This window comes from Salminus brasiliensis, chromosome 3, assembly GCF_030463535.1.
Source record: "Salminus brasiliensis chromosome 3, fSalBra1.hap2, whole genome shotgun sequence".
Lineage (NCBI taxonomy): Eukaryota > Metazoa > Chordata > Actinopteri > Characiformes > Bryconidae > Salminus > Salminus brasiliensis.
Window position 1 is genome coordinate 12,135,020 of NC_132880.1, and position 72,089 is coordinate 12,207,108.

General features: G+C 37.5%; 1 protein-coding gene across 1 annotated transcript; it reads left to right on the forward strand.

The window, feature by feature from the left end:
- The first annotated feature begins 21,971 nt into the window (after positions 1-21,971).
- sdha (succinate dehydrogenase complex, subunit A, flavoprotein (Fp)) lies at positions 21,972-55,598 on the forward strand. Its single transcript, XM_072675482.1, has 15 exons — positions 21,972-22,064; positions 25,523-25,606; positions 26,602-26,763; positions 32,168-32,311; positions 41,256-41,420; positions 42,164-42,312; positions 42,577-42,701; positions 48,595-48,763; positions 49,389-49,584; positions 50,499-50,670; positions 51,297-51,415; positions 54,160-54,271; positions 54,415-54,545; positions 54,777-54,890; positions 55,035-55,598. Exons 1-15 carry the CDS (start codon positions 22,005-22,007, stop codon positions 55,119-55,121), a joined length of 1,989 nt encoding a protein of 662 aa, XP_072531583.1. The 5' UTR covers positions 21,972-22,004; the 3' UTR covers positions 55,122-55,598.
- Positions 55,599-72,089: the final 16,491 nt, after the last annotated feature.

Genomic DNA, 72,089 nt, shown 5'->3' on the forward strand with positions numbered 1-72,089 from the left:
ATGAAAATGTTATTTTATTTCAGGTCCCATGCTTATGTTAGTTTCTTGTGTGTAGAAGGTCATTTTCACAGAGAAAGAAGCAAAAAACTGAACATACATCTTAATCTAATCATTTGATGCCGTTTCGTCAGAAGTTCATAAACATGTTAAATCACTGCAGTTCACATTTTCAGAACACGTTTTAGAACTGCAAAAGTTATTTTTTTTAACCAAACAAATATTACTGCTTAGAATATTGTATGCAGTTTAATTCAAAGAACAACGTTGTTTGAGATGCGGAAACGCATTTTCACAGCTAGAAGAGCACAAAAATGGACTTTACCACTTAACTACAAAAATGTAGTCAGAAGTTCATGAAAATATTAATTTATTTCAGGTCCCATGCTTATGTTAGTTTCTTGTGTCTAGAAGGTCATTTTCACAGAGAAAGAAGCAAAAAAACTGAACATACATCTTAATCTAATCTTTTGAAGCTGTTTAGTCAGAACTTCATAAACATGTTAAATCACTGCAGTTCACATTTTCAGAACACGTTTTAGAACTGCAAAAGTTAATTTTTAACCAAACAAATATAACTGCTTAGAGTTTTGTATGCAGTTAAATACAAAGAAAAGCGTTGTGTGAGTTGCAGAAACGCATTTTCACAGCGAGAAGAGCACAAAAAAGGACTTTGCCACTGAACTACGAAAATGTTGTCAGAACTTAATGAAGATGTTAAATTACTGAAGTTTACATACTTCTGTCAATTTTCTTTGTCAGGAAGTGCATTTTCACAGAGAAAGAAGCAAAAAAACTAAACATACATCTTAATCTAATCTTTTGAAGCTGTTTAGTCAGAACTTCATAAACATGTTAAATCACTGCAGTCCACATGTTCAGAACCCGTTTTTTGAACTGCAAAAGTTATTTTTTTAGCCAAACAAATGTGACTGCTTAGAGTGTTGTATGCAGTTTAATTCAAAGAACAGCGTTGTGTGAGATGCGGAAACGCATTTTCACAGCTAGAAGAGCACAAAAATGGACTTTACCACTTAACTACAAAAATGTAGTCAGAAGTTCATGAAAATATTAATTTATTTCAGGTCCCATGCTTATGTTAGTTTCTTGTGTCTAGAAGGTCATTTTCACAGAGAAAGAAGCAAAAAAACTGAACATACATCTTAATCTAATCTTTTGAAGCTGTTTAGTCAGAACTTCATAAACATGTTAAATCACTGCAGTTCACATTTTCAGAACACGTTTTAGAACTGCAAAAGTTAATTTTTAACCAAACAAATATAACTGCTTAGAGTTTTGTATGCAGTTAAATACAAAGAACAAAGTTGTTTGAGATGCAGAAACGCATTTTCACAGCGAGAAGAGCACAAACTACGCAAATGTTGTCAGAACTTCATGAAAATGTTAAATTACTGAAGTTTACATACTTATGCCAGTTTTGTTTGTCAGGAAGTGCATTTTCATAGAGAAAAAAGCAGAAAGACTGAACATACATCTTAATCTAATCATTTGATGCCGTTTAGTCAGAACTTCATAAACATGTTAAATCACTGCAGTTCACATTTTCAGAACACGTTTTAGAACTGCAAAAGTATTTTTTTTAGCCAAACAAATATGACTGCTTAGAGTGTTGTATGCAGTTTAATTCAAAGAACAGCGTTGTGTGAGATGCGGAAACGCATTTTCACAGCTAGAAGAGCACAAAAAAAGGACTTTACCACTTAACTACGAAAATGTAGTCAGAACTTCATGAAAATGTTATTTTATTTCAGGTCCCATGCTTATGTTAGTTTCTTGTGTGTAGAAGGTCATTTTCACAGAGAAAGAAGCAAAAAAACTGAACATACATCTTAATCTAATCATTTGATGCCGTTTCGTCAGAAGTTCATAAACATGTTAAATCACTGCAGTTCACATTTTCAGAACACGTTTTAGAACTGCAAAAGTTATTTTTTTTAACCAAACAAATATTACTGCTTAGAGTATTGTATGCAGTTTAATTCAAAGAACAACGTTGTTTGAGATGCGGAAACGCATTTTCACAGCTAGAAGAGCACGAAAATGGACATTACAACTTAACTACGAAAATGTAGTCAGAACTTCATGAAAATGTTAATTTACTTCAGGTCCCATGCTTATGTCAGTTTGCTTTGAGTAGAATGTCATTTTCAGAGAGAAAAAAGCATAAAAACTGAACATACATTTTAATCTAATCTTTTGAAGCTGTTTAGTCAGAACTTCATAAACATGTTAAATCACTGCAGTTCACATTTTCAGAACACGTTTTAGAACTGCAAAAGTTAATTTTTAACCAAACAAATATAACTGCTTAGAGTTTTGTATGCAGTTAAATACAAAGAAAAGCGTTGTGTGAGTTGCAGAAACGCATTTTCACAGCGAGAAGAGCACAAAAAAGGACTTTGCCACTTAACTACGAAAATGTTGTCAGAACTTCATGAAGATGTTAAATTACTGAAGTTTACATACTTCTGTCAATTTTCTTTGTCAGGAAGTGCATTTTCACAGAGAAAGAAGCAAAAAAACTGAACATACATCTTAATCTAATCATTTGATGCAGTTTCGTCAGAACTTCATAAACATGTTAAATCACTGCAGTCCACATGTTCAGAACCCGTTTTTTGAACTGCAAAAGTTATTTTTTTAGCCAAACAAATATGACTGCTTAGAGTGTTGTATGCAGTTCAATACAAAGAACAGCGTTGTGTGAGATGCACAAACGCATTTTCACAGCGAGAAGAGCACAAACTACGCAAATGTTGTCAGAACTTCATGAAAATGTTAAATCACTGCAGTTCAACATTTTCAGAACACGTTTTAGAACTGCAAAAGTTAATTTTTTAACCAAACAAATATTACTGCTTAGAGTTTTGTATGCAGTTAAATACAAAGAAAAGCGTTGTGTGAGTTGCAGAAACGCATTTTCACAGCTAGAAGAGCACAAAAAAGGACTTTATCACTTAACTACAAAAATGTAGTCAGAACTTCATGAAAATGTTAATTTATTTCAAGTCCCATGCTTATGTTAGTTTCTTGTGTCTAGAAGGTCATTTTCACAGAGAAAGAAGCAAAACAAACTGAACATACATCTTAATCTAATCATTTGATGCTGTTTAGTCAGAACTTCATAAACATGTTAAATCACTGCAGTCCACATGTTCAGAACCCGTTTTTTGAACTGCAAAAGTTATTTTTTTAGCCAAACAAATATGACTGCTTAGAGTGTTGTATGCAGTTCAATACAAAGAACAGCGTTGTGTGAGATGCACAAACGCATTTTCACAGCGAGAAGAGCACGAAAATGGACATTACAACTTAACTACGCAAATGTTGACAGAACTTCATGAAAATGTTAAATTACTGAAGTTTACATACTTATGCCAGTTTTGTTTGTCAGGAAGTGCATTTTCAGAGAGAAAAAAGCATAAAAACTGAACATACATTTAATCTAATCTTTTGAAGCTGTTTAGTCAGAACTTCATAAACATGTTAAATCACTGCAGTTCACATTTTCAGAACACGTTTTAGAACTGCAAAAGTTAATTTTTTAACCAAACAAATATTACTGCTTAGAGTTTTGTATGCAGTTTAATTCAAAGAACAGCGTTGTTTGACATGCGGAAACGCATTTTCACAGCTAGAAGAGCACAAAAAAGGACTTTACCACTTAACTACGAAAATGTAGTCAGAACTTCATGAAAATGTTAATTTATTTCAAGTCCTATGCTTATGTTAGTTTCTTGTGTCTAGAAGGTCATTTTCACAGAGAAAGAAGCAAAACAAACTGAACATACATCTTAATCTAATCATTTGATGCTGTTTAGTCAGAACTTCATAAACATGTTAAATCACTGCAGTCCACATGTTCAGAACCCGTTTTTTGAACTGCAAAAGTTATTTTTTTAGCCAAACAAATATGACTGCTTAGAGTGTTGTATGCAGTTCAATACAAAGAACAGCGTTGTGTGAGATGCACAAACGCATTTTCACAGCGAGAAGAGCACGAAAATGGACATTACAACTTAACTACGCAAATGTTGTCAGAACTTCATGAAAATGTTAAATTACTGAAGTTTACATACTTATGCCAGTTTTGTTTGTCAGGAAGTGCATTTTCAGAGAGAAAAAAGCATAAAAACTGAACATACATTTTAATCTAATCTTTTGAAGCTGTTTAGTCAGAACTTCATAAACATGTTAAATCACTGCAGTTCACATTTTCAGAACACGTTTTAGAACTGCAAAAGTTAATTTTTTAACCAAACAAATATTACTGCTTAGAGTTTTGTATGCAGTTTAATTCAAAGAACAGCGTTGTTTGACATGCGGAAACGCATTTTCACAGCTAGAAGAGCACAAAAAAGGACTTTACCACTTAACTACGAAAATGTAGTCAGAACTTCATGAAAATGTTAATTTATTTCAGGTCCCATGCTTATGTTAGTTTCTTGTGTCTAGAAGGTCATTTTCACAGAGAAAGAAGCAAAAAAAAACTGAACATACATCTTAATCTAATCATTTGATGCCTTTTAGTCAGAACTTCAAAAACATGTTAAATCACTGCAGTTCACATTTTCAGAACACGTTTTAGAACTGCAAAAGTATTTTTTTTAACCAAACAAATATTACTGCTTAGAGTATTGTATGCAGTTTAATTCAAAGAACAACGTTGTTTGAGATGCGGAAACGCATTTTCACAGCGAGAAGAGCACGAAAATGGACATTACAACTTAACTACGAAAATGTTGTCAGAACTTCATGAAAATGTTAATTTACTTCAGGTCCCATGCTTATGTCAGTTTGCTTTGTCTAGAAGGTCATTTTCAGAGAGAAAAAAGCAAAAAAACTGAACATACATCTTAATCTAATCATTTGATGCCGTTTAGTCAGAACTTCATAAACATGTTAAATCACTGCAGTTCACATTTTCAGAACACGTTTTTGGAACTGCAAAAGTTATTTTTTTAGCCAAACAAATATGACTGCTTAGAGTGTTGTATGCAGTTCAATACAAAGAACAGCGTTGTGTGAGATGCACAAACGCATGTTCACAGCTAGAAGAGCACAAAAAAGGACTTTACCACTTAACTTAGAAAATGTTGTCAGAACTTAATGATGTTAAATTACTGAAGGTTACATACTTATGTCAGTTTTCTTTGTCAGGAAGTGCATTTTCATAGAGAAAAAAACAGAAAAACTGAACATACATCTTAATCTAATCATTTGATGCCGTTTAGTCAGAACTTCATAAACATGTTAAATCACTGCAGTTCACATTTTCAGAACACGTTTTAGAACTGCAAAAGTATTTTTTTAGCCAAAGAAATATTACTGCTTAGAGTATTGTATGCAGTTTAATTCAAAGAACAACGTTGTTTGAGGTGCGGAAACGCATTTTCACAGCTAGAAGAGCACAAAAAAGGACTTTATCACTTAACTACGAAAATGTTGTCAGAACTTCATGAAAGTTTTAAATTACTGAAGTTTACATACTTATGTCAGTTTTCTTTTTCAGGAAGTGCATTTTCATAGAGAAAAAAGCAGAAAAACTGAACATACATCTTAATCTAATCATTTGATGCCGTTTAGTTAGAACTTCATAAACATGTTAAATCACTGCAGTTCACATTTTCAGGACACATTTTAGAACTGCAAAAGCTATTTTTTATTGAAACAAATATTACTGCTTAGAGTGTTCTATGCAGTTTAATTCAAAGAACAGCTTTGTGTGACATGCACAAACGTATTTTCACTGCGAGAAGAGCACAAAAATGGACTTTACCACTTAACTACGAAAATGTTGTCAGAACTTCATGAAAATCTTAATTTTCAGCAGATTTCATGCTTATGTCAGTTTCCTGTGTCTAAAAGCACATTTTCGCAGAGAAAGAATCAGAAAAACTGAACATACATTTTAATCTAATCATTGGAAGCCGTTTAGTCAGAACTTTATAAACATGTTAAATCAGTGTAGTTCACAAGTTCAGAACACGTTTTAGAACTGCAAAAGTTATTTTTTCAACCAAACAAATATTACTGCTTAGAGTGTTGTTTGCAGTTGAATTCAAAGAACAGCGTTGTTTGAGATGCACAAACGCATTTTCACAGCTAGAAGGGCACAAAAATGGACTTTTACCACTGAACTACAAAAATGTTGTCAGAACTTCATGAAAATGTTAAATTACTGAAGTTTACATACTTATGTCAATTTTCTTTGTCAGGAAGTGCATTTTCATAGAAAAAAAAGCAGAAAATCTGATCATACATCTTAATCTAATCATTTGATGCCGTTTAGTCAGAACTTCATAAACATGTGAAATCACTGCAGTTCACATTTTTAGAACACATTTTAGAACTGCAAAAGCTATTTTTTTAATGAAACAAATATTACTGCTTAGAGTGTTGTATGCAGTTTAATTCAAAGAACAGCGTTGTGTGAGATGCGGAAACGCATTTTCACAGCTAGAAGAGCACAAAAAAGGACTTTACCACTTAACTACGAAAATGTTGTCAGAACTTCATGAAAATGTTAAATTACCGAAGTTTACATACTTATGTCCGTTTTCTTTTTCAGGAAGTGCATTTTCATAGAGAAAAAAGCAGAAAAACTGAACATACATCTTAATCTAATCATTTGATGCCGTTTAGTCAGAACTTCATTAACATGTTAAATCACTGCAGTTCAGAACACGTTTTAGAACTGCAAAAGTTATTTTTTTTTAACCAAACAAATATTACTGCTTAGAGTGTTCTATGCAGTTTAATTCAAAGAACAGCTTTGTGTGACATGCACAAACGAATTTTTACTGCGAGAAGAGCACAAAAATGGACTTTACCACTTAACTACGAAAATGTAGTCAGAACTTCATGAAAATGTTAAGTTATTTCAGATCCCATGTTTATGTCAATTTCCTGTGTCTAGAAGCGCATGTTCATAGAGAAAGAAGCAGAAAAACTGAACATACATTTTTATCTAATCATTTGATGCCGTTTAGTTAGAACTTCATAAACATGTTAAATCACTGCAGTCCACATTTTCAGAACACGTTTTTGGAACTGCAAAAGTTATTTTTTAACCAAACAAACATTACTGCTTAGAGTGTTGTATGCAGTTTAATTCAAAGAACAGCGTTGTTGGAGATGCAGAAACGCATTTTCACAGCGAGAAGAGCACAAAAATGGACTTTACCACTTATCTACGAAAATGTAGTCAGATCTTCATGAAAATGTTAATTTTCAGCAGATTTCATGCTCATGTCAGTTTCCTGTGTCCAAAAGCGCATTTTCATAGAGAAAGAATCAGAAAAACTGAACATACATTTTAATCTAATCATTGGAAGCCGTTTATTAAGAACTTTATAAACATGTTAAATTAGTGTAGTTCACAAGTTCAGAACACGTTTTAGAACTGCAAAAGTTATTTTTTCAACCAAACAAATATTACTGCTTAGAGTGTTGTATGCAGTTTAATACAAAGAACAGCGTTGTTTGAGATGCACAAATGCATTTTGACAGCTAGAAGGGCACAAAAATGCACTTTACCACTCAACTACGAAAATGTAGTCAGAACTTCATGAAAATGTTAATTTTCTGCAGATCCTATGCTTATGTCAGTTTCTTGTGCCTTGAAGGGCATTTTTAGAGAGAAAGAAGCAGAAAAACAAAAAATAAATTTTAATCTAATCATTTGAAGCCTTTTATTAAAAACTTCATATACATGTTAAATCAGTGCAGCTCGCATGTTCAGAACACGTTTTAGAACTGCAAAAGTTATTTTTTTAACCAAACAAATATTACTGCTTAGAGTGTTGTATGCAGTTTCATTCAAAGAACAGCCTTGTTTGAGATGCAGAAACGCATTTTCACAGCGAGAAGAGCACAAAAATGGACTTTTACCACTTAACTACGAAAATGTAGTCAGAACTTCATGAAAATGTTCATTTTCTGCAGACTTCATGCTTATGTCAGTTTCCTTTGTCAGGAAGTGCATTTTCAGAGAGAAAGAAGCAAAAAAAAAAGTAAACATCCATTTTAATCTAATTATTGGACGCCGTTTTGTCAGAACTTCATAAACATGTTAAATCAGTGCAGTTCACATGTTCAGAACACGTTTTTAGAACTGCAAAAGTTATTTTTAACCAAACAAATATTACTGCTTAGAGTGTTGTATGCAGTTCAAAACAAAGAACAGCGTTGTTTGAGATGCACAAACGCATTTTCACAGCGAGAAAGGCACAAAAATGGACTTTACCACTTAACTACGAAAATGTTGTCAGAACTTCATGAAACTGTTCATTTATTTCAGATCCCATGCTTATGTTAGTTTCTTGTGTCTAGAAGGTCATTTTCACAGAGAAAGAAGCAAAAAAAACTGAACATACATCTTAATCTAATCATTTGATGCCGTTTAGTCAGAACTTCATAAACATGTTAAATCACTGCAGTTCACATTTTCAGAACACGTTTTAGAACTGCAAAAGTATTTTTTTTAACCAAACAAATATTACTGCTTAGAGTATTGTATGCAGTTTAATTCAAAGAACAACGTTGTTTGAGATGCGGAAACGCATTTTCACAGCGAGAAGAGCACGAAAATGGACATTACAACTTAACTACGAAAATGTTGTCAGAACTTCATGAAAATGTTAATTTACTTCAGGTCCCATGCTTATGTCAGTTTGCTTTGTCTAGAAGGTCATTTTCAGAGAGAAAAAAGCATAAAAACTGAACATACATTTTAATCTAATCTTTTGAAGCTGTTTATTCAGAACTTCATAAACATGTTAAATCACTGCAGTTCAACATTTTCAGAACACGTTTTAGAACTGCAAAAGTTAATTTTTTAACCAAACAAATATTACTGCTTAGAGTTTTGTATGCAGTTAAATACAAAGAAAAGCGTTGTGTGAGTTGCAGAAACGCATTTTCACAGCTAGAAGAGCACAAAAAAGGACTTTATCACTTACCTACAAAAATGTAGTCAGAACTTCATGAAAATGTTAATTTATTTCAAGTCCCATGCTTATGTTAGTTTCTTGTGTCTAGAAGGTCATTTTCACAGAGAAAGAAGCAAAACAAACTGAACATACATCTTAATCTAATCATTTGATGCTGTTTAGTCAGAACTTCATAAACATGTTAAATCACTGCAGTTCACATTTTCAGAACACGTTTTTGGAACTGCAAAAGTTATTTTTTTAGCCAAACAAATATGACTGCTTAGAGTGTTGTATGCAGTTCAATACAAAGAACAGCGTTGTGTGAGATGCGGAAACGCATTTTCACAGCGAGAAGAGCACGAAAATGGACATTACAACTTAACTACGAAAATGTTGTCAGAACTTCATGAAAATGTTAATTTACTTCAGGTCCCATGCTTATGTCAGTTTGCTTTGTCTAGAAGGTCATTTTCAGAGAGAAAAAAGCAAAAAAACTGAACATACATCTTAATCTAATCATTTGATGCCGTTTAGTCAGAACTTCATAAACATGTTAAATCACTGCAGTTCACATTTTCAGAACACGTTTTTGGAACTGCAAAAGTTATTTTTTTAGCCAAACAAATATGACTGCTTAGAGTGTTGTATGCAGTTCAATACAAAGAACAGCGTTGTGTGAGATGCACAAACGCATGTTCACAGCTAGAAGAGCACAAAAAAGGACTTTACCACTTAACTTAGAAAATGTTGTCAGAACTTAATGATGTTAAATTACTGAAGTTTACATACTTATGTCAGTTTTCTTTGTCAGGAAGTGCATTTTCATAGAGAAAAAAACAGAAAAACTGAACATACATCTTAATCTAATCATTTGATGCCGTTTAGTCAGAACTTCATAAACATGTTAAATCACTGCAGTTCACATTTTCAGAACACGTTTTAGAACTGCAAAAGTATTTTTTTTAGCCAAACAAATATGACTGCTTAGAGTGTTGTATGCAGTTTAATTCAAAGAACAGCGTTGTGTGAGATGCGGAAACGCATTTTCACAGCTAGAAGGGCACAAAAATGCACTTTACCACTCAACTACGAAAATGTAGTCAGAACTTCATGAAAATGTTAATTTTCTGCAGATCCTATGCTTATGTCAGTTTCTTGTGCCTTGAAGGGCATTTTTAGAGAGAAAGAAGCAGAAAAACAAAAAATAAATTTTAATCTAATCATTTGAAGCCTTTTATTAAAAACTTCATATACATGTTAAATCAGTGCAGCTCGCATGTTCAGAACACGTTTTAGAACTGCAAAAGTTATTTTTTTAACCAAACAAATATTACTGCTTAGAGTGTTGTATGCAGTTTAATTCAAAGAACAGCGTTGTGTGAGATGCGGAAACGCATTTTCACAGCTAGAAGAGCACAAAAAAGGACTTTACCACTTAACTACGAAAATGTTGTCAGAACTTCATGAAAATGTTAAATTACCGAAGTTTACATACTTATGTCCGTTTTCTTTTTCAGGAAGTGCATTTTCATAGAGAAAAAAGCAGAAAAACTGAACATACATCTTAATCTAATCATTTGATGCCGTTTAGTCAGAACTTCATTAACATGTTAAATCACTGCAGTTCAGAACACGTTTTAGAACTGCAAAAGTTATTTTTTTTTAACCAAACAAATATTACTGCTTAGAGTGTTCTATGCAGTTTAATTCAAAGAACAGCTTTGTGTGACATGCACAAACGAATTTTTACTGCGAGAAGAGCACAAAAATGGACTTTACCACTTAACTACGAAAATGTAGTCAGAACTTCATGAAAATGTTAAGTTATTTCAGATCCCATGTTTATGTCAATTTCCTGTGTCTAGAAGCGCATGTTCATAGAGAAAGAAGCAGAAAAACTGAACATACATTTTTATCTAATCATTTGATGCCGTTTAGTTAGAACTTCATAAACATGTTAAATCACTGCAGTCCACATTTTCAGAACACGTTTTTGGAACTGCAAAAGTTATTTTTTAACCAAACAAACATTACTGCTTAGAGTGTTGTATGCAGTTTAATTCAAAGAACAGCGTTGTTGGAGATGCAGAAACGCATTTTCACAGCGAGAAGAGCACAAAAATGGACTTTACCACTTATCTACGAAAATGTAGTCAGATCTTCATGAAAATGTTAATTTTCAGCAGATTTCATGCTCATGTCAGTTTCCTGTGTCCAAAAGCGCATTTTCATAGAGAAAGAATCAGAAAAACTGAACATACATTTTAATCTAATCATTGGAAGCCGTTTATTAAGAACTTTATAAACATGTTAAATTAGTGTAGTTCACAAGTTCAGAACACGTTTTAGAACTGCAAAAGTTATTTTTTCAACCAAACAAATATTACTGCTTAGAGTGTTGTATGCAGTTTAATACAAAGAACAGCGTTGTTTGAGATGCACAAATGCATTTTGACAGCTAGAAGGGCACAAAAATGCACTTTACCACTTAACTACGAAAATGTAGTCAGAACTTCATGAAAATGTTAATTTTCTGCAGATCCTATGCTTATGTCAGTTTCTTGTGCCTTGAAGGGCATTTTTAGAGAGAAAGAAGCAGAAAAACAAAAAATAAATTTTAATCTAATCATTTGAAGCCTTTTATTAAAAACTTCATATACATGTTAAATCAGTGCAGCTCGCATGTTCAGAACACGTTTTAGAACTGCAAAAGTTATTTTTTTAACCAAACAAATATTACTGCTTAGAGTGTTGTATGCAGTTTCATTCAAAGAACAGCCTTGTTTGAGATGCAGAAACGCATTTTCACAGCGAGAAGAGCACAAAAATGGACTTTTACCACTTAACTACGAAAATGTAGTCAGAACTTCATGAAAATGTTCATTTTCTGCAGACTTCATGCTTATGTCAGTTTCCTTTGTCAGGAAGTGCATTTTCAGAGAGAAAGAAGCAAAAAAAAAAGTAAACATCCATTTTAATCTAATTATTGGACGCCGTTTTGTCAGAACTTCATAAACATGTTAAATCAGTGCAGTTCACATGTTCAGAACACGTTTTTAGAACTGCAAAAGTTATTTTTAACCAAACAAATATTACTGCTTAGAGTGTTGTATGCAGTTCAAAACAAAGAACAGCGTTGTTTGAGATGCACAAACGCATTTTCACAGCGAGAAAGGCACAAAAATGGACTTTACCACTTAACTACGAAAATGTTGTCAGAACTTCATGAAACTGTTCATTTATTTCAGATCCCATGCTTATGTCAGTTTCCTTTGTCTAGAAGCGCATTTTCATAGAGTAAGAAGCAGAAAAACTGAACATACATTTTAATCTAATCATTGGAAGCCGTTTAGTCAGAACTTCATAAACATGTTAAATCAGTGCAGTTCACAAGTTCAGAACACGTTTTAGAACTGCAAAAGTTATTTTTTTAACCAAACAAATATTACTGCTTAGAGTGTTGTATGCAGTTCAATACAAAGAACAGCGTTGTGTGAGGTGCAGAAACGCATTTTCACAGCGAGAAGAGCACAACAATGGACTTTACCACTTTACTACGAAAATGTAGTCAGAACTTTATGAAAATGTTAATTTACTTCTGTTCATATGTTTATGTCAGTTTCCCTTGGTCTGGAAGTGCATTTTCAAAAATAAAGAAGCAAAAAAATAACTGAAAATACCTTTTAATCTAATCATTTGTGCTTATGTCAGTTTCCTGTGTCGGCAAGTATATTTTCATAGAGAAAGAAGCAAAAAATCTAAACATGCATTATAATCTAATCATTTGAAACCGTTAAGTAAGAGCTTCATAAACATGATAAATTACTGTACTTCACATGTTTGGAACACGTTTTAGTATTGCAAATATGTAAATGTCATTTTTTTAAGCAAACAAATATTACTGCTCAGATTGTTCTATGCAGTTCAACATCAAGAACAGAGTTGTGTGAGATGCAGAAACGCATTTTCACTTCGAAAATAGCACAAAATTGGACTTTACCACTTAATTACGAAAATGTAGTCAGAACTTCATGAAAATGTTAAATTACTGCAGTTCACATGTTTATGTCAGTTTGCTTTGTTTAGAAGCGCATTTTCTTAGAGAAATAAGCAAAAAAACGAAACATGCATTATAATCTAATCATTTAAAGCCGTTTAGTCAGAACTTCATAAACATGTTAAATCACTGCAGTTCACATGTTCAGGACACGTTTTAGAACTGCAAAAGTTATTTCTTTAACAAAACAAAAATTACTGCTAAGATTGTTCTGTGCAGTTTAACACCAAGAACAGCATTGTCTGAGATGCATAAATACATTTTCATTCTGTGAATAGCAAAAAACATTACCACTGAACTATAAAAGTTATCTTACTTATTAAGTTTTCCTTATAGTACGATATCAGTGCGGTTCCCATCTCTTAAAACTTGTTTTTTAAAGTTATTTAGCCTTTCATATGAGCTTTCAGCTCACAGGTTTTCTCTTGTCAGTGAATGTATGGCGTTTATGTCAGCTTGATGTGTGTGGAGGCTCATTTTTATAGAGAAGAAAGCAACAAAACTAAACATGCATTGTAATGTATATATGTAAAGCCGTCTTGTTAGAACTTCATAAATAAGTTACATTATTGCAGTCCACATGTTCAAAACACGTTTTAGAACTGCAAAAGTCTTTTGTTTAACCCAACCAATAATAATGTTTAGGGTGTTCTATGCAGTTCAACATCAATAACAGCGTCTTGTGAGATACAGAAATGCATATTCATGTCAAGAATAGCACAAAAAATAAACATTACCATGAAACTACAAACATTTTACCACTTAATCCGGTTTCCCTGAAAACATGGTATCATTGTGATTCCCATCTTCAAAACACGTTTTCAAAGCTAATTCACATTTCACAAAAGCTCACAGGTCTGCTCTTGTCAGTGTAACGCGAATGTAAAGCGTTTATATAAGTTTGCTCTGTTAAGACACACATGAAAAGAGAATAAACACAAAAACTAAAAAATAAATATTTTAATAATAGATACAAATAAATAATAGAGTGTTCTAAGCATTGCAACACCTATGTAGTGCAATACCACGCAATAAACCTAATGTAGGGGAGAGTTGGGTCAGTTGTCAAAGTTTATATATATAAAGTGACTTTAAAGCGAGGGCATGGCAGTATTGCTTCCAACTAAATATGCATATATGTTTCAGAATGTGCTGCATTCCTGTGAGCAATCACTTTGGATCTGAAATCTTGTATTTTAGAAATATAGCTTTCTGGAAAAAAAGTGATCTTGTGGCACAACTTGCTCCTGATGCTTTTGAAGAGAATACATGAGGGTAAATCGTTCCATTGACTATTAAATATGTTTTAAATATATATATTTCGAGCTCAGAAACTGTAATGCTATATAAAAGCTAGATAAATTCAATACAAAATTACTCATTTAAGGTTTATTTAAAGTTTTTTTTTTACATCAAAGGCCAGTTTTAAAGGCCAAAAGTCTATTGCCTACATGAGCATATTGAAGGTACATTTTCTTAAACAAAGCATAGTGCCACGTGAACACATGTTTAAAACAAAATAAATTTCAAATGAAGACCAAATTGAGTGCAGTTCTCTTCACAGATGTGGCCTACTACATAAAATCCCACTTGTCAATTCCACCTGGGAATATCAACTTTATAAAAATATACATTTTAATATCCTGCCTAATTTCTATCTATCTTTATCTTCTCTGTGTATTGGTTTAATGACATCCTGCCACCTGACTGTCAGGTCTGCGTCGCCGTGCCCACCCCGGGGGTGGTCCCGGTCCACAGCCCGCAGGCTCTCCTCAGGACTTTTAAGTTGACATTCTGTTCATGCCTATGTTCACAGACTTCCAGATGAAGGTTCACATCACTGTTCACGACTCTTAATTTGACAGCCATGCTTCCTGTTTCAGTTCATGTATTAGTTGTCCTCACGTGTGTTTGAACCTACTCACTGCTGAGAATTTACCATCCTGAGCCAACCTGGTGTCTGTGTTTGGTTTACTTAGTCAAGCATCTAGTTAGTTATTCATGAGGACGTCCGTGAGAGTCCATCACGTTTCCAGGGTCCTACTCAGCTATCACCATTCAAGAGCGTACTATTGCTCTGGTTTGTTTGTGGGTCGCCTCTTGGGTTTGGCGACTGATCTCACAGCTCCGTATTCAAACAAGTTCCGTTGCGTCTGACAAGCACTGTTTATATTATCCTCCGTATTTCCGCTGGCACGGCCAGTAGTTTTTGTTCTTGGTAGACCTCCCTGTTCAGTTTCCCTGTTCAAGCTTAGACGCTCCCTTTGGGGAAGCTCATGCCACTGCCCATCCCCGACCGCCCGTGGTCTCACTGGTTGATTTTGTTACTGATCTGCCTGAGTCGGAGGGGAACACGGTGGTGATGACAGTGGTGGACCGCTTTTCAAGAAGGGTTAAGTTCATACCGTACAGCTCATGCCTTGGTGGACCGAGGGGCCCAGTTCACATCTAGAGTGGACATGAGTTTGAGTTCTAGAGTTTGGGGGGCTTTCTGTGAACACCTGGGAGTGACCATGAGTCTCTTCCTCGGGTACCACCCAGAAACTAACGGCCAGTGCGAGCACACTAACCAGGAGCTGGGGAAGTTTCTGCAGATTTACTGCCATGACTACCCAGATGGCCCAGAACTCACTGAGGTGCGCGACCACTGGCCTGACCCCCTATCAGTGTGTTTTAGGCGACCAGCCCCCATTGGCCCCTTGGACTGCCACGGAGACCCGAGTGCCAGCAGTCGATGTCTGGATGCGCCGTAGCGAAGCTGTCTGGACCAAGGCCCACCAGCACATTCAGACCTTCCTGCGGCGCTATAAAGCTCAAGCCGACCGAAAGCGAGTGGACACCCCGTCCTTGCGTCTGACGAGCGCTGTTTATATAATCCCCCGTATTTCCACTGGCACGGCCAGTAGTTTTTGTTCTTGGTAGACCTTCCTGTTTAGTTTCCCTGTTCAAGCTTAGCTCCCTAGGTTTCCACAAGCCTCAGGTGGGTTTGTCCATTTTCTCCCACTTTACATTGTCACGTGTTTGTTTTGGTTCTCAGTTTACCCTGTACTTTGCAGCCTTTACATTTATGTTTTCCCATGTTTTGTGTTAATAAAATATCTTGCATCGCACCGTCCCTGCGAGTAGCCAGTCATGACACTGACAAATGGACTCTTCTTTACCTTTTTCATTGCTTGTGACTTATAACTCTGTGGCATGATGGTCTATTTCTATTTTTGGTCCAGAATTAAGAATGTCTCATAGTTTTAGTGATAAAATGTAAGAATTTAATGTACAGTCAGAATAAAATAATATATTTAAAATATTCATAAGTGGCACAACTTAACCCTGGCCCTATGACACAAATCACAAAAACTTTACCATTTTGGAAAAAATGCATTATCCAGCAGTTTTGAGCTACCATCATGCTAGCTGGCCCATTCAGAGCTCTGCAACATGTGTGAAAATAACATTAAAACATAATTGTTTAGACACAACAGTCAAAAAACCTTAATAATAGAATTTTTAAGTAAATTAGTAAGTGAAGTAAATTAGTCTCTTCAGTTAGACTCTTCAAAAATGTGTGGTCACATGACCAATTTCATACAGCCGGTCGACGAAATTTCATACACTTTTTCAGGTTTTATTTAAACATTTCGTTTTAGGGCAGTTCCTCTGTTTAAAACACTTTTTCAAAGTTAAACTGTCATTTCTAAAAGCAAGTGAGTCTTTTAGCTCAGGACAGTTTAAAGCTAATGTACAGTGTTTAGGCCAGTTTGACGTGTGCAGGAATGCATTTTCTAGAGAAAGAAGCGACGGACCTAAACTTTCACTGTTAACTCTGAGTCTTTCTCAGATTTCAACTAATACATGGTATCGATACAATTCCCTTGTTAAAAACATATTTTCATTTGAAAAGCCATTTCTAAAAGCTAGTAAGTAGTTCTTCTCCAGGCAGTGTAAAGCGAATGTACAGCTTTTGAGTCAGTTTGCTGTGTGTAGAAGTGCATTTTCATAGAGAAAGAAACACTTTATATTTAAATAACTAAAAAGCTGTTTGGTCAGAACTTGACCATTTTAAATTACTGCCGTTTCCTTGTTCAGAGCACTTTTAGACAAGATTTCATACTCAGAATGCTCTTTGCAACTTGGGTTGTGCAGAAATGCATTTTCAGATTTTCAGGTATACATGATTTCAGTGAATGTCACTTGTTCAAAACACATTTTAATTTATACAGAAGTTATTTTTATTATACAAAGGGAGATTTCACATTGCAGTATTGCTCTATTCACTTTTGTGCTAATGCAAACGAATAAGCCATGTTACCATGTGCAAAAGTCATTTACACATTGAAAGATTCACCAAAATAATACCTTCACTTCTAACACAAATTTGTCCATTTGGTCAAACGTTCCTTAAAAATTATAATGACATTTTTATGATGATGAAAGATGCACCAAAACAACACTTCCAAGATATATGAAAGTAATTAACCCATTTTAGAAAAAAAATGTGTTATTACATCTGCAATACAATAAAATGATATAGCACTAATTTAGATCAACTTGAAATCCAATGATGCACTTTACACAGGAAGAGATGGCAAAGTGGGTGCTGCATTAGATTTTAAGATCTGATCTCATCTGAATGTCTGCTAAATCAATTCTATTAAGCGAAAGAAAGACACATGATGCATCTAACTGAACATGGGAAGTGCAACAGTGCTAACTGGGGAACTATTCATCAAATGTACTATTTCTGACAGTGAGTAGCATTAGAAACAAGTCCGCAACAAAAAATCATTCTTCCAGCTTAAGTCAATAGAACAGTCATAAAAAGTTCCTTCTTGCAATCATTACATTTTACATAATGTTTGTTCTTCTTTTAATAATTAGTGTGATTGTCTCTTCATTATGAATTCTACATGTTGGTATGACTTTCACCCGGTAGAATTTAGCATACACGTAACAGTTCTGGCTGACATGTAGTTTACAATGGGAAGTCCTCCACTAAATCTCTCAAGCTGATTTGCAGGAAGAAAAGAACATGGTTTTAATGTAATGCTATTTGCAGTTATTTCAGGAATACACAACAACAAACTGCAAACAAATTAGGTCCAAAAACTTCAATGATACAATGCGTAATTTAACACAAAGATCAGAATACTAATAATGCAAAACGTTGTGGAAATGCTGACATTTTTATTAATGATTACCATAACATTTATTATACATTTAGAGGAGTGAAGTTAAATAACTTTTAATCAAAATGCATCAGCACAGGCAGCAATCAGTAAGAAGACACAACCTGTGCCTGTGTGTTTGTGTTGACATTTATTACATGCAATTATATGTTTCCAAGAGTAACAATCTTCAAGTCGGTGTGAGACACACACACACACACACACACACACACACATCAGGGGCTCTACGCAAGATCTCAGCCCGTGGGGTCAAAATGATCACAAGAACGGTGAGCAAAAATCCCAGAACCACACAGGGGGACCTAGTGAATGACCTGCAGAAAGCTGGGACCAATGTTACAAAGGCTACCGTCAGTAACACACTACGCCGCCAGGGACTCAGATCTTGCAGTGCCAGACGTGTTCCCCTGCTTAAGCCAGTACATATCCGGGCGTGTCTGAAGTTTGCTAGAGAGCATTTGGATTTTCCAGAAGAGTATTGTGAGAATGTCTTATGGTCAGATGAAACCAAAGTAGAACTGTTTGGTACAAACACAACTCGTTGTGTTTGGAGGAGAGTGAATGCTGAGTTGCATCCAAAGAACACCATACATACCAACTGTGAAGCATGGGGGTGGCAACATCATGCTTTGGGGCTGTTTCTCTGCAAAGGGACTAGGACAACTGGTCCGTGTACATGAAAGAAAGAATGGGGCCATGTTTTGTGAGATTTTGAGTGCAAATCTCCTTCCATCAGCAAGGGCATTGAAGATGAAATGTGGCTAGGTCTTTCAGCATGACAGTGATCCCAAGCACACTGCCAGGGCAACAAAGGAGTGGCTTCGTAAGAAGCATTTCAAGGTCCTGGAGTGGGAGGGAGTTGAAAGTCCGTGTTGCCCGGCAACAGCCCCAAAACATCACTGCTCTAGAGGAGATCTGCATGGAGGAATGGGCCAACATACCAGCAACGGTGTGTGCCAACTTTGTGAAGACTTAAAGAAAACGTTTGACCTCTGCCATTGCCAACAAAGGATATATAACAAAGTATTGAGATAAACTTTTGTTATTGACCAAATACTTATTTTCCACCATTATTTGCAAATAAATTCTTTAAAAATCAGACAATGTGATTTTCAGATTTTTTTCCTCATTTTGTCTCTCATAGTTGAGGTCTACCTCTGATGTCAATTACAGGCCTCTCTCATTTTTTAAGTGGGAGAACTTGCACAATTGGTGACTGACTAAATACTTTTTTTCCCCACTGTAAGAAGAGTAAGAGTAGCTGTGCCAGGTATACACAGACACAATCAGCCACAATCAGCCATTTAATACACAATCAGCCATTTCTCACAAAATTTCTGAAAATTGTGATTTACATTAATTGGTCGTATTTTATATTAAAATGAGTGTGCACCTGCACCACAGACTTGAAATGATTCATGAATAAAAATGTAAAAGAAAGAATAAAAAATGCACTGACCGCTCTGTTTTACATACGGGATAATGGTGACATAGTTTACAATGGAAAGTCCTCCACTAAATCTCTCAAGCTGACTTAAAGGAAGAAAAGAACATGATTTTAATCTAATGGCTATTTGCAGTTCTTTAGTCAAGAATACACAACAAACTGCAAACAAATTAGGCCCAAAAACTTTAATGATACAATGTGTAATTTAACACAAGAAATGCTGACATTTTTTATTAATGATTACTATAACATTTATTATACATTTAGAGGAGTGAAGTTAAATAACTTTTAATCAAAATGCATCAGCACAGGCAGCAATCAGTAAGAAGACACACCCTGTGCCTGTGTGTTTGTGTTGACATTTATTACATGCAATTATATGTTTCCAAGAGTAAAAAGAGTAACAATTATATGTTACAATACGAATATATTATAATAAAGGAAGCAAATGTATAGATGCTGTGCGTATCAGCCTCTAAGAACTGGAGGATCCACCATGGGAGTGGGGAGACAAAGCAAATAAACCTGAGAGAAAAAAGATTATGATTATGAATATGATTAAAAGCTAGCAAATACTTGTGAAAATAGGACTAGTAAATGGACATGGCATTGCCAGGACGAATAGTGAGCATACGAAATAGATGACAGAAGCGTATGTGTGCTGTCACCCTCATTACTGACAGGACTGTATTCTGAAGTAAGACTGAATTTACCTTTAAACCAAAGTTAGCTTTATTTAACGTAGAGTCTAAATTTTGTAACCACCCTGGGGGCGATTAGCGTTATCGTTCTGGCTCATCCCTGGCACGCTAGCCTAGCCCTCGTCTCTCTCCAGCCACCGGTATGCTCTTTTGTTTGCCCAGTTTTCGTTGTCATGTTTGTCTTTTGGTTTAATGTTAATCCTGTTAATCATTGCTGCTTTTTCTTGAGTTCTGCCTGTTTTGAGTTAATAAACTCTCTCGCTTTGGTCCATCCCCTGCGAGTGTTCACCCTCATTGTCTGACCCAGCGACATTGTCTGACCTCATGACAAATTTATACATATCATTTAAGTCCTTGGTGAAAATCATAGGTGGTCTGTTTATTTTGGTAATAATTAATTGAGCAAAAATAATCCAGCAATATATAGCTATTTATTTTTTAATTAATTCATTTTAACCTTCATTTAAATTCAGGATATATTAAGGGCAACAAAATAACGTATTGAAACAGGTAATATAGGTTGAAAATGAAAAGACATTGGTATTGTACAACAAGACATAAAACAAAAATAAAGTTGTCAGGTCCGCATCGCTTCGCCCGCCCGGGGGCGGTCCCGAGCCGTGGCCCGCAGGCTCTCCTGAGGACTTTTGTTTTGATACTCACGTTCATGTCTAGCTTTACGGACTCTGTTTAAGTTGTTTAACGTCAGGCCATCCCTGCGAGTGTTCACCCCTCCTTGTCAGACCTAACCATTCTAGTTTAAGCATTCTAGTTTCAGTTTAAGCAAACCATAAAAAAATAGTAAATTATGTCAACGAGCAAAAACGTAGGTAATGCATAAATAAGTGTGAAAACATACTACAAGAATCTAGTTAAGCAGTGACTAAATATTGTAATAATAATGAGCCAATGTTTTGTAGGCTCTTTAAAAGAAAGGAATGCGCTATATCAAAGGCTTTTCAGAGATCAATGAAGATGGCTGTGGCAGTGAAGAGATTATGATGTAGTGTCTTCAGATCCAGACTAGTAGTGTGAATTTTGTGAATAATGTGAACTCCAGACTGGGAGTGAATTTACCAGGGGCAACATTGGACCGTGGTAACTGGTAACAAATAGCTGTTGGGTAGTTCACAGCGTGACTAAGAAAAAAAAGAAGCTTGGAACCATATGAACCATGTAAAAAAAGATGACCTTAATTCAAGATTTAAAATTTAAAAGATATTACACCTTTCTCTCTCTCTCTCTCTCTCTCTCTATATATATATATATTTATATATATATATATATATATATATATATATATATATATATATATATATATATATATATGTTTAATGTTTTAAACAGAGTTGTAAAATGTTTTTATTTTTTCACACTGCCATTTCTTTATTTCAGTGTATTGGGGGACATTGATTTCTGCAACATATTGCATTGAATTTTAGGATATTCATTTCTGGAGTTTTAATGTTTACGTTCAGTTCAGTATGTTTTTTCTAATGATTATCATTCGCCAATTTGATCTTAGTCGGCGCTTGTCACACTCCAGTACAGCGGGTGGCGATATGCCCTTCAGTTGGTTCGCAATCCGTCCATAAATGCACCAGAAAAAGAGAATGAGTCGGACAAACCACCGCCAAGACGTTTTGTTGCGTCATTAACAACATGGCTGCGATGTTAGCTGTTTACCGTGTCCTCGGGACACGGGTTTTTTCTCATAAGGCAGTAAGTAATTATTTAAGCGTCATTTAATAATGCCCTTATACAGCTGTTTTATTATACAATATGTCATGCTGTTTTGCATATGCTGTTTTTCTATACCCTTCAAATTGAGTTAGCGAGCAGCCTGCGTAGCTAAGTTCATACGTATAGTGAGGTTAGGTAACGTAGCGTTAACCGTGCGGACTTGTTCCCAATAATACCCTGTTATGAAAGTTAAAATACTTTGTCATATTTAAATAATGTTTTTTTCTTCCTTCGGTTGTTCACATACTTTTGTCATATTCGTATTTTGTTTGTAGCTGGTCATCCGTTTTGTGTCTGCAAACCCTATTTGAAGGTCAGGCAAAGAAAGTATTTAAGCGTGGCCTGTTTCTTTGAAAAAATAAATGAATAAAAGAAAATAATTACACTTATTGGATGCTGGTAATGATAACAGTAATAAATGATTAAAAATGATGATGATTAATTGTTTAATTTATTAATTAAATATTTTTTCTACAGTTTCTTATTGGAAATCGTGTGGATTCTGTTGATCGTTGCACCGTTGCTGATATTGTTTAAGTTGTACTGTTAAGTTGTATGATCTAAATATTTCTGTTGGAGTTTTTTCTGAGGTAGCTGGCTAATGAAGAACGTGCGGTCTTCGCTCTTTATAGCTTATAGCTACATTCCGAGCCACATAACATTGCGTTCCTCAAAAGATCACCTGCGATCTACTTGTCTTTCATCGTGGTATTACAAGATTCATAAAGCATTTTTTTCTAAAACGTTTTTATTAATTTATGGAACCCAATCAAATGTAACCAAAATGAGCTTAATTTTTGCTAAATAAAAACTGTTGTAAAGTTATTTTTTAAAATTATGTATTTTAAATATATTTAAAACTCACCAAAGAGCAAAATAAAAACAAACATTGTTACATCTTTGTTTATACAGTTGCAATTGAAATTATTCAACCCCCATGGGCAAATTAAGTGTATAACAAGATTTACTGAAAACAGATTCATGATTCTCATGAACCCAGCCTTAGCTGTCCCCAGTTGTCCAACTGTCTGACTATCCAAGCTGACTATCCAATCAATATTGCCTCCTAACGCCAGTTAGTTTGTTAGAGGCATTTGGGAGGCTTCCCATGATGTAATCATCATGAAATGTGAATGGTATGTACATGCAGATATTCTACAGTAATCTGTAAAATCTGACATCAGTAAGCCGCAAGGTGATGTGTTTACCTTATGCAGAAATTGATTATATCATTATACAGCACACCACAAAAAAAGAATAAAACATTGTATTTTAAGGGAACTCCATTTACTAACAGACCTTCACACTATTTACAAATGTGTTGAAGTAAAGCAATCTCATGCTAGCTAATACAGAGTTAGGTTCTCTATGCCTTCTCTCAGCATAGGGAGCAGTATAAGATTTAATATACACTATATTGCCAAAAGTATTCACTTGCCTGTCTTCGCATGCATATGAACTTAAGTGAGATCCCATTCTTAATCCATAGGGTTTATCATGATATCAGGCCATCTTTTGCTGCTGTTACAGCTTCAACTCTTCTGGGAAGGCTTTCAACAAGGTTTAGGAGTGTTGTTATGGGAATTTTTGACTGTTCTTCCAGAAGTGCATTTGTGAGGTCAAACACTGATGTTTGATGAGAAGGCCTGGCTCGCAGTCTCCGCTATAAGGTGTTCTATCGGGTTGAGGTCAGGACTCTGTGCAGGCCAGTCATGTTCTTCTACACCGAACTCGCTCGTCGTCTTTATGGACCTTGCTTCGTGCGCAGTGCTGTTTCAACAGAAAGGGGTCATCCTCAAACTGTTTCCGCAATGTTTGTAGCATGAAATTGACCAAAATCTCTTGGCATCCCAAAGCATTGAGTTCTTTTCACTGGAACTAAGGGGCTAAACCCAACTCCTGAAAACAACCCCACAAAGTTTACAGTTCTCCTGGCAACCGTCAAACCCAGTCTTATACGTCGGATTGCCAGACGGTGAAGCGTGATTCGTCATTCCAGAGAACACGTCTCTAATGCTCTAGAGTCCTCTAAGCACCTCTTGCCTCAATAATGGTATCAGTGTTGTTACCAAGTCGTTGTGAATACGGTTCCTTTGGCCACCACCATCCAGAAACAGTGCACAACTTTCTGGCCTTCTGGCCCTTGTGCCCTTACTTCTGCCGCAGAACTGTTTTCTGGCTGTCTGGTTTCATCTTTACTGCACTGGGTATAACCTAGGACACTGCAGCATCTGCATTGGTACATGGTATTATAGGTTGGACATAACCTTCACATACAGCTTGGTGGTGTCTGCAAACACACATGGTGCAGGAGATGCCCCTGGTCTTGCATAACCTTACTGTGTGCTTGGGTTCTAGAGATTTGAAACATTGTCCCTGTTTTCGTAGCTTCTTCTTACAGCTCCTTACATTGCTCCAATTTGTGATTTGCAGTGTTGTAATGCAGCTGCTGATGCCATGTTAACTCGCATGACACTAAAGGACACTGGCTATAGAAATGTTTTTTTTAACTTGCCAAGATTTTGGCTTCTCTGGATCACTCTGCTGACGTGTGCTTTTAATCTCTGCTTTGAGCTCATCGCTATTTTGTCCATGATCTCTTTATGCAGTTTTCTGTTCCTTAATTGCATGGACATCTCTTGTAATTTCTCATTTTTGGTGGTATCCTTGCCTACTATTTGTGTGCTAATAGCTTTGCTGTGGGTGCCTGAACAATTTGTTTCGTACGCTCGAGTCATTCAGCCATTTTTCAGCTTCTTGGCTTGCAACCTTCCTACCAAAGTCAAGGCTCAAAAATAATGAACTGGCCTGCAAACAATGCTGTAAACCTGTACAGAGCAAAGGAGCCAATACCTCCAACTTGGCAAAACACTTTGACAGACATGCAGAGTTTTGGAATTCAAAGAATGTCAAGTTAGTGAATATGATATAGCTATGACCATTAGAGCTCAACATCCCATCTACTGTCCACATATGGAATTGATGTCAAGTTGCTGCACTTTGCCAGGATGGAGAGGGTTGTACATGATGGTAGTCCCTGTCCAATTACTTTTGGTATGTCAGTGTAGACATAGATCGGCCATGTATTGGTACTTAATTACAGCTGCATTCCACAAAGGCCCTTACTCACAGGATGGTGCGATTCCTCATTGCGCTGTCCAGTCATACACCATGATTTATGAATGAAAGTCTAGTGAACAAGTAAGAAGTAATACAGAAAGAATTTTCAAAGTACAAGGGGGGAAATTCTAAATTATTAATTGCAGTGATGTAAACTTTTATAAGAAGTATAGTTAAGTTATAAGGTTTATAGTTTATGCATTGCAGAGGCAGTTGTCCAGTGAACTACTGTTTGTCAACTAAAAAAAAAAGGTTTCTACAGATTGTTTAACAGATTAACAAATTGTTTGAATGACATTGTTTAACTCTCCTTTTAGGTGCCAGTGGTTTACCCGGAAAGCATACGCAAACTTCATTTCTCCATTCATGGAAAAAGGGGAGGAGCTAAGATTTCAGATACTGTAAGTCATTTTTTTTGTTGTACTACTGTCAAATCCTAGGACAATAAGGACAAAAATGGTAATGTAAACACTGGATACATGCTAAAACAGTGTGTAGACAAGACAGTAAGGAGTGATGTCTCTTTTAGTTTTTTTTTTAAATCATGGCATAATCTGGAAACTGCATTTCTTATTTAGACAGTATTACTGGAATAGCCTTTCTTTATTTTCGAGATACTGCTATGTCAATCAAAGGACTGATCATAATCTATCAGAGGCTATCAAGATTAAACATTCAGTCAGACAGTCTATTTCTAGCAAGCACAAGGACCTCTGTTTTGTCAGTGCAGCAGGAGGAGGTAATGTAACATCCAGTCGTTTATCTGAAGTGTATGACATGGTAGCTTACTACTACTAACTACTTATTGGTAGCATATAGAATGTGGATAGTAAAGGGTCCACAATGGAACCTTGTGAGATGCTGTATTTTACTTTTGTATGTACAGATACAACACCAATTAAATGTATAGACTTGTAGTGAAAAGTTCAGGAAGATCTGACGGAAATTTTGTAACTTTATTAGCAGGGTAGTGGGGTCTGCAATTTCTAAATGTCAAAACTCCAAGGTACACAGGCTTGGTCATGGAAGATTAAAAGATCATGAGAGTGGAAAAAGCTTTTGCATATATTGAAATGGAACCAGCAGCAGGTGCCTCGCTTTTCAGCTTTAGCATTGTGTCACAGAGATGCCACCCATTTACCTCATTGTGAGACTCTGCATCTAGTGTCATGTGCCATCTCTCTTTGAGGCACTTCTAACAGTAAGTTTGACTTATGCATGTTACAGATGTTGCAGATATGGTTAGCACCATTACATTTCTTGCAAAAAGATTAATGGTCATTCAAATTAAATGTCTTGAAGCATCTAGTCGATGGCAGCATTTGTGAGGTCTTAACTGATTTAAGCTATATAAAATGGTTTAGGATTTGTTATTTGGGTTGCTTTCTTTTAACAGATGTCCACACATTATCCAGTGGTAGATCATGAGTTTGATGCTGTGGTGGTGGGAGCAGGAGGTGCTGGGCTACGTGCTGCATTTGGGCTGTCAGAGGCTGGCTTCAGTACTGCGTGCGTCACCAAACTCTTCCCAACTCGCTCTCATACAGTGGCTGCACAGGTATAAGCAAAGCATCTTCATTTAGCTTATTTCTGTTTTTTTGTTTGTTTGTTTAGTTGTACGTGTGTTGTCAAATAATTTAGAATTTATTTAATTAATTATTTTGGTGTTAAAAGATAAAGAAATAAATAAACATCACTCATAACATAACAGGGGTACTTGATAATCTCTTTTGAACAACATGCTGTTTTATAGATTTTTGGACATTTGCTTGATAAAAATTGAATTTTAAAAGATTGAACATTAATGTAATGTGCTAAAACAACAATAATAACAATAATGTTCCTAGACACAGGAAAACATTTTTCTAGCAAAAGAGATTCGATCTTATTATTCATTTGCATATTTGCTGATTGTTCATATTTGTCAAATATGTGACCAGCTGCAGAAAAATGTGCAGTAATAGACTTTTAAAAATGTAAATGAATTTTCTTCCAATATCTTCTAACTTTTAATGGTTGGATTTCTTGCTCATCCAGCTGGTCTCTGTTGTCTGTACGTTAGATTGTCTTGACGCTGCACTTTAGAACTTTCTGTCTCTTGTGTTCATTCAGCATTATGTTTTCAATTAACATTTAGAAAATCGACAGTGCATCTAAGAATTGTTTTTCCTTTTCGGATCCTTTTTTCCCCTGCTCTGTCTGTATCTCTGTAGTTACCTTGGCAACACATTTTAATCAGTTTTCAGGTAAAAACTGACTGCCAGGTTCAGAATAACATCTTCAATAGAGTAAAACGGCAAGAGCAGAATAGGATCTGAATGTGGTGTAAATGGTGTATTAACTTGTGATGGGAGGAATGACTTCTCCCATCATGGGAAATGTAGAACCGTAGTCCATATTCGCAAGCCACAAAGAAATCAAAAAGTGACAAAGAACAACATCGAAAGACTCCCTCTTGTCTCAGCTAAGGTCTGTGTTTGTGACTCAACTGTCAGAGGATAAACTGGGCAAGAAGGAGACCCATGGCATGGTGAAAAACCTTTCTAACCATAAAAAACTCTAGGGTGGGTAGATGACTCTTAAAGCAATGTTGGCCAGCACAGGCTTCTGTTGGTTGGTGCGGTGGAGCTGTGGATCTGGTGATTTGAGTGCGTCAGCTGCCCGGCAGTGCTGCATATGTGGCAGTTTGAAAATGGGCAGCCATACACGGTGTTATATTATTATAGGGTCATAATTAAGCTTAAGTTATTAAGCACAAAGCAGTTACCTGATAGAGAGTGCCTTCACAGCTGACTCTTCAAACTAGTACCTCCCTCCTGTTGACTGGATCACATCCAGAGGAAATGCAGGCACCTCTGTGGCCTTCCTATTCATCCTTTTAAAAGATGCCACGCCCTTGCTACTGAATATTGAATTTGACCAGCCACATCTCATTACTCCAATTGAGCCAGTTGGGCTTGGCCTGCTGCGGTCCACGCTAGGTTTAGGTGGACTCTCCAAGGTCCGAATACATGGCGCGGCTAGTTACTTCACTGCACAGATAAATAAGCTACTTAAGCACATACAGAAGATGTGGCAAGTTGAGGTTTCTGTTGAATTGTCAAGTTTACAAGGTTCATTCTGGGGCCGTCCAGGAAATCACCCCAGAGCCCACCCCTAGGGGAGAGTTCTTCTACATTCCACACCATTTAGTCAGCCCTAATTTGGAAAAAAACACTTTCCCATTAATACCTTGGCCAGAACTTGAATGAAGTCAACTGGCAGTACCTCCACTCGGTAATGAGTCGTATTTATTGTATTGTCTTTTAATTTTAATGCTGTCACCCATGTAAGCACATTGCACTTTTGCGATCTTTTATGGAGTGGTCTGCTGGGGCAGTAGCACCTCAACAGCAGACAAACTCATAAAGAGGGCCGGCTCTGTCCTGGGAAGCTTCTTATACCCAGTGCAAGTGGTGGGAGACAGGAGGATGGCAGCCAAGCTAGAGCCATGCTAGAGCCATGCTAGAGAACAGCTCCCACCCCAGACATGAGACTCTGGACTTTAGTCAAAGGCTGCCTCTCCCCAAGTGTGTGAAGGAGCGGTATCGCAGGTCCTTCCTTCCTGCTGCCGTCAGACTCTACAACCAGCACTGTTCCCAGCGGACCACATACACACAGCTAGGGGCAGTGAGTATACACACACACACCCAGAGCGGTGGGCAGCCAACTACAGCGCCCGGGGAGCAGAGAGGGTAAAGGGCCTTGCTCAAAGGCCCAACAGTGGCAGCTTGCCAAGCCCGGGAATCGAACCCACAACCCTGTTATCGATAACCCGGCGCTCTAACCACTGAGCCACCACTACTTATTTTGGAGAAATTATTTTAATTCCTAACACATGCGATTCTATTAAGAATCACTGTTGGCCTCTCTGCTCTCCGGGCGCTGGAGTTGGCTGCCCACCGCTCTGGGTCACTGCCCCTAGTTCACTAAATTAATTGACTAATCAAAAAAATAAAATAATTGTTAGATTAATCGATTTAAAAAAAATCGTTAGGTGCAGCCCTAGCACGTAAGCTTATTTACAATAGCACCACAAATGTAGACATTTGTGCCTTACTGATGCATGTGTTTTTGTTTTCCAGAATCGATTCATCCTTTACATCTCTCTAATCACTAGTCCTTGCTTCACTTTTAATTAGTGTTAAACAAATTCCATCAATACAACAATATCAGAAACGTCATTCTACATCTCCTTGGCTTTGATGTCCTGACCGACACCTAGATGACTGTGTTGCCTTTGAACTTAATAAAACACAGTGGGCCAACACAGATCACATGGCACCCCAAACAATCACAGACTATGGACATTTTACACTGGATTTCAGACCCCTTGGGTTCCAAATGAAATGCAACATTTACTTCTATTTAAAAAGAGAACTAGACTATTGGTCAGTGGTCCAAAGGCATGTTGTTGTTTTTTTTTTTTGTTTTTTTTTTCTTAGCTCAGATGAGACACGCCTGATGTTGTCTCTGGGTCAGAAGTGGCTTGATGTTAATGATTGTGGCAGTTGTAGCCTCTTTCAGGGAGGTGAATCGACTTTTAACAATCGTTGCAAGGCTGCAGTCGTCCCTGTTGCTTGTACACCATATTTTTCCTTTGCAGTCAACTTTCTATTGGCATGGCATGTTGCTGTCTTGCTTGCAACTTAAGGCTGAGATTCCCAAACTTTTTGATTTAGCATGAAGTTCATCAGTATTGGCACATACCTATAGACCGTGCATGCTGTGTGCCTGAATAACTGTGTTAGTTGTGCCAAGTGCTTTCAGCAATTGGTATTCATTTAGTCACTCAATCGGTAGATTACTGAAACTAAAGCATCCCTGCTGTGCTACACATCTGAATATGATTGATAATCAGTGTTCATTACAGTAGGTCACACTAGACAGTAAAAAAAATTGAACACTGCATGGATGGGACTAAAGGTCAAAATGTCATCCATGTCCCACACAAGTGGTAGGTGGGGTTGTCTTTGTATTTGAGGGCCTTTTAGGTGTATATAAGAGACTCAGTCGCGCACAAGAGGTGCTATCATTAACCCTCTGGAAAGCACTACTCCACACATCCACAGAGATCTCTATTTTATCAGAGTCTGTCTAATTTTAAAGTGCTGCCTAAATTGAGTCCATATTTTAAGGGTACCTATAACCATGGGATTAGATGTGTAATTTGTTGTCTTGGATGGTAAATTAGCCATGGCCAAAGCGTTCTTTATGGAGTTCCGGTGTGTGGGTTATTGAATATTGAAAATATTGAAAAAGTTTTATTCTTCCTCCTTTGTTTAGGTGTGCAGTATATGTTTTTTTCACCCCTAAGAATGAATTTGAGGGTTTCCCACAACAGAGATGGAGAAGCCTTATCTGACTGATTTTCAGATGGGGAGAACTCAATTGAGGTTGATATGGATTTGCAAGATGTTTCATCTATCAGCAGAATAGGGTTAAGGCACCAAGGGTCAACCTCCTGTTTGGTCTGTAAATGCTGACAACTCTGCGGCCGTCTTGGTAAGGACCTTTGATTTAGGATTAAAGCGGTCTAGTATAGGATCCTTTACACAGTTAAGGTTGCTGCCCAAGCTTAGGTGGTGTTAACCTACACTCAGCAGTGTGGAAATATGTTTATTTACAAATTCAACATTGTCCCAGTTAGGAAAGTAGACCTTAACTAAAATTACTGGTATGTTAAAAAGATGTCCTGATACCATACTTTAACAACCTTGAGGGTCTGCCAGAACAGATGAGAACTGGATACGTTTATAATTAATTATGGTCGTTCCCTTGCTTTCTTTAATCTGAGATGGTCAGTGTTGCACAAATGTGTTTCCTGGAGAAGTGCTATGTCTGCTTTTAGCCCTTTATGGTTAAACATTTATGCTCTGTTTACTGGGAGTGGGTCTCCCCGCACTCCCCCCGCTATTTGGCGTGCCTTACATAACTAAACTGAAAAGTACACGAAGATGGTGTGATCATGTACCATACAGAATGGTCAGTAGCACAAATTGCAAGTGATGTATCTTACAAATAAAAATAATCCTCAACCTCGTAGTGCAGCAAATGGCCACACTGGTCTGGAGACCACCCAGCCGGTAAGTCAGCAAGTTCAGTTTAGAGCTTCATTTAGAGTTGTTGAGGTGGCCTTGATAATCCTTGTGGAAGGACTACTTACTACATCCTCTAGACCAGAAGTCCCCCTAATTAACACAAGTGAATATCCCAGATGGTCTTTTGAAGAAGAATGGTTTCTTCTTTTCTCCTCTACCCTGGACACATTTCATCAGGTCTACTGCACAGCACCACAGCAATGGACTATACACAACAGGAATGCCTCCCACCCCAGCCACACACTGTATAACTTCATATATATGCAAATGTTTTCCCACACAGCTGTAGTAACTTGTTTTTTTTTTTTTTTTTCTTTTTCTTTGTTTTACAGCATACAGTCTTTACCTTTGGATACATGCTTGTCAAAACAATGCAGTTTTATGCAGTCATTATGGTATTTATTTGACACAGATGTCTGCATATTAGCCCAGGTTATTAAATGATATGGCACTCCTGTCATTTCTGGGTAAATGGATATTTCCACATAAATATATGTTAGTGTATAAACATATACATATTTTATTCTAAAACTACTCCAACTGCCAAAGCCTTTGCAGCTGAAATCTGCAGTACAACATGTCTGACCTTCTCAGTCTTTCCTCTTCTGAATCTTTTTAAACAAGAGCTGGTCCAGCCAAGCTAATCCATAGTTCTCATATGTTAACTTGTCCTGACTGTCCCTGGGCCATGCTGTAAACCCAGTGTCCCTTTGGTGTGGGTTGGGTATACTGTTTGTTGCACAGTTAATCTAATAATTTTCTTGCTTTTCTTGCAATAACTTGCTTACTTGATTACTTTGCCTTGTTTAATTTTACTCTTAGGGCGGAATCAATGCTGCTCTTGGCAACATGGAGGAAGATGACTGGCGGTGGCATTTTTATGACACGGTCAAAGGATCTGATTGGCTGGGAGACCAAGATGCCATCCACTACATGACTGAACAGGCCCCTGCTGCAGTGGTTGAGGTGAGAAAGAACATGTTAAATTCACAATATAGCCATGCATTCTTTCTTGATCTGGATTGTTAGACTGCTGGCTTTAAGTTTTGGCTTTTGACACTGTAAACTGCTTTAAGACATAGTAGGCACATTTGGCTTTGGTTTTCAGCTAGTTTTCAGGGGACTGTATGGAAAACAAAGCACAAGAGCCTGTGTTGGATGCTAATGCTAATTCCAACACTGCCTACAGTTCAGGAAAGTATGCTCGCCATCCATACAGAAATTGTTGCAGAGTTGGAAGAGGGAAACACGGACATGAGAGAGGCACTCCTTGAAGCTCTAGAGAAACAATAGTCTCTCCAAGCCAAGTTAATAGACACTAAAAGCCGTTCAAGAAGGAAAAATGTCCGGATTTTTGGCACACCGGGCATACCGGGGGTACCGGTATGCCCGGTATGCCAAAAGAGTTTCCAAAAGAGTTTCCAAAGTTTTCCTTTAAAAAAAAAATGCTTTTAGTAAACCTCAATAGTGATAGCACTCCTATTTTCATGTTTTTACAGTCTGTCCTGTTTGAATGTTCATTGTACAAAGTTTACATGGTTGTTGAATGAATGTACATGGGTCCAATGTTCAAATGTTTAAGTGGAAGAGCTTATGGAGTAACAGAAATCAGACAGTTTTACTAAACATTAATGGCTTGCATAGTGCAATAAAAATGAGTAAGTTAATTAGTAAAATGTAAGTTATATTTTGGCAAGAAACACCTTATAAGATAAACATGAAAAATGTAAGAAAATGGGCTACTGTAACACTTTTTTTCCCCTTGCCATTAATCAGGATGTAAAAGGGCAGTGGCAATTTCAGTTTTACCGAATAGGGTGAGTATATATCCCAAGGACAAAGATGGGATATATATATATACTGGTAAAAGGGGAACTAATCACTAAAGCAGTATCAAGATACATGAATATCCCTTGGATTCTGCAGAGCTGGACTGAACTACCAGTAGTAGAAGAACACATTTATATACCTAGTTCAGAGAATGATGAACTCAATGGAAAGTTGTCACGTTCATGTCTAGACCAGTTCCCTTTTGTCTTGTGATGGCTTTTGTGTTGTGATGGTTGTTGATCAAAGGCCCTTTATGTTGATTACATCTTTTGGTTAAACAGCAAGAGCTGCGGCTCTTCTTACTTGTTTTTTGGAGATGGACACCATGTTTTTTGGAGATGGAAACCCCCCTCCCCCAACTTTTTGTGTTGAAAAGAAATAACAGACAGTAAGTAATAAACTAGTAATAAACTACAAAAAAAACAAAACACTAAAAAAGACCACTAAACTTATGTTGAGCTCAACCTGTGTGTACAACTGAAAGATTCTACACTAGGATAATAAAGCTAAAACAGCAGGACAAATTAGAATTGTTGATATACCTATTACTCCATGTATAATCCTTGCTGCAGATTTGGGGTCTGGACAATAGTAGTTGCAGTGTCTTCTTCCTCACCTGGGTGGACTGCTGTGGAAGAATGCAGTGGTGCCATAGAAAACCTCACTGTATGATCAGGGTAGTGATCATGGCTGTCCTGTGATAGAGAAGCTTTCTCCCAACATGTGTGTTTTTTTTCACCCATACTCTGACAATGCATTTGTTTTGAGATCTTATGGAAAGGTGTTCTTAAATTTGTGTTTCTCCCATTATCTACTCTTTCAACTGATGGGATCTATGTTTTTTTTTCAGCATAAACTGTCATGCAGCTCTAGCTTGCTGTAAATCATTTTAAAACTCAACAGATGATGCAAGTCTGTGATTGTCCACATCACATGCTGTGATTTCTCTTTTTAGCTATACTACTTCTTTCTTCAGAATTGGTTCACCTGCTTTCATATATATATATATATATTTTTTTTTTATAGACACGACATTTTCACTAATTTACGCGTGAAGCACAGTGTTCTCTGATTCGAGTGCATCGCTGTCTGCTTTGACTCTTCTTAACCTTTTCCTAGTTAGTTTGGGTGAGGCAAAGGTGGCATGAAGCGCATTAGCAATTTTCTTCACATTATTCTTGCCCATTTTCTAATACATTTTCTAATCCACTCATAGGGCTCGTTCACTTTATTCTCAATCCTGTCAAATAGATTACCTTGCTTAGCAGAAGGTAAAGGTAAAGGTGCACGGATTTGTCACTGTACAGTGTACATTGCACAGCGAAATGTGTCCTCCGCATTTAACCCATCTGGTAGTGAACACACACTCACATACACACGCGTGTTGGGGGCAGTGAGTACACACACACACCCAGAGCGGTGGGCAGCCAACTCCAGCGCCCGGGGAGCGGCTGTTGGTGGTGGCAGCTTGCCGAGCCCGGGAATCGAACCCACAACCCTGTTATCGATATCCCGGCGCTCTAACCGCTGAGCCACCACTGCCCCACTGAGCCACCACTGCAATGTATGCAAGGACAAGTTTCTTCATTGTAAGATGTTACTTGAGGTAATAGTCTAGACGAAAAACTTTAAGCTTTTATTGACTGAATGCTATCTAATTCCATTAAAATACCATAAGGCAAACTGTCTCTGTACTTTGGACACAGCCACACTGCTTAGGTAGGCTTAGATGACTTGTTTACATGTTTACCTCACTGCCACAGTAACTCAGACTTGCTTGGAGTTCACTGTACAGATTTAGGCTAAAGAATCACAGTATGTCGGACTCTCAACAAGTTAAGTACTGCCACACTGCGTCGGGCCAAAACCACAATACTTCGAGTTTATTTTTAAAACTTAGCTTAGTCTTCCTATTCTCTCAAACCCATGATTTTTTTACATTTTGTCACCGTACAACCACAAACCTTAATTTATTAAATTGAGATTAAGTGATCGACCAACACAGTTGCTGCAATTACAACTGCAAGTCTTTTGGGGCCTGTCTGTACCAGCTTTGCACATTTAGAGACTGAGATTTCTTTCCATTCTGCAAAATAGCTCAAGCTCAGCCAGTTTGGATGGAGAGCTCCTGTGAACAATAGTTTTTATGTCCTGCCACAGATGCTCAATAGGATTTAGGTCAGGACTTTGACTGGGCCATTCTAACATATGAATATTTTTTTATCTAAGCTATTTCACTGTAGCTCTGGCTGTATGTTTAGGGCAGTTGCCTTGCTGGAAGGCAAATCGCCTTGCTGGAAGGCAAATCTCCTTCCCGGTCTCAAGTCTTTTGTAACCTCCGACAGGTTTACTTGCAGGAATGCCCTGTATTTAGCTCCATCCATCTTTCCATCAACTCTGACCAGCTTCCCTGTCCCTGCTGAAAAAAGCGTCCCCACAGCATGATCCTGCCACCGCCTTGTTTCATAGTGTGGATGGTGTGTTCAGGGAGATGAGCAGTGTTCTTTTCTGCCTCACATAGTGCTTTGCATGTAGGCCAGAGTTCAACTTTGGTGTTATGTGACCACAGCACCTTCCTCCACATGTTTGCTGTGCCCCTTACATTGCTTGTGGCAAACTGCACACAGCACTATATATGTCTTTCTTTCAACAATGGTTTTCTTCTCGCCACTCTTCCATAAAGGCCAGATTTGTGGAGTGCACGACTTGTAGTTGTCCTGTGGACAGATTCTTCTACCTGAGCTGTGGATTTCTGCAGCTCCTCCAGAGTGACCATGGGCCTCTTGGCTGCTTTTCTGACCAGTGCTCTCCTTGCTCGATCTGTCAGTTTGGGTGGATGGCCATGTCTTGGTAGGTTTGCAGTTGTAGAATACTTGTTCCATTTTTGGATGATGGATTAAACAGTGCTCCTATAGATGCTCAAAGCTTGGGATTTGTTTTTAATACCTAACCCTGCTTTAAACTTCTCCACAACTTTATCTCTGACTTGTCTGGTGAGTTCCTTAGTCTTCATGATGCTGGCCAATCCACCGAGGCTCTCAGAACAGGTGTATTTATACTAAGACTAAATTACACCCAACTGGACATCTGAAGGCAATTGATTACACTGGAACTTATTTAGGGGTATCAGACTAAAGGGGGCTTTTGTATGTCATACTCCTCAGATAAAAAAAGAAGTATAATTTTCGTTCCACTTGACCATTATGTGCTACTTTGTGTTGGTCTGGTCCTATAGATACATTTTGGTTTGTGGTTGTAAGGGTGCAAGCCACTGTAATTCTAATACTACTCTTTTAACATAGCATGTCGGGATGTAAGATTCACTTACTTTAGAATCTTAGCAGGAGTCCTATACCAAATTTCTGCAATGATTAAATGAAATATTAACTCTACCCTTAAACATTTCTATATTCTTTTAAACAACCTAAAACCATCATTTTAAAACAGAAAAGTATTTTTACTTACAGACTTGGACTTTTTGTAAATACCTAGGATTCCGCAGAGCTGGACTGAACAACCAGTAGTACAATCAGTAGAACACAATCCTAGTTCCGACAATGATGAACTCAATGGAAAGTGTTCCCTTTTGTCTATGATGGTTGTTGATCAAAAGCTTTGTTTATTACGTCTTTTGGTCAAACCGCTGCAGCTCTTCTTTAATAGCGTGTATGAGGAGGAGAGAAACCAGCTAGATTTGCCAAACAGACACTGTGCGAGATTGCAGAAACAAAAACACGATATGTGAAATTAGAAATCCAGACACATTCTTAGTGGTAAATTGGAACACCCAAAATAAGCTTTTAAGTTGTTATTCAAAATTATATGATCAGCCTGACACGGGAGAAACAGGTAGTATAACCTCATTTCTAGAATCATGAGATCTTCCATCCATAGAACTAGTTCAAAACAAAATACTGAGTGCAGAAATAACCAAGGAGTAATTAGAAAAAGCCATCTTGAATCTTAAATCAAATAAAGCCCTTAGAAGTTATGTTTTCCCCTCTGAATGGTATGAATTATTTAAGTAAGCTAATACTGATGTTGCTTAGATGTTTTAATTACCCACTTGGAGGGTCCACAAAATGGGATGAGGCCGTTATTTCTATAATTCCAAAAGAATGGAAAGATGAGATGGAATGTTCACTGTATCTCTGTATTAAATGTAGATGTAAAAACTGCGTTCGTTTTGGCAAAAAAGATTAGAATATATTATTCCCGAATTATTATATATAGACATATAGATATCTAACAGGCACAAGACAATATACGTAGAACATTACATGTAATTAGTCATATACAAAAAGAAAATTAGTTCTGTCCTGATCAGCATAGATTCATGTCAGATGAAAAATCTGTATTTAACACTCACTAGATGTTTTAATGAGAATAATATACAATATATTAGATCCTTATATAGCTCTCCAACAGCCAGAATAAATGTGAATGGCCACCTAACAAAACAATCAAATTAAAGAGAGGAACATGGCAGAGGGTGCCTCTTAAATTTGGGTTTGTTCTCCATCTTCATAGAACCTTTAGCTCAGGCTGTGAGGGGGAAATCTTAAATTGAATGGGATCGCAATAAGTAGGGAACATTTTTATAAAATGTGTTTATATTCTGATGAGGTGAATAATTCCAGTGTATATGTATGGGATACTACCTTAATTAAATATTAAATTCAACATTTTCCAAAAGATATAAAAGAGCCATACATAAAATAATAAAATCAGACATCAGTAGGTGGTCAATATTGCCTCTAGATATGTATATTTGAATACATTTAAGGCATTTAGCAGACACTCTTATGCAGACTTACAAAAGTGCTTGACTAGTTATCCAAGATATAGAATAGAAACTGTAAAATAACCTAATGTCCCATGTCTGCTATATCTTTTTTTTCAATCACTACCAATTAATATTCCACAAAGTCAGTTTAGGGAATGGGATAAATAGACATAAAGATATGTTTGGAGTGGAAGAAGACCAATGATTAGGTTAAGATGTTGCAGCTCCCCAAAGAAAAAGGGTGAGAGGCCACCCATGTTTACTGGATTACTATACAGCAGCACAACTTGAAGCATTAGCTTGTTGTTGCCCAGAGTACGAAGCTTGATGGAAAACCTATGAAATAAAACATCTGCTCCCTTACAGTCATTACTTGAAAATAGTAGATTTAGACGATACAATTGGCAATAATCAGAATTGATGGACTAATCTGGCCCTAGCAAAATGGTTAAGAGTTAAAGTGGTTAAGAAGTTACAGTTAACAGAACAGGTGAGAATTGCGAGATGGATTGGGTTTGAGCTACATTCTACATGAACCAGCAAAATTGGATGTGAGATTTAAACAGTAGATTGTAAAGGGGATAACAGCCTACTATACAATGGTTACAGGGGGAGAATTTCAATCATTATAATCAGCTGACTAGGTACAGTACAGGCCAAAAGTTTGGACAGTTTTGGAGGTTGTTGTCCTGTTGAAAAATAAATGATGGTCCAACTAAACGCAAACCAGATGGGATGGCATGTCTCTGCAGGATTCTGTGGTAGCCATGCTGGTTCAGTGTGCCTTTAATTTTGAATAAATCCCCAACAGTGTCACCAGCAAAACACCTCCACACCATCATAGCTCCTCCTCCATGCTTCACAGTGGGAACCAGGCATGTGGAATCTATCCGCTCACCTTTTCTGCGTCTCACAAAGACACAGCGGTTGGAACCAAAGATCTTAAATTTGGACTCCTCAGACCAAAGCACAGATTTCCACTGGTCTAATGTCCATTCCTTGTGTTTTTTGGCCCAAACAAATCTCTTCTGCTTGTTGCCTCTCCTTAGCAGTGGTTTCCTAGCAGCTATTTGACCATGAAGGCCTGATTTGCGCAGTCTCCTCTTAACAGTTGTTCTAGAGATGGGTCTGCTGCTAGAACTCTGTGTGTCATTCAACTGGTCTGTGATCTGAGCTGCTGTTAACTTGCGATTTCTGAGGCTGGTGACTCAGATGAACTTGTCCTGAGAAGCAGAGGTGACTCTTGGTGTTCCTTTCCTGGGTCGGTCCTCGTGTGTGCCAGTTTCGCTGTAACACTTGATGGTTTTTGTGACTCCACTTGGGGACACATTTAAAGTTTTTGCAATTTTCCAGACTTACTGACCTTCATTTCTTAAAGTAATGATGGCCACTCGTTTTTCTTAAGTTAGCTGATTGGTTCTTGCCATAATATGAATTTTAACAGTTGTCCAATAGGGCTGTCTGCTGTGTAGTAACCTGACTTCTGCACAACACAACTGATGGTCCCAACCCCATTGATAAAGCAAGAAATTCCACTAATTAACCCTGATAAGGCACACCTGAAAACCATTTCAGGTAACTACCTCTTGAAGCTCATTGAGATAATGCCAAGAGTGTGCAAAGCAGTAATCGGAGCAAAGGGTGGCTATTTTGAAGACACTAGAATATAAAACATGTTTTCAGTTATTTCACCTTTTTTTTAAGGAAACATAACTCCACATGTGTTCATTCATAGTTTTGATGCCTTCAGTGAGAATCTACAATGTAAATAGTCATGGAAATACAGAAAACGCATTGAATGAGAAGGTGTGTCCAAACTTTTGGCCTGTACTGTAGTTTCAATTGGATTAGAGGTTTTTATAGATATTTACAAGTAAAGGATTATTATAATAATATAATAATAATAATAATAACAGTATATTCATAAATGTTTATAAACAAATATATACCAGGAGATTAATTTCAAATATATAAGAGCATCCAAGCAAAAAGAAGAGTAGGGAAAAAGAAAGTAACGCCTCAATCCTAGATGAAGATTGGGATATCTGCTGTATCACGCTCAAGACTGTTGAGAGAATTTAGTTGGAAATGTTTGGTTAGGTTTTTGTACCCCCAAGGTTAAAGCTCTTATGCACAAAGGGAGACACATTTGTGGGTGCTGGAAACATTGCTCAGATGGCTAATTATCCTTCATAGATTTTTTTTTATTTTTAAAAACTGTTATTTTCTGGCAGGGACTGATGTTAAGGACTTAAGGGGGTGCTTAAAAATGTGAGTGTGGGGGGGTCAGTTTGCTCAGTTCAGTCTGCCATCTGTAATTTTTTGCCAGACTGTAAAACGTCTGTGTGAGGGATAGGGTTGTCCCACAATGCTGGTGGACTTGCAGATGATGCATGTAGTAAATGTCATTGATTGAATCTCCACAATATGTAGAGGTTCTGCTAGGCTTTTGGTTATGGAGACTGTGAGATGGGAGATGTGAACACATAGGAACTTGGGTCTCCTGACAATATCTGCAGCAGAACCATTGATGTTCAGCAGGGAGTGGGTACCTCTAAATAAAAGTTGGGGGTGGGGGGGGGGTGCAATCTTGGCCAACTTCGAAACCTGGGGCATTAACCCCTTCTTTAGACTCAAATATAAAAATGTTGACCAGTTGATGATGAAAATAAATATATAAAACAGCTTTATGTAACTGTCCTTCCATATTATTTCCACCAGCTAATTTAGGACCTAAGGCTGGGCAGTTAATCGCAAATGAAAAGAAACCAATATTCAGAACCTTTTAATTGATGTAATGTTAATGATGTAATGGTAATGATTCTTCCTTTAAGAAAGGCGTTTGGCTTGGGGTGGTATATCGATTCAAACAACAACCAGTTTACAACCAACTCTACTATTCCTGGAGTCCCACTAGTGCAGGGCAATATGACCTCAAATCAAGATCACGATTAATTGTACATTTGACTTGATTGATTGATTATGCATAGCTAGCTTCTGGCAGCATTCCTGAACAATCTTGGCCAATTCCTCATCTGCAGTGGCTTCTAGTTCACTAACATTCTTTTGCATGCTTTTGTGTGCTACAAATGCCGCCTTCTAATCCCACCAAAGATTTTCTGTGGGATTCAAGTCAGGCGTCTGTCACAACCACCCCTGAATCTTCTAAGACTACTTCTGAAACCAAGCTTTGGTTGACTTTGAGGTACGCTTTGTGCCTTACCTGTGCCTTACTGTGCAAACTGAAATCTCAGTAACTGGCCTAATATGTTTTTCATTTATTTACCATTTTAGCTAGAGAACTTCGGTATGCCCTTCAGTCGTACAGAAGATGGAAAAATCTACCAGCGTGCTTTCGGAGGCCAGAGTTTGAAGTATGGGAAAGGAGGCCAGGCTCATAGGTGCTGCTGTGTGGCTGACCGAACAGGTCACTCCCTTCTGCACACGCTATATGGACGGGTGAGTCCCAGTCAGAATTATTTGTCAGCAGGGTGGAAAAAAGAAATCACAGCTACAAATGTATTTAAACCCTTTAATACTAGTACTTAGTAGAGCTAGTAGAGTTTGTTGTATGTGCTTTGAATGTGCACCTACTCATTTATGCAATTATCTAATCAGCTAATCAAAAAACACAAAATCCTGTAGATACAGTCCAGTAGCTTCAGATAATATTTAGAAGCACCACCAGATTGTGTGATTTGTTGTTTTGAGTATTGCTTTAACTGCTGTTCAGATTTTGTATGCACAAGTTCTGGAGTTGAAATGACAATGGTGTAATAAAACAGCCACTGAGCTGCAGGCCTGTATATGGAAATGCCTGGTTGATGAAAGAGGTCAGTAGCCTGAGAATGGCAGAATGGCCTGGAGTTGGAAATACAGTAAATAACTCAAATAACCACACTTTACAATTGAGAACCAAAAAGCATCTCAGAATGCACACAAACATGACAAACTGACTACAGCAACAAAACACCATTTCAGTTTTCGCTCCACTGGGGTGTTTTTTTCTGATATGTTCTAATGCTAAGTACTTTAACTAGTTCTTAAGCTTTTTTGTTAATTAACAATTGTTTCAATAATATATCCGGCATTAAAATCATATATATATAACTAAACTGCAAATGTTTATCAAGGGTGCAGGTATTGATCAAGGCTGTTTGCTAAATGACTGACACATCCTCACATTGACCCTTGTTCAATAGTCTCTGAGGTATGACACAAGCTATTTTGTGGAGTATTTTGCTCTGGACTTGCTGATGGAGGAAGGAGAGTGCAGAGGAGTTATTGCACTGTGCATGGAGGATGGCTCTATCCACCGCTTTAAGGCCAAGAACACAGTCATTGCAACAGGGTAAGAAAATAATACACAATTAATGTCTTCATGTATCTTTCATGTGTCTCTTAGTGCCTGTAAATAAAAATGAATGTTCATTAAAAATGCATGTTTGCCCAAAGCCACTCAAAAAAGGTTTATTTGTATATGTAATGAAGTCCATGAAAATACTGATATTGAGCATCAGACACATTGATTAAATAAATCTGATTTTGGCATGTAATGGAAATGTTTTTAAATGACATTTTAAATGTCACAGTGAACATATGTCTCTGCTTGCAGTGGTTATGGCCGCACATATTTCAGCTGCACCTCTGCCCACACTAGCACAGGTGATGGTAATGCCATGGTTACTCGTGCTGGCTTGCCGTGTCAGGACATGGAGTTTGTTCAGTTCCACCCCACAGGTTAGCCACACATTTTATTCAGCTTCTAGTTCTGAGTGGTGTATGTGTGTGCATATGCCTATATAACATGTTTTATGCAAACATTTCAACACCCCTGGTTAAATTACGTTGATTATTTCACATCGGCCACATCCTTCCTTGTCCCCAAAGGTATGTTTTTGCTCTTCACAAGAAAGACCAACATGATGCAATAGGAGCTTTGCCTTAAATAGACGAAGCTTATAAAAGTAGCATTACATGAACATTCTGAGCATTACATGAACATTCTGAACATAACATGATTATCAATGTTCTGAATGTTAAATGAACATTCTGAACATTACATGAACGTTATATAATGTACTGAATGTTACATGAATGTAACATAATTCAGAATGTTGATTTGCATGGAAATTCTGAACATTATATCAACATTCTGAACATGACATTAACATTCTGAACGTTTTATGGAAGTATTGGGACACATGCTTGTTAATTGTTTCTTCTGAAAAAAGGGGTATTCAAATAAGAGTTCTTCCTGATTTTGTTGAAGTAACCGTCTCCACTGTTCAGGGAAGAAGACCTTCTGCTAGATTTTGACGATTTGGACGATCACCACCCCACCTCAGACCCACCAAACGATAGCTGTTTACTAGTCTTGGGGTCTGAAACTGACCAGTGATGAATGAGGCAAGGAAGTGGAAGTCTGAGGTAGCGGTTATTAAGGTTTTTGGTAAAACTGAGAGTTGGAGCCTGACCCCACCTGGCCAAGTTTTTTTTTTTTTTTTCTTTATGAAAATGTTTTCCTCTTCGAAAATGGTGAAACACAGTTGCCTACTCTTCCCTGATTTCATCCCTGAGCGAACATCATGGGCTAAATTGCATGCAAGTGCTTGCAAGCCCCCTGCACCACTTTAAGAAATCAGCTATACAACAGTTTGAGGGCATGGCACCCCCCTCACACTGTAACGAAGTGTGTTGATGTAGCTCTCTCTGTAGTTGGATGCAGAACCGCAACATGGATTTTGCCGTGCATTCCAGTAAAAATATGTTCCAGGTCTTTTACCATACCTGTTTTAAACTAGGCCAAAGCTACTGTGAAATGTGTAAAACTAATGAGCGTCTTGGGAAGCAGAGTAAAGACGTTTAATACCACTAACATGGCACACACAGAGAATACATCACTCAGCCTAGTACAGTGAGTATCAGAACACAGAAGTAGCAAATACAACTATATATAGAGACACAAATACTGCTAATGACCTGGGTGTACATAGTCACATTTAGTCAGTGTTAACAAATTGAGAAAGTTCAGAACTACTCTCCCTTGGGTTGGGTGCCCTATTAAGATGACTCCAAGAGCACTGGCAATCCTAAACAAGGTGAAAGAGTAACTGCAAAAGACCTAAAGACTTTTCATCTTTTCAAAATTCATGTCTCCACTATTAAGAAAAACACAGAACAAGAAAGGTGTATATAGCTGGACTCCACAAAGAATGCCACTTCTAATGTGGCTGTGTCAAGTTTGCCCAAGACCACCTGCTGCTTTAGCACATGAGCACAATGCTGGGTTTGGAATAAAACAAAAATCCCTTCCTAACTGTAAAGCATGGCGGAGGGAGAGTCATTGTTTGGGGCTGCTTTGTTGGGCGACTTGTGATCATTTAGGGACCAATGAATTCAAAGGTGTATCAAAACATTTTACAGGAGAATGTGAGGGAAGCAGTCCATGATCTCAAGCTCTAAAGATATGCAACAAGATAATAACCCAAAGCGCACAAGTAAATAAAAAAAGAATGCATGAAATGGAATCTTGTTTTGCAATGTCCACATACACTATGCTGTGATGCATGACCTGAAAAGGACTGTGCATGCAGGGCATCCAAAACTTTTTGAAAACTTTTTTTTATTCTCCACACAGAAAGCGTTTGGCTGAGGTGAATGTGCACTGTGAATGTTTACTCATTAAGCTCAATAAAGCTGTAACGGTACAGCTATGTGTGTTTACTCTTAAAATGTGATCTCAAAGTCAGTTACAGACAAACAATAACTAAAGCAGTAATCAGTGCAGAAATCCAGGAAATTCCAAATATTATATAAATTCAGTATTTATGTAATTCACAATGTGCACATCTTCAATTTTTCCAGCTCCACTAAAAATGTAATAAATAAATAATGCATATAAGTAAATACATACACACTTCACATATGTGGACTGTTAGATACCATAATACGTGTTTTACTCTACATTTTGACATGGGTCACTGTTGTCCAGATGTTATTTGGGTTGCAGACTATTCTCAGCACAGCAGGGGGTAGTATGATTGTATCAAGAGTGTTTCTGGGGTTTTTGATATGTTACTGCTAGGTTACTGAATGGCTCTATGGTCAGATAGAGATAGAGTCTAAAGATTGGGAAACCATGTTTTTAAAATAACAATTAGATGATGTGAGGAATTTGCCACCGACAAAAGCAAAAACAAATATAGCCACAAGCAGTGTTTTCCAGAGTTCAAGCACATATAAGTCCTAATATGTCATAATGAGAGCATTCCTGAGACAGAGGCCACTTTATGGTGTAGCTTGTGTACATGCAGCATTTAAAACTTTGGTCCTGGTATTCTTTTGTATAATGTTTTAGCTTGACTCATGACTGTGTTTACTTTAACTGTGACACTGGTCATATTTTTGTGTTCAGATGTGCGTGCATTACTGGACTTGTGTGAGTGTGTGTAACATGGGTGGGGGGGGTTGTTCTAGTGCCACGTAACGATGCAGTTTCGCCAAACTTTGATAATCGTCTTCAACCCCACTAAGGAACATGCCTGTGAAGTTTTGGAACATTCTTTTAAAATACTTCTGAGTTGGAGATTTTGTCAATATGAGCTCCACCCATGTTTCTGGGCAAGGCCTACAGGCTGCACAATTCTCAAAATCCAAATTCCTTCCTTCCTTTTTTGTAAGGCACGAGAAAAGTAATTGGTTAAAAAAAAAAAAGATTTTTGGCAGATGGGGTAGAAGATATCAAATGGGGTCAATCAGTTTGTGCCTGATTAGCGGGAGGGACTAATTCCTGCTGACCAAGTTTCATGTCCCTATGCTTTACGGTTTGGTCTGGGCTCTTTGTTTTATCAGAGAGTAAGAATAATAGGAGAAAAAAAAACACTGACAAAAAGAATAGGGTTCCTGCACCTTGGATCCCTAATGAAAGCACAACAAAGTAGTGAGAGGTCTGGAATAGTAGTAAAGGGTAGATAAAATGCTACTAATTAAATAACATTTTGTATTTGCATTATTTGTTATATGCATCAGTAATTATACTGAATTATTTATTCACATCTCTGATTCAGATCTCCTACTTTCAAAAGATGCCTTTTTCGTCCTTCTTATTTTGATGCCCCTTCTCAGGAAGACACCTCACGTTCTCTTCATTTGTGTCTTTGTGAAAGGAGTCCTCCTCAGTGTTCCTAGAAACAAAATGTAGAGTGAATCTATACAGTCTTGGCAGTGTGGCAGCAGAGCCATGCAGTGACTCTTTTTACTTGTCTTTTCCCTCTGTATTCTGTTTTGTCTTTATATGTACAGTCTGTAAGAAGGATGAGGCACATTATATACATGTGTATATACATTATGTACAAGAAACTGTAGTATATCATGAAACATACAACCCACTGTGGTTAACTAACTTCCAGGTAACATGATTTCCCACCTTTCCCCCTTCTTATATACATATTTTCTTAATTTTGATCACTATAAACTTTACATTACATTTCCATAAGACAAAGTCTGCACATACACTATAAAATATAATGAATGAAACCAATAACTGTCATAGAAGAACCCCTTTTGTGATCCTTAAAGAATCACATTGGTGAAAAAAGAGTGCAAAAAACATTTAAACTGTTAAAGAACCTTGAAGGTTCTTAAAAAAAACGTTCTTTACTCTTTTACAGACATAATTCGTTAGGGAACCTTGTTTCTTATGATCTGAGAGTCTGAAGTGTTTTTTTGCAAACTCCAAGCAGAATTCTTAATTTGTGTTTTTGATATGGCCTCATTTTCAATCTTGATTTTCTTGTGATCAACATAAAATCACAATTGTTTCCATATTACTTTGCTATGTGAATGTGGAGTGCTTAAACTAAAAGATTCTGTTGAAATTCTATAGAACACATTACACTGGTCAAAAGCTGAATACACAGCAAGTTTACCAGTATAGGGAATGTCTTTTCAACCACCTTGACCATCCAAGATCATCTTAGACCATGCAGAAACCAGCTACCACGAATCTACAATAACTGCAGTCGATACATTAACATACAAAACAAGCAGTCTTAAATAGTCTTTAAACTTGCAACGTGAACAAAATAGTTTAAAACTCCAAATATCAAATAAGCGGAATTGTTCTGAACTAATGATTCTTTAGTGCATGTTGGATGCATGTGTCATGACCAAAAAACAAAATGAAAGGGTGAAAACAAAAAAAATACATATAAAAATGTGTGTCTGTCTGTCTGTCTTCATACTTGACCCTCTTCCCAGTGGCCCCATTGAAGGAGAAGGGGGTTTGCACTTTCTCCTGCTTCCTGAAGTCCACAATCATCTTGGTCTTGCTACCAGTGTGTCAGGAAGCTAACCTCCTGTCTGTAGGCTGCCTGGTCATTGGTGGAGATCAGGCCCACATTTGGTGACATTAGAAAATGTAATAATTACATTGCAACTGTTTCCGGCTGTGCAGTTGTAGGTGTACAGGGAGTACAGGAGTCTGACCTGAGGGGGTCCAGTTTTGAGGGTCAGAAAGAAGGTGGTGATGCTGCCTATCCCTACCACCTGCCTCCAACCCATCAGGAAGTTTAGAGTCCAGCAGCACAAAGAGCTGTTCAGACCTAGATCACAGAGTTTGATGTCAAACCTTGGGGGAACAATGGTGTTGAATGCTGAACTGTAGTCTTCAACCAGCATTCTTAGATACGTGTTCTTGTCCAGGTAGGAGAGGGCAGTATGCAGAGTCTGGGGAATAGCATCAACAGTGGGTCTGTTCTGCTTGTATGCAAACTGCAGTGGGTCCAAGATGGCAGGTAATGAGGAGGCAGGTTAAGCTAACTGATCAGCGCATGCTTTAAGCACTTGGTCCAGCTGATTTGCAGGGGTTGATGCGCTTAATTGCGGGCATGTGGTTTTCTGCTTGTTTATTGCCTCGAGTGAAATCAATTTCAGACCTTTTATGTACTTAATTTGTTGTGAAAATGGAGGGCATATGTAAAACATTGTTGCAAATCCTAAACAGTATTTTGTTCTTTGATTTAAAGCAGTTGTATAGTTTTTGTAAGTGCTATTTTTCAACAATAATGAAGACATTATTTACCTTGACAATAAGGTAGCTAAATGTAATCAACTGGCAATGCTGTCCTGCAGTTACTAGCTGAATAAATACTGAGCCGAAGAGGAGGTTACTTGAGCTTCAGCTATATTAGCTTCATGACAATGTGAGCTAAGGTGTGTTAACAATACACATAACTTACTTCCAAATGAGGTGAAGCAAGCAACATCATCAATGTACTGCACTAAAGTGGGCTTTTTGACCGTCAATGCAATAAATTTGCGAACTGGTGATCCTTAAGATGCCATGCAATTTTATTTTTCTATTTTTTTTTTTACAGCCAAAATTGGGGAATGTAATTTACTATGAGTTCTCAACATCTAGGCTAAACGGTTTTTTATTGTTAACCTCCTTGGAATAAAGCTGCAAATCTACATTCCAAATATATTTTAATTACAAATTAAAATTCGCAATGGTGATATTTGTAATTTTGCAACATATGGCACTGTCCAAATGATTATGGAACTGACTGTACATAAACAGTTCCTCATCTTCGCTGCTGGTTTAATATTAACTTTTAAGTGCTCTTTCTAGGTATCTATGGTGCTGGTTGCCTGATTACGGAAGGCTGCCGTGGAGAAGGTGGGATCTTGATTAACAGTGAAGGTGAAAGGTTTATGGAACGCTATGCTCCCAATGCTAAAGACTTGGCCTCCAGGGATGTGGTCTCACGCTCTATGACTATTGAAATTCGTGAGGGAAGGTATGGTACTTCCAACCAGGCACCTTGTTTTTTGTCATTAATCATCATGTATTAATCTTTTAGTTTTGGCTATTCAAAGTCAACTTTATTGACTAATGAAAATGATTTGCCCTTAAGCTTATGGCCCCTATAGTTGCTATAGCCCTATAGAGTAATATGCCCAAGTGTAAGACAAATGACAATTAAGGTTTTTTATTTTGAGTGTGCTTCACCAAACCTTACTGAATAAAGTATCACTGTACAGTGGCAGCAAACATGTAAGCACCCCTTGTTAAGATTTGTCCCATCCCATCTCCTATGGTCAAAACTATTATTATTATTGATAAACATTACCACATTTGTTTTTAAATGCCATAAGAATACTGAAGGGTTTTGACCTTCACATCTCAACTTTGGGTGTCCAAACCTTTGCGTAGTGTTCTTTTTCCACTCTAATAATAAAAAAACAAAAATAATACACTAATCTTGCAAGGTGTCCAAGCTTTTGCATGCCACTGTACATGCAATATTCCTAGTCCATTTGTTAACCATAAAATAAAAACGACCATTAACTAATTTTATATTTTGGTTGGTTGAGTTTGTATCAGGTATGTAACTTGACAATTAATGCATTGCCCTTTCTTAGAGGTGTAGGGCCAGAGAAGGACCATGTTTACCTTCAGCTCCATCACCTTCCACCTCAGCAGCTGGCTACACGCCTACCAGGAATCTCAGAAACTGCAATGATATTTGCCGGAGTGGATGTCACTAAAGAACCTATCCCTGTCTTGCCCACGGTCCACTATAACATGGGAGGCATTCCCACCAACTACAAGGGACAGGTATGCAGATATAGATTATAGTTGAAGTTGCAAGAATACTTGACCCCTTGTAATACCCTTGAAATCACTTTTTTTCTCAAAATGTAAAGATGTTTTTTGGTTGATTACTGCATTAACAGCTATCAAACAGATATCAAATGCTAAACATGCAAGACCTATAACATAAAAAATACAAAATACATTTTTCCATTACATTAGTTCCATTATTGAATATGTTGTATGAACTGTTGCTTGAACTATTAAAGGGAAGTGGTGGGAAGACATACCGTGGCGTTTTTGTCTGCGGTGATTGCTTATAGGTATACATTGTCACATGGACTTTTAATAAGAAGGATAGAGATTTTGTACTCCCCATTGTTAAAATGCTATTAATGATTCTGTTTAGCCAATGGCTGTTCTTAAAAACCCAGCTTGCCTTTTTTAGCAGGTAAAAATCTCTGTGGTGAAATCTTGGATTTGTTTACATACTTAGTTTAGGGGGTTCTTTGTTTCATCACAAATGTATTCCCTTTTGTATTATTTAATAAGGCAATTAAAATTGATTTTAGTTTATGAGAATAGTTGCATAATTCAAATACTTAAAATGTTCAATTTTAGTGTTTTTTTTATTTTTTTTTTATTAAACAGTGGCTTCTGTTAGTTTGTTTTGTGCAGTTGTGTTCCTAAATTGTTTATGCTAAAAACCTTTAATGTATGACATTTAAATACATATATACTATACTATACACTGAAGATCAGCCCAGTATATTGGTTATAGGCCTCTTTGTCTACCAAGTAATAGTACCTAGTAATACCAAGTTGAATAAGATTTTGGCATTCTGTGAATATTTCCCAAATGTGGGCAGAGCATGTTCACATGTCCAGATGCGTTCAGTACATAATTTTACTAAATTAACAAGAGATTTTCTACATAGGTCATCGCATACAGAGATGGTAAAGACAAGGTAGTGCCAGGGTTGTATGCATGCGGAGAAGCTGCCTGTGCCTCTGTACATGGTGCCAACCGCCTAGGAGCCAACTCTTTACTGGATCTTGTGGTGTTTGGTCGTGCCTGTGCCCTTACCATTGCTGAGAACAACACGCCAGGTAAGTAAAAACATTTCTAAACAAAAAGTTACTACTGTTTTAGCTAGTTAAACAGGTTGTATGAGAAGTGATTTTACTAAAGGAGGACACAGAATTTTAATAACACTTTTGATAGAGGTTAAAGTTAACTGCCCAACACCAGTGCCCAACCTCACCACTTGTGCCGTGGAATAGAAGTGAATTTCCGCAGCTTTGTAATAAAAAAATAATAATAATTTTTAAAAAAATGTAGTGTAAGGCATTCATTGTGTTTATTACGAAGCATTTTTTCATGTCTGTGTACATAAGATGCAGAACATAATTTTAAAGTTCTTACTTTTGTTCAGTTTTATCAAAAGACCCATTTGATGTTGTCATATCATCAGCGTGGTCACCCAGACGCACCAAAAGACAGAAAAAGATCTATAAAGTCAATTGACATAACATTTCACCCTAAATTTATAAATAAATATTTTTTTTACTTTTGAATAAGCAGTTATGAATATTTGTATCAGTCATTATGAAGTGCTTGTGTAGGTGTTATGCCTTACAGTAATGGGTTTCCTAATATTTTATGAACACAGAACATTATTTCTTCAAAACAAATGAGAAAAAAGCTCCATCTTGTAACTTGTTTTGATATATAGGAGAGAAGCTTGCATCCCTGAGGGCAAATGCTGGAGAGGAGTCCGTTGCTAATTTGGACAAACTCCGTTTTGCTAAAGGCAACACGAGGACCTCTGAGATAAGGCTCAGTATGCAGAAGGTACCAAATATTATGTAATTTTAGTTTGAAAAGGTACAACCTGTATAAGATTTAGGTTCATAGATCTGTTGTTTTAATGGTTACTTATTTTAAATGATTACTTGTTACTATTTTTTTTTAAGGTTTAGTCTGTCTCATTTATGGCCGCTAAATACTGTCATTGAACACAATTCCAACTCTTAAAAATATACATTAAAATGTAACTAGAAAAAGAGCAAAACCTTATGTAGATACTAAGAACAGTAAGTTTCATTATTTAACTATTAAAAGAAATTGCAAATTATTCTATAAGCAACACGATTTTAATAGCTTCAAAAGAAACTATTATGGATTACCGAAAAGCTTACATTTCAAACAAATGAAAATTTAACAATGGAACATTAAAAATAGTTAAAAAAAAAAAGTTCAATAAAAAAAATTATGCACAATAAACAATAATGTGAACTTCAACGCTTTAAATAAAAATAATTATTTTAAATACAGTAATACGAAATTGAATTATTTAAGAAACTATTAAGAGGCCATGTAGGGCTTTGTATATTAATAGAAGAAATAGAAGAAGAAATAGATTTTGTAGTCAAAACTGAATTTAACTGGGAGTCAATGCAGTGCTGAAAGAGCTTGACTGATATGGTCAAATTTTCTAGTTTTAGTATGGACCCTGGCTGCAGCATTTTGAACTAAGTTGAAGTTTATTGAGATTCCTGCTGGAACAACCTGACAAAAGTGCATTACAGTAATCTAGCCTTGAGGTAATAAAAGTGGATATTGGAAAAATCAGCCAAGCCTAACATAAAGTCTACTTTATTACTAGTGTCTTTTGAACCTAAAAGGAGAACCTCTGTTTTCTTACTGTTAAGAAGAAATAAAGTATGTGACATCCAAATATCCTTTACATAGTCCTCAATTTTCTTTAATGTAAATTTGTCAGGTTTTGCTGATATATTGAGCTGTGTGTCATCTGCATAACAATGGAAATATCTTGTCTGCTGAGCCTAGTGTTAACATGTATAATGTAAATAATCTATTGTCTCAAAGGCTGCACTGAGGTAGAGTAGGGCTAATAAAGATACGTAGCCTTGATCAGAGGCAAGAAGGAGTTTTTAATCTTCACTAGGTGTGTCTCTGTGCTGTGGGTCTGAAGCCAGATTGGATTTTTTGTCATGTCATTCTTACTCTGGTATAAGCAGAGTTGTTGGGCCACAGCTTTTTCTAATCTTGAATAGAAATGTTAAGTTTTGAGATGGGTCTGTAATTAGACAATACACTAAGATCAAGATTTGATTTCTTGATTAAAGGTTTTATGACTGCTAATTTAGAGGTTTTGGGTACATGCCCTAAGCTAAGGGATACATTTACTATTGTTAAGAGGTCTTATTATAATTGTACACTTCACCCAATTCCCTCTAAAATACTAAAAGAAATACTCCCAGTTTGTACAATTTGCTGAGGAAATCATTTTTTCTAGTTCTGGCTGTGGAATTATGCTGTAAATCAGCTACGCCATGTGTTATTTAATAAGGAGGGTTGGCTTTCTTGTCTAATGTTTTCTGTTTTTAATTATTAAAATGGTCCATAAAACATTACTGGTTATAGTAGCTGGAATATGGGGTTGAGTATCTGCCTGAATTTTTGTAAGTTTAGTAATCTCACTAAAAAAGTACTCTTGGATTGTTTTTTTGTTATTCTCCATCAGCGAGGCCAAATATGCTGAGCGAGCTTTAATGAGTGCCTTTCTATATTCACCAAGGCTGTCCTTCCAGACAATCCTCCTAGTTTGGTCGTCCGCCTTTTTTCGCTCTAGTTTTTGCGCTGTTCGTTTTAAGTCAGGAGTTTAATCGCTGTACCACGATGTGCACTTTTTTTGTCTTGTCATTTTACATTTAAGTGGTGCCACTTTTGTCTAAGGTTAATCCATGGGTATTTTGTAGACCGTTTGTTGATCTATCTAGCTCCTTTTGTTCTGACGGAGTGTAAGATGGACCAAACGGATATAGATAATAGACTAATAGATAATACACTATTACTGAGCTTTGAGGTGGAATATTTAGATTATCAATGCTAACACTCAGGGTCAAGACTAAATCAAGGGTATGATTTCAGTAATGTGTGGCTCCAGTTACGTTTTGTTGCCGCCAGAATCTAAGATCGGTGCAAATGCCTTTGTTAATGGATCGTCTGCTTTTTTCAAAATGAATATTAAAGTCTCCTACTATTATAACTTTGCCACTGCACACTGCAAAGTCTGTAGTTGTAATACTCAATAAGTTCACCAAGATACTGCAGAGACCATTAATTACGTCGTGAGTTATCAAGGCATAATTAAAATAGGCAGCTGGTGCAGGGATGAAGGAATATTAGTAATATGGTAATATTCTGTAGTTCTAGTGAGCACTAATAATTTCCTTAATAAATGCAAGATATCTTTTACATACTAGTTTGATGCAAGGAGTGATTGTGCTACTAATGGCAGGATGATAATTTAGCCACAAGTAACACAAACTGTTGCATGTCAAATGCATGTTGACTGGGAACAGACACAGCATATTGGGATTTGTTTGTATAATTCCCAGTGACCAAGACATACTAGTTTTGACTAGACAAAAATATGGCTTGGAGTTCGCATTGTGAAATTTTATAAAGAAAAAAATGGTAGAAAGTGTTATCGACACTGCTTATCCACTCAGGGCTTCTTAAAAGTTTAATCCAAATTTTCATTTCCCCTTCTTGACCATCCCCCTCAGACCATGCAGTCCCATGCTGCTGTGTTCCGTACTGGAGATGTTCTAAAAGAGGGATGCATTAAAATGAATGCTCTCTATCAGACACTGGATGACATCAGGACATTTGACAGAGGTTTGGGTTTTAAAACATAAAATTACATATTGTATGTTGTAAACATACTGGAACTGCTATACGCATGATATTAAAGAGCTTAAACCATATACTTTGCATGCTCCACTGTAACTTTTGATCTTTAATTGTTCCTGGTTGTTCAGGTATTGTTTGGAACACTGACCTGGTGGAGACTTTAGAGCTACAGAACTTGATGCTCAATGCGGTACAGACTATCTACTCAGCTGAGGCTCGCAAAGAAAGCAGGGGGGCTCATGCCCGTGAGGATTTTAAGGCAAGTTTAATTATTCATAGTTTTAACTATGGATGTTTGAAAAGTAACTATGCATAACTTTTTCCCTTTTTTTTTTTTTTTAGAAGAGTAATGATTAAAATGCTGATTCAAGTGCTTGTAATTAATAAATCACTCTTTATACAACTCAGTGCTGTACCGTTTTTTGTTTTGGTTTTTTTTGTTTAGCAAAACCCAAATTGCAAAAGTATAATGATCGTGTTTCTGAAACAGGAACGCATGGATGAGTATGAATATGCCAAGCCCCTGCAGGGCCAAGAGAAAAAACCTTTTGACCAGCACTGGAGGAAGCACACACTCTCTTATGTAGATCCGAAAACAGGAAAGGTAATACTTTTTACTAAATATCTGGATAAATGTTTGGACATGAAACATGAACAAGCCGTTTCCTGAAATGCTGCATTAACAGTCATGTGATGTCAGCTTGTGAGGTTTATTTAGTGAAATGTCTTGTGGATTTGTGTGTCTCAGGTCATTCTGGAATATAGACCTGTTATTGATGACTCTCTGAATGCTGAAGACTGTGCTGCTATTCCTCCTGCCATTCGTTCCTATTAAACACCTGTGCATCTAACCTCCTACCCATTTATCAGTAATATACATACGAGAGTATTTTGCCCCACTCCCTCATCAGGCATGTAGTACTTCAGAAACTGTTCATAATTCTGTTTTGTGTTTTTACTTTATGTTCATAAAATAAGATTTAATTGTTTTTTTGGCAAATAAAAATGATCTGCAAAAATGTACAAATGCATTGTCAAGCTTTTATATGCTTTTCTTATTAATATGGGCTTGATCCTGATGATATTGCATATCTGGTGTTTGATATGTCTTTTAAGGTATGACTACATCTTTGTGTTTGGCAATTTATAATTTATAACATTTATAATTTTGGGCCCTGATCATATTAAGCATGATTAATAGTTGAATGTAAGGCTTACCGTGGCCGCGGCATGAGCCTGTGAGCTTGTGCGTTTTAGTTGTGGTTTTCGTGTTTGTAATGTTATTTAGAAATAAATGAATATCATGTGGGAACTGATGCTTTTGAAGTTTTGCTAACCTTGTTCCTCTTAACAATTTTAATGGGTAATGTATGTGGATCTACTGCTACAGGACAGATTACCTATATGTGGAAATGCCTGCTTACTCTGCACCCCTGCGAAAGCCACCAGCTCAACAACACTCCCAGAGGATGCCAATGGAATTCATATGTCAAGTCAAGTCAAGTGGGTTTATTGTCATTTCAGCTACATACAGAGTACACAGTGAAACGAAACAACGTTCCTCCAGGACCATGGTGCAACATAGACAGTGCAACACAAACAAACAAGTGCGGACAGACAACACAACGCAGTACAGACAGAGAATAATAAATAATTGCCGGTAGTGTGCAAATTGTGCAATGTGTAATAGAGTCCAGTGAAGTAGTAAGTTATTAGTGCAAATGCTTTGTGCAAAAATGCTTCCCCTTTTATCTGGGGTAAATGGTTGGCGAGAGGGAGAGTGTGTGCATGTAACAGAAAAGACATCAGTTCAGAAGTTGAGTTGAGTTGAGAAGTCTGATGGCTTGGGGGAAGAAGCTGTTGCAGAGTCTGGTCGTGTTGGACCGGATGCTGCGGTACCTTCTTTCTGATGGCAGGAGGGAGAACAGTCTGTGTGAAGGGTGGGTGGAGTCCTCCACAATGCTGGTTGCTTTGTGGATGCAGCGGGTGGTGTTAATGTCCATGACGGAGGGGAGAGAGACTCCGATGATCCTCTCAGCTGTCCTCACAATGCGTTGGAGGGTCTTGCAGTCAGAGGCTGTGCAGGTCCCAAATCAGGCAGTGATGCAGCTGCTTAGGATGCTCTCTATGGTCCCCCTATAGAAGAGGGTGAGGATGGGTGGAGGGAGACGGGTCTTTCTCAGCTTCTGGAGGAAGTAGAGACGCTGTTGGGCTTTCTTGGCTGTAGAGCTGGTGTTCAGGGACCAGGTGAGGTTCTCTGCTAGGTGGACACCAAGGAACCTGGTGCTCTTAACGATCTCCACAGAGGAGCCGTTGATGTTAAGCGGAGAGTGGTTTTGTCTTGATTTCCTGAAGTCAACAACCATTTCCTTGGTCTTTTCTACATTCCAGCGAAGGTTGTTGACTGTACACCAGTCTGTCAGCTGCTGCACCTCCTCTCTGTATGCTGACTCGTCGCCTTTGCTGATGAGACCCAGCACAGTTGTATCATCGGCGAACTTTATGATGCTGTTAGAACTGTGTTTCGCAACACAGTCATGAGTCAGCAGGGTAAACAACAGAGGACTCAGTACACTGCCCTGGGGTGCCCCAGTGTTCATGGTGATGGTGCTGGAGCTGCTGTCCCCGAACCGGACTAACTGGGACCTCCCTGTCAGGAAGTCCAGGATCCAGTTGCAGAGGGGGGTGTTGAGGCCCAGCAGTCTTAACTTCCTGGTGAGATTCTGTGGGATGATGGTGTTGAATGCTGAACTAAAGTCTATAAACAGCATTCTGACGTAGGTGTCCTTCTTCTCCAGGTGGGTAAGGGAGAGATGAAGGGTGGTGGTGATTGCATCGTCCGTGGAGCGGTTGGGACGATATGCAAATTGCAGGGGATCCAATGAAGAGAGCAGTTTGGTCTTGATGTTCCTCGTGACTAGCCTCTCGAAGAACTTCATGATGATGGGTGTGAGAGCTACGGGACGGTAATCATTGAGGCAGGACACCGTGGACTTCTTCGGCACGGGGACGATGGTGGTGGTCTTGAGGCATGTTGGGACAGTGGAGCTGCGCAGGGAGACGTTGAAGATGTCCGTGAGAACATTGGGGAGGAAGGCATCACTGTCACAGGACGGTGGCATTGTCCTGTAGTTTGTGATTTCCTGGATGCCACCGTCCTGTGACAGTGATGCCTTCCTCCCCGATGCCCTGAACGACTTTTATGCACGGTTTGAGGCACAGAACAACACGTCGGTGAGAACGATCACGCCCAAGCCGGACAAGCAAACACTCTTCTATGTTACCGTAGAAGAGTGTTTGGGAACAAAGAAAAAGGGCTTATGAGTGTGAGAGATTTCTGATTATTACTTTTTCTAATGTCATCATTGCTTAACAAAGTGGAGGAATTATCATTAAAAGTGTAACATGTCAGAATTCAGGCAGCATTTTTGTCTCTACCTAACTACACCATAATTTCCAGCAAACATGCCCACACTGGATCAGTGAGGGGCCCATTCCAGGCAAATCAGTTGGCTTCATGTGAGCAGCCCACATTGAATTCTTGGGGACTTGCACATGTGCATGGGATCGGTCCATTGTAAGTAGCCAACACTGGGTCCAAGTTTATTTTCTACATGCCAACTGGCAAACTGGGCAGTCCACACTGCGCCACTGAAAAATTATTGGTATGTTCCTTGCCCCTTTATGGGAAGTCCATGCGCAGTGCTCAGAAAAAACACTGGCCTACTCCACGACCTCGGTGGACAAACAATAATATGCCCAACATTTTCAGAACAGTGCAATATTGTATTCAAAATACTGTTCCAGAAAGAAATGTATAAAGCTGTCTAGCTGACAGTTCTGCTGAAATCACAAATTGGAAAAGCAATACGATAATTTTATACATTTAGAATAATTTTTAGTGTGATTTCTAAACTCACTTAAAAGTCAGGCAGGTACCGAACCTCAGATTTCAACTGCTGTAAGCTGTAAGTAATGATTTATGTACTTTTTCAATAATAAAATAGAAAACTTTAGACAACAAATCCAACCCTCCATATTAAATCTAACACCTCTGCCACCTGGTGTAGATGATTTAGAGCAAAATCTCCCCTCGCATCTACAGCCAGAATTAGAGAAAATTATCTCCTCTGAAATTGTACAACCTATAAACTTATAATCAGACCTCTAGTACGTTCGTCCTTAATGTTGGGGCGTATACCCAAAGCTCTTAAATTAGCAGTCAAAACTTTTGATCAGGAAACCGAATCTTGATCCTCATGTACTGTCTAATTACAGACCCATGCCCCCTGTGGCTCTGCTACCCTTTGACTCTCTCCTTTTAATTAGTCTGTTATTGTCAGACCTGCCAGAATTGTAACCCCCTCTCTGATGCTTCTCAACTTTCACTAATAATGCTCAACATTCTCTGAATCCATCATAAATCTAACTAACTCTGTCTCTTTACCTTCTCTGAGTAAAAGGCCCACTCATCCGACCTAACCTGTTACAAGACATGTTAGAAGATCCTGCTGGGGTCCCCTTTTACCGGAGTATGTAATATTGTATTATGAAGAACATTATTATATTAAGATATTATTGGTAATGTTGCACACCTGAGCAGTGGAACAGTCTTATGTGGTGGTATGGTGACAATATCAGTATCAATAATTTATAAATGGGTCTGACCAGAGGAGGATGCGTTTTCTGCCATTATAATGTCATGATTAATAATTAATTCGCAACTCAAAAATAAATATTCAAATAATCTGAGATTCTGGATTTCTATTTTTCATGAGCTGTAAACCAATCTTTTGTTTGTTTTAAATGTCACTTTACATGTAATGAATAAAAAATTACAGTTTAACATTTTGCAAAAATTATAATAATAAAATGACGTTTTCACAATATTCTGTTTTTATGCTCTAGTAGAATAAATGGAACAGACGTTACACTCTGCCACGTGCACACCAGTCAAAATAACTGCTACACCAGTTAAGATTGAACAGAAAATGTTCTAAAACTGACAAATGCATAATGATGATACATCCAACAAGATTAATGCTGCTAAAACTGGGTAAATTCCAACATGTGAAATGCTATGCCCACACAAAAAACCTGACCTCGTAACGATGGCTTAAGTTAGCTGCTGTGCCAAGGCATTTTGTAAAACTTTCCAGCTGGCATGCCTTATTGCTTCCATTTGTTTTATTAATAAAAATGTAAATTCATTATGGGTAATTAGAAAAACCATTTTTCTCAAGACACAAACTTCACATTGCAGAAGGTTGTCCTTAATTTTGATGAAATGGAATTTGAACCAAACACCCTCGCATTTGGATGGATCACAGTGAGGTACAGGTGGCCCATGGGAGTGCTACACTTTTCAAGCAATTCGATGTTAAGAGAGAAATAAGCAACCAAGCACCATTTATACCAGTAATATAAATGAAAATTTCTCGTTTGTCATTGTCTACATGTGTTTCGAATTCAGTTATAATCAGTCACACCAATTTGTTTGAATGTTGCTTTAATGCTGATTTTAAGTCATTATGTTTAAATTAATTATTTATCTTTAGTCTTTATTTATCTTTAAGACATATATATCCATTTTCAAACTTGAAATTGACTTTTGACTTGAAATTAAGACCAATAAGGCTGAAATAATAATAATCTCTAGAATAATAAGTCTCTCAATTCCCCTTCTTTTTTTCTCCCTAAAGGAAAATCAGAAAACTGTTATGTTAAACTATTTTAAGTACAAAACATTTACACAATAAGGTGTTGATGAATCAATAAGGAGAAAGCAATAAAAGGAGTAGTCTGGTCTCCATACTGACTTGTATTTAGTAGCATCTAACCTTTTGGATCCTAGCCTATACAAACTAGCTAAGGGTATTTTCTGAGTAAATGCTGAAGCACTTGTGTAAATCGCTCTGGTCAAGAGCGTCTGCTAAATGCCTTAAATCTAAATAACCGTACAAAATGGGGCAATGTCTATTTCCATAATATTATGATCTTAAATGTCCAAAACATATTGGAGTTGTTCGTTTCTGCCACTTGGGCCTTGCTACCCCTGCTGCCACCCCAGTTGGCAGCACTGAATTAAAAGAAAAGTTATAGCCAGTTTGACATTTACGAGTGAGAATCTGCAGTGACCGCAGAACTGCAATGAAAGTGTAAAGTAAGTTATAAAAGCTAATATTGATTCAACTGTCAAGGAAAACATAGCTAAAGTTACTTTGAATCTCACAAAAATGAAGAGGAAAGGTAGCAAACAGTTTTTTCTCACCAAATAGAAAAGACAAGGTGAAAGGAAAGAGAAAAGGATAAGGGGGAAGGAGAGAGAAGAGGTTTGTATATACGGTATAAATCTGTTAAAACAGTAAAAGCAATGTCCAGTACCTCTTTGAGTGCCATGACCCATTTACTTCCACACTGTATTTATGTTTACCTTAGTACAGCTCAGTCCATATATCTTCATGAGTGAATATTCTTTGAATAACTACTACTTCTTGTACAAATGCTGCCTGCAATGCTGCAAATCCGACAGTCAACTGTTTGCTTTCCCTCTCACACATCTGCCACTCTACCTGTGTCTTACCCTAATGCCTTTCCTTTGATAATGCCCACCTACAGTAGTGTTACCATACTTTAAATGAGGTCACATTGTATGGTCACTTATTCCTAAGATGAACTGTTTCCTCAAATGCAAGACATTGTTTGCATGAGATTAAGTTTGTCTGTATAAGTTTGTAAATGGCAGCTTGTGCCCTTTTGTAGTGTGTACATACTATTTCTCACCAAACTATGATTAAATTCAGCATAAACACATCTGCCATATGTTGCCACCCCACAAAAATCCCTGCCCCCTTCTTGTCACCCCATAAATATTTTTTCTAGATCCGCCCCTGCTTGGGATTAGATGATACTCGAGTTACAAAATGAGACATATATCACAACCTTTTATCTTTCCCATATGTTTTTAAAATCAAAATTTTATAATTTTCACGTTCAAACACTCAAATGACAAAATGTATTAATATTGTTTGGTGTTGTGCAGTGTTTGTGGACAAATCACTAATGTTGTTTTCTGATATCCAACAAATCTCGATGCTTAGTGGGCAAATCATGAGCATAACACTTCACACACAGAACTGCAGAGCTGCTCCGAGTCTTATTTAGACAGTCTTGTAAATCGGTTTGACCGATTCCCTAAAACAATTTGTTTAAATTATCATTATCGTTTTCTAGCTGCATTAAATTTTGGCCTTGGCTTTAACCTGACACACTAGTTATCTAGCTAAGCCAATCTAAGACCATGAACATGTTAGAAACTCAAAGATTGCTTGTTGTGGGGTGTAATGTTTAGGTGAACATTCAGTTCATTTAACACTGACTGGCCTAATCTTCATATTAGATATTTGAAATATGATTTACCATGTGGAAACAGTAACATGTCATCAGGATCCATGTATGTGTTAACTGCCCCAGTCATGTAAGAGTGTGCTGGTGCCATTAGAAAGCAAGTGTAGTTTATTTTTTTAGCAATGTTGTGTGGATGAAGAGAGAGACTCAGTTGATGCTGTCTTCTTGTATATAAAAAAAGGTTTATTACATAGAAGTTACAGTATCTTGATCAGACTCCACGGTAGGATGTGAGAGTACTCAGTGTCAGTCGATGATATATATATCCTCCATATCCTGTGTGCAGTTACACAGTTTCAAATTCTCTCAATCATGTAGTAGGAAAGACATCCAATGTTATTGATGAATAGGTATAGATGTTAGACATAATACTAGTTTACACAAAAAAATGGGGTTAGTGTGTGCTTATTTGTTGCTTTTTACAGGGAAACAGTCTGTTCTGTTTCTATCCATCCCTTTTTCTCCACCCAGTCTATGACCACGTTTCTCCAACATTATTACCTAGACATAGATTGATTACCTGGATCACTTAATTTCCTTGTACATTTCTAAGTGTTTTTGCAGTCATACAGTGCCCTCCACAGTTATTGGCACCCCTGGTTAAGGTAATGACTTTTTTAATCATTTTGTTTTATATTGAGGTATAATATCATCTGACAAAAATACCACCAGCATTGATACAAAAATTGTAAAGGAACATCTGGAAAAGCTTTTATTACTGAAGGAGAGCTTATGCTTTAGTTTTGTGTGTTGGACTGCTGTATTTTATTAGTTTATTTGTGCTTTGTGTTTGTCTAGAACAGTATTTATAGTATATAAATAAGCTATTAAAGTAGTGTAGTAGTAGACAGTCCACAGAATTATAGTAGCTTTAACAAATTACTTGTAAAGTGTCTATTTTAAATACACCTGATAGACTATGTTTTATTATCCAAGCCAACTTCATCATACCAATCATCATAATAAGAAGACAACCAAGAATAGTATAATAATATAGTATAATTGTAAGTTTATTATTATTATTATTAATAATAATAATAAGAAGAAGAAGAAGAAGAAGAAGAAAAAGATAATAATAAGAAGAAAGTAACATCTTATTTATATTTAAATAAGATATTGTTTAAAGTCTTAAAATAAATTAATTTTTTTATTGCAGAAGCATAATCTCACACTTTTAATGTAACTTCAAATGTAAACTCAAGTGAATAATAAAAAATAAAATAATCTCTGACCAAGAAATAAGTATTTTTCATAAAAAACCTCCTAACCCCTCCCACCCCTAACAATTCCTAGAACATAAATGTAATTGAAATTCTGTTATTCATACTGTAGTTTATGAAGTTGATCTAGGAACCTTTAACCACTTTTGGTTTCCCTGGGGTATAAATATGATGTGACACAGAGGCCTATTTCTCTTATCTAATCTTCAACATGGGAAAGACAAAAGAAAACACACTATTCAAGTAAGACAGATGTGTCAACCTTCACAAGTCATGTAATGAATACAAGAAAATTGCCACTCACCTACACATGACCATATCTAAAGTCAGACAAATCATCAAGAAGTTATCATCAAAGAGTAGCATCTTGGTAAAAAATCTACAACCTTCTTAAAGAGCAAATTAATGACTGGCTCCACCTTAATTCTTTCTAACATTGTTCTTATCATTTGCAGCTGATGTGGTGCACCAGATTGTAACTTTAACCTGCTGATTTACTTAAAAGCAAGTCAAGAACAATAAACCGTAGATGGAATTAAAGAACAAACGAAACTTTACTTTAAATATTGTTTCACTGTAATGTCTTTGCTTCTTGACTCTAAGCTACCTTGCTAACAACTCAACGAAACCATCAAACAAAAGCGCAGACTGAATTTCTATCCTATACGCTTTCATCTAAAGATATAGCTAGCTATATATAATATAATATAATGGATGCACCCAAGAATCTTTTACAGGCTCCTCTGTGCTTTCCCAAAAAGATTTGTAAACTGAAACTTAGGAAACCTAAAGCATAATTACTATTTTTAGTACTTTTTTATCTGTGTTATATCATTTCAAAAAGATGTTTATATTTAAGTAAATTTTCTGTGGAGGTTTTATTAACTTATTTGCACATAGTCTTATTTCCTTAACAGAAAACTTTCATAAAAACATTTCTGCACATGTATTTCTGAATTTTACATGGGGAAAAAGCAGTGTAATTAATGTGCCATTATATTTGCCAAGTTAGGTCTTAGTGTCATGAGATGTTTGTGCGACCGGCCTGATATAATTGAGTTCACTGGATTGGCTCTTGTTGGGTACTGGAACCAGGCACAATGTCTTCCACAGTGTGGGGACCCTCCATTTCCTGAAGGAGCACGTAGTCACGAGCTGCCTACTGATCTGGGGCTTGTACTGTGGCTACAGTTAGACCAGATTGTGGTCAGATTTTTCCAGAGGGGGCAGGGGTGTAGCAGTGTATGCATCCTTTACATTGGCTGTAAGGATTTGATTGCATTTAACAATGGAATGTGGATGTGGACGATCAACACCCCACCTTATCCCCAGCTCATCCCAAAAGCATTGGATGGAGCACAGTCATTCCAGAGAACATACTTCTACTGCTCCACTTCTCAGTGCTGAGGGGATTTATACCTCTCTAGCTCGCGCCTGGTGTTATGCAAGGATGCCATTAGGCTTATGTTTATCTGCTTCAGTGAGTCCTATTCTATTGGCAATACATATAAAGTGACTAGACAAATCTGTTTTAGGAATGGGGGAATTGATAGCTGAATGCATGACCTATGATATTCCTGTTAAATGCAGTTTTTTAAATTACATTTTAAATAAATTATAGCCTTCTATTACTTACTGATATGACCACAAATTTTTGCAGATTGGTGATCTGAGCACAGTACTTATAAACATTACCATCACCTGGCCTTTAACAATGATTGTGAGCAAGCCATAGCTCTAACAAGCTAATAACCTTGGTAAAAGTTATTTCTTGGGATGCCTAAACTTTTGCATGGTGCTGCTTTCCTTTTTTTCCACTCAAATTAAACAAAAAAATAATAATACCCTAAACTATCTCTTAACTGGATGCCTTTTGGAGAACCGTTAATATTTTCATGTACATTTATGGCATTTAGAAGACGCTCTTATCCAGAGCAATTTACTTGCTATTTACTCAAGAATAACCTTAGCTAGTTTGCATAGAATAAAATTCAAAGATACTGCTAAGCTTAGATACTACTAAACAAAAGTCAATATGGAGATCAAATTACTTTACACTTCGTCCAAGTACTTGGAAAAGGTGGATCTGCGTTTGAGCGTTTATATATGTACCGCTGTAAATGCTTTCTGAGGTCTTGAATGTGGAAAAGGACATGTAAACATAGCATTTTGTATGTATGATATACAGTACATGGCCCAAAACATTTAACACTTTGGGTCTACTTCTGTCAGCTACAAACAGTAAGCTGAGCGTTGCAGTGTCACAGCCCCATGGTCCCTGTGCAGTGAGCATAAGCGTACTTTTGACTGCTAGCCTACTCTCACTAGCAGTGCAATATGTGGATTTATATTCATGAGCCTAAGCTATTACATCACATACAGTAATTTAGATGTAAATATTAACTTTTTTATTAATTTGTCCATTTATGACCAGAATTTGTATTTATTTTATTTGTATTAGATTAATATACTTGTTTATCAACTTTTAAATACCTGAAGTGTCTAAATTAAACAAAAGTAGTAGTAATAATAAGAATAAGTATTTCATCTGTTGCTCTGTAGCTGTAGAGAAAAGAGCAGCTGTAACCCCCATCCTGTCCCTTCTTATGCTCACAAACTGATTAATTATTGCTCAGATAATGTAATCATATGTGCATGCTCTGATTCTTCCTAATCTAATTTTAAATATCATATACCTGAACAAAGAACAGAAAGAAATGATAGTTGTGAAAGAAAAATGCAACTTGTTTTGGGAGTCCCTTTTCTTTTGCACTTGTCTTTTTGAATACTGTTGACTCTGTTCACTCACTACCCTTACCCAGAGACATGAAAATAGAACCACAGACCAGAATGTGTAGCATAATTGTGGATCTTTTTTCATCACTAATTTCTATTCTATTCTAAGTTCTATTAATGATTTGAGTTCTAATGGTTTTAATAAAATTTAATTCTTTTTGCAGTTATTGGCAACAAACAGTACTGAATGATGTCAGAGAGAGAGAGAGAGAGACTGCGCGTGTGCGCAAAGAGTAGAAAGAATGTGTGTGCGCGCAAAACAATGAACAGAGTATGTGCGCGATAAAGAAACCTTAAGATAAATTATTCTTTCTCTAAACTATGCCCAGATTTTAAAGTTCAGTCTCACGTGACAGATGTTTTCTCAAATATCCAGTGGTTGTTTTCCTCAGCTGATTTGAGGAAATAATCTCGTTAAGGTCGTGACTACCCGTTGGAAGCTTGATTTGCAGAAAGCAGCTGCGTGGAAATGCTGATCAGATGTCCAGCTGAAATTCTAAAGGTTTTAACATCTTAATTCGAGCTGGGCCCATCAATAGCTGGCTGTTGTTTGTTAGGACAATGGAGAGGGATCCCTTTGTTCCTTTTTTTCTCTTTGTTGGGTGTTTACCAGGCTGGGCAAACTCAGAGAGGGAGATTCTTGTGTAGCCACATCCATTTTCTTCTTCTGGTGTTAAGTGTGCATTGGGAGTTTCTGGTGGTGCAAGGGTACCTACAATTACTTGCTAATGCTTGATGACTGGTCCGTGACAATGCAATAGTAAGTTTCTTTTGTTTGTTTGTTTGTTTTTTTCACTTGGAATTTACGCTTTAAACACTATTTTAACATTATTATGATGCATCTTGTGACCCCTCTTTTGGCCCCTTTTTATTTGGTTCATGTGACTTTTTAGTTGCAGATGCCTACTGCCTGTTCTGTTGTATTTCAGGAAGAGGAAACTCCCAATCATGCCATTATCTTATCGTTATCGTTTCTTAAGGCTAAAGTCAGCTTCTTTTTGGAACCCCCTTTAAAATGACTTGCATTACACAGAGTGTTGTTGCTGACTGTGCATTCCTTCGTGGTGCGGATATATCTTAATGGCTACTTCCGACATAATAATACACTATGATACACAGTAAAGATGTCTGCGACTGGTTTCATGAACATGACAATGAGTTCAGTGGCTTTCCAAGTCACCAGATTGCAGTCTTGTGGCCAATAAATTCTATTTTGCATTCATAGGAACACAGCACTGCTAAGGTTGCAGGTAAGGTTTGTCAGAACATGAACCTGTATTCTTGGTTTGGTTTTACACTGCTTTACTTAATAACAGGGCAAAAATTCAGTGTGGGGAAGCACACAGCTGCCTAATACTCCTGTTCCACATTATTGTGGGACATTGTCACGCTCATAATAGGCTGGTAAACAGAATTAAAACAACCACTGTCCTTGACATGTCCCTTATGTTCTTTAGATGACTCTCGCGCTTAGCCACTGAAACTACTATTACTACAAACAATTTAACAATAAACAAATCCTTGCAATGCCTTAAGCTCTTGTAATGTTTGTCCCATTACAAATCAATTTAGACTATCAATTTAACAGTGCAACATCAGAAAGTTAGCTATTACAAAGTTACAGTAATACTGTAGATTCTTACCTATCACATTTAAAGTTCCAATTCCTGTTTTCTAGGGTCTGCAAACTACTTTTCTCAAAGGTGTTTATGTAACCACTCAGAAAATGGCTGCAAATTTCTAAATAGTCTTACTCACGTAATAGGTTACTCTCAGCCCTTCAGTGGTCTGGATGGGCTGAGGTAAGTTGTCAGCTTGGCCTGAGTCAATAGCACAGTTTGATTCCTTATGTGCAGTTGCTGCATCCTCTGGAATTAGCTGCAAGTGATGCCTATTTCTCCCCATCAGGAGAATGCAACAGGTAGGAACATGGCGTTGCACTCTGTCACCACAGATGAAGGAAGAGTCCACAGCTTTTCTCTTTCAAGATTCACCAAGACAAGACATCCTGGTCATATCTTTAAAAACTCCTTCTACTAGAGGAAAGGCCACTTCTTGGGCACTTGAATAATAGTTTTTTTTGCTAGGTGACCTTTGTTGCAGCTAGCTGGTCTTCACACACACGTTGCTCAGCGTATTTTGGATTTCCCCGTTACACCTTCCCAGTGTTGTTTGTATCAGCTTTCATCCTCCCAGACTTTGTCCAGTCCAGGTTGGTTTGTCATCTTAGTGCTTGTTTTTCTGTTTTGTCCCTAGATTGCTGCTTACCATGTATGTGTTCTCTGTTTTCTTTTAATAAATCTTGCTTAACTCCATCTCTGCAAGTGTTTGCTATTTTACTACCATGCCTGACCTGGCATGACACACATTCTATTTACAACCCTATGAACTTGGACCATATAATTCTCTCTATCCTGTCTTTTCTGGCACTGCGTCTCCAACCAGTTTGGAAAGCATGTAGCTAGTATTGCATCATTCTGGTGATGAGATACTGAACTAACAATGAAAGAAAATGCTATGTTACTTGTGTAACCCTGATTTTTATATCACCACACTTCCCTTCGTGCATTGTACAGCACTGTGTTTTCTGTAGCCCAGGCTGCAGATTTAGCATTTGGAAAGTATTTTTGTTCATCAAAGTCGCATCTGCTGACATAAACGAGACAGGTGTGTCTTCAATTTTCAAATGAATGGTTTACATATATGTACTGCAGCCAGTACCACTTGCAGCTCCTAGGTAGTGCCCTGACTCGCAGTCCTGTTATCTCCTGTACCACTCTGCTTTTGCAGACTTGCTCCCAGTGTCCTTTCTTTTTGTGTTGTCGGCATTCAGTGCGTTCAGTGTCTTCACTATTATTTGTCTTTCTTAATTTTCTGTCCCTTTTCTGGGCTGACTTCTGTGCTCCTTCTTATTGTTCCAAAACATTTCCACTTCACAAAATCACCACTTCTAGTTACCTGGGACAGTTGTAGCAGTGTCTATAGACTATTTATGCACCGGTATCAATAGGTATGAAATCAAATTCAGTACCCACAAATATATGGTTGTGTTGTCTGTATGTCTGTCTGTCTTTCTTGGCTTGATAGTTCCAGTGTGTGATTGCTGAATATATGGATCACCATTTGAAGTAAAGGTGACAATTGTTCTGATTGCCTCTGATTGCCTCATTCTCATATCGCTCTATCACAGTGAAGAATGGCATTCTGCTGGCCACCGGTCTCCATGTCCACAGGAACAGTACACACAGTGCAAGTGTTGGAGCCATCTTTGACAGATAACAGTCTCTTGCACAATCAGACCTGAGTTACAGGACATAAAGGAAAGATTATAGCAATCCACAGTTCTCTAAGTGTTCTTATAATTCACTTCAGGTTCTGAAGTTACAGTAAGCAAGTTGTTTCCCTGGAAATGTTGCTATGTAAATTCCAGGTAAACAAGTTAAATCAGAGTGTAGTAAAGCAGCATTAAGTAGAAGTTAATAAGTGAAAATCAATTCAAATGTATACTGATTCTACTTTTAAAAGCTGCATAAACTTGCCAAACACTTTATTAGGAACAGTGATGTAACCTGACAGTAGTTCAGTGCATACAGTCATGCAGATATGAGGAAAATAAATCTTCCCAGTCAACACATCTAAATCTAGTATAACACATTTGGAATGTGATGGAACAGGACATTTGCAACATTGAAATGCTACTAACAGATCAGCAGCAGTTGTTATGCAGCCATGTCAATATGGACTAGAAGATTAAAGGAATATTATGTGGACACAAATTTGTTTTGAGAGCAAATGCTATTAATAATATTTTAAAAAAAGCATTGATCTCATTGCATACACAAATGTAACATATGTATGTAATATAGAGTTCGTAAATATATACACTGCTCAAAAAAATAAAGGGAACACTTAAACAATACAAGGTAACTCCAAGTCAATCACATTTCTGTGAAATCAACCTGTCCAGTTAGGAAGCAACACTGATTGTGAAACAATTTCACTTGCTGTTGTGCAAATGGAACAGACAACAGGTAGAAATGAGAGGTAATTAGCAAGGCAACCCTTATAAAGGAGTGGTTCTGCAGGTGGTGACCACAGACCATTTCTGGCTGATGTTTTGGTCACTTTTGCATTTTGTCAATGCTCTCACCCCTAGAAGGTAACATTGGGCGATGTCTACAACCCACAGAAGTTGCTCAGGTTGTCCAGGATGGCACAACGTAATATCGTAATATGATCTTATTACATATTATGAACCATCAAGACTACTTAGATCTCAGGGTGCTGGCCTCTTACTCATTCCCAAAATTAAAAAAAGCAGGGGGAAGAGCCTTTTCTTATAAAGCCCCCCAACTCTTGAATAACCTTCCAAATAATGTTTGGGACTCAGACACAGTCTCAATCTTTAAATCTAAGCTGAAAACTCATCTGTTTAGTTTAGCTTTTGGTAATTAATGTTTCTTAGATAAAGGCTGCAGGTCCAGAGTTTCGCGGACCCAGGGAACACTGAAATGCTGGAGCTGTCGTCTCACTGCTTACACGCGATCACTCAGGTTTGTTGACGGTGGAGCAGATAGATGCTGGTGTTTTCAGGGTGCTCCCGTGTCTGTGTTACCTTCTGGCTCTCTCCTTTTAATTAGGCTGTTATAGTCAGACCTGCCGGAGTCATCAGACACATTCTGATACTGCTCAACATTCTCTGCCCTCCATAAAATTCCTCTCAGAACTAACTTTCTCTTTTTACCTTCTCCAAGTAAATGGCCACCCAGCCCGACCTGCTGGAAGTCCCCTCTACCTCGTCAAACCAGCTGCCACCTACCGGTCCAACCAGCAGGCCCCCCACCCACCACCACCCATAGCAGACCAGCAGCTCACATGCCTACCACTACTACCTGTTTAATGACCATGTTAAAACCTAAATGGACTCCTAAATATCTGCCACTATTAATATCACCACTATTAACTATCTGTTGTATCTGGTTTGGTCATTTTTAATCATTAATGTTTAATTAGTTCTGACCAGAGGAGGATGGGTCCCCCTTGTGAGTCTTGGTTCCTCCCAAGGTTTCTTCCTCCAGCTCTGAGGGAGTTTTTCCTTGCCACTGTCGCCGTTGGCTTGCTCACTGGGGGTCTTTGATCCTTCATGTCTTACGTTATTTCTTCTTTCTTCTTTGTCTATGTCTTTTATTAATTACTAATTATGTAAAGCTGCTTTGTGACAACAACAGTTGTAAAAAGCGCTATAAAAATAAATCTGACTTGACTTGACAACAATGCAAGCTGTGGCAAGAAGTTTGCTGTGTCTGTCAGCACAGTGTCCAGAGCATGAAGCAGACAGGCCAGTACACCAGGAAATGTGGAGGGGGCTGTAGGAGGTAGACAACCCAGCAGCAAGACATTTACGGCATTTAACAGATGCTCTTATCAAGAGCGACCTACAAAAGTGCTTCACTGCAGGACCGCTACCTCCTCCTTTTTCAAGGCAGAACAGAATGAGGGCCCAACATCCACAAGTGGGGCTTGTGTTATAGTCCAACATTGACATTTGCCAGAGAACCCCAAGATTGGCTGATTCACTATTGGCACCCTGTGCTCCTCACGGATGAGAGCAGGTTCACACTGAGAACATGTGACAGAGTCTGAAGACGCTGTGGAGAACGGTCTGCTGCCTGCAACATGCTGCAACATGACTGGTTTGGCAGTGGGTCAGTAATGGTGTGGGAAGGCATTTCTTTGGAGGGCCACCCAGGCCTTCATGTCTGAGCCAGAGGTACCCTGACTGCTGTTAGGCACTGGGATGAGATCCTCAAGCCCATTGTGAGACCATATGCTGGTGCAGTGGGCTCTGGTCTTCTTTCTGATGCATGACCATGCTAGGCGTCTGAATCCTGAATCCAGTCGAGCACATCTGGGACATCATGTCTCGTTCCATCCACCCAAAATAAGGGACACTGTAAAATATATTTAATATATTCACTGTAAATGTGCCCGCCTTAAATCACACCACCAAATGTTACTGTGGGTAGCAAAGGTTTGCCTTGGAATGTTGTGTTCTTTTTCCGCCATGCATAGCGCCCCTTGTTATGTCCAAATAACTCAGCATTTTTGTGTGCTTTAGCATACCTCATACCCCGTTTGTGGCGTGTGCGCAGAAAAGGCTTCTTCTGCATTACTCTCCCATACAGCCTCTCCTTGTGCAAAGTGTGCTGAATAGTTGAACGATGCACAGTGACACCATCTGCAGCAAGATGATGATGTAGGTCTTCGGAGCTGGTCTGTGGGTTGACTATGACTGTTCTCTCAATCCTTCGCCTCTGCCTCTCAGATTTTTCTTGGCCTGCCACTTTGGGCCTTAAGTAGAACTGTGCCTGTGGTATTCC

Coding starts and splice junctions, on each gene's coding strand:
- sdha (XM_072675482.1), top strand. CDS start 22,005: ATGGCTGCGATGTTAGCTGTTTACCGTGTCCTCGGGACACGGGTTTTT. Junction 26,764..32,167: donor CTCATACAGTGGCTGCACAG/GTATAAGCAAAG, acceptor TTTTACTCTTAG/GGCGGAATCAATGCTGCTCT. Junction 48,764..49,388: donor ATTGAAATTCGTGAGGGAAG/GTATGGTACTTC, acceptor GCCCTTTCTTAG/AGGTGTAGGGCCAGAGAAGG.